This window comes from Panicum virgatum, chromosome 2K, assembly GCF_016808335.1.
Source record: "Panicum virgatum strain AP13 chromosome 2K, P.virgatum_v5, whole genome shotgun sequence".
NCBI lineage: Eukaryota > Viridiplantae > Streptophyta > Magnoliopsida > Poales > Poaceae > Panicum > Panicum virgatum.
Genome location: NC_053137.1, coordinates 33,265,696 through 33,337,784, shown reverse-complemented (window position 1 = coordinate 33,337,784; position 72,089 = coordinate 33,265,696). Strand labels below are relative to the sequence as shown.

General features: G+C 45.6%; 1 protein-coding gene, 2 long non-coding RNA genes and 1 other non-coding gene across 4 annotated transcripts; all 4 read right to left on the bottom strand.

The window, feature by feature from the left end:
• Positions 1 to 22,381: 22,381 nt before the first annotated feature.
• Positions 22,382 to 23,425, bottom strand: LOC120673773. The gene is made up of 2 exons (XR_005674839.1): positions 23,154 to 23,425; positions 22,382 to 22,698 (listed from the first exon to the last, which is right to left on the bottom strand). It is a non-coding gene; the product is annotated as an uncharacterized LOC120673773 (long non-coding RNA).
• A 3,480-nt stretch (positions 23,426 to 26,905) lies between these two features.
• LOC120673768 lies at positions 26,906 to 28,692 on the bottom strand. The gene is made up of 3 exons (XR_005674836.1): positions 28,082 to 28,692; positions 27,311 to 27,376; positions 26,906 to 27,245 (listed from the first exon to the last, which is right to left on the bottom strand). It is a non-coding gene; the product is annotated as an uncharacterized LOC120673768 (long non-coding RNA).
• A 2,073-nt stretch (positions 28,693 to 30,765) lies between these two features.
• On the bottom strand, positions 30,766 to 33,814 carry LOC120673760 (glucan endo-1,3-beta-glucosidase 5-like). The gene is made up of 2 exons (XM_039954764.1): positions 33,313 to 33,814; positions 30,766 to 32,097 (listed from the first exon to the last, which is right to left on the bottom strand). The coding sequence occupies exons 1-2, from the start codon at positions 33,654 to 33,656 to the stop codon at positions 30,966 to 30,968; spliced, it is 1,476 nt and encodes a 491-aa protein (XP_039810698.1). The 5' UTR covers positions 33,657 to 33,814; the 3' UTR covers positions 30,766 to 30,965.
• Positions 33,815 to 41,332: 7,518 nt separating this feature from the next.
• On the bottom strand, positions 41,333 to 41,441 carry LOC120696324. The gene has a single exon (XR_005684101.1). It is a non-coding gene; the product is annotated as a small nucleolar RNA R71 (small nucleolar RNA).
• Between the last annotated feature and the right edge of the window lie 30,648 nt (positions 41,442 to 72,089).

Here is a 72,089-nt window from a genome sequence, read left to right as displayed (position 1 = left end):
GGGAGAAAGGAGCGGCGGCCGGAGTGGGGAGAGCTGCTGCTGCCGCTTGGCGTGGGCCTCTATCCACATCTCTATGGGCCACGCGGGGAGAAAGCTGGGCGTGGCGCCCGGCGCAGGGCGAAAGGGAGGGCCAGCGCCTGGCGGCCGGCGTGGCGAGAGAGGGGAGCGCCGGCGGCCGGTACGGTGACAGGACGGCGGACGAAACGAGATGACGCCATTGGACTGCGGGTTGATTTTGCTAAAATTTGGGTGTGTTTAGATCCAGGAAAAGGTGGTAGGAAAAGTCACATCGGACACTGTAGCATCTGTAGCACTTTTTCGTTTATTTGTGGTAAATATTATCCTACCATGACCTAATTAGGTGTTATCGGCATAAATTAACAAGGTTAATTAATGGCCACGAGTGAGTTGGGCTTAATGAAGAGATTGAAAAAGGCTTACGAATCGGCTACTGCGTGAACATTTGGGCCCTATGGGCCGTGTATCATTAGATTTAGTTCAGATTGAGTTAGAGGTAGAGTCCGATATGGACACATTAGTTTAGATTGTTTCCCAAGTCTCTGGATTATAAATATGTACCCTATGATATTCGTAAGGGAAGAAGGTCATCACGTTTCGCAAACAACAACTCTCGGCGCACCGCCACCCCTAATTTTAGGGTTTCATCCAAGTAAGCGCCATGCTGCCCTGATCGCTTCTTGCGATCAGGGCAGTGTTGTTTTTGCTTTTACCTTGGTATTACTCGTATTGAAGCGTTTTTTATGGCGAGTAGTACTAGTTATCTTGATGTTCGTAGCATGGCTTTTAGTAGATTCATTATGCTTTTGTTGCTTACCATCTACGAATATCATATTGTTTCTGTGCAGCCACGTTTTAATCTAATGCTAATTCTTGTTGCATAGAATTAGTTGCACGGAGACAACACACTGCTTCTTTTCTATCTAGTAGATCCAATCTGCTACGGTTTGTTCTTATACTTAAGAATTAGCTCAATATCTGCTAGGTTAGACCCTGCAAACGGATTGGATGTTCCGGTGATGTAATAGATGTTTTATTTTAGCCTTGATAGGGATTGTTCCGGGAATCGGCTCTTGCTAGTTCTTAGGCCTCTGTTTTTTTGTTATGGTTTAGTTATCTGTTATGTTCGCTAGGCCTAGTTACGTGTAGGACGTTCCGATCTAGTGGTGAAGCTTTTACTGTCGTGGATCGGATCAGCTAGATTTAATTGAAGCAAGTTTTTCATAATTATTTGCCTTATTTATCAATATCCGGATACAAGCAGATCCAATCTGACACTGGGACTCGATCGGCTCTTTAAAGCCGATGCAAGAGTCATCCCGGGGAGCCGACCACGGCTCGGACTTTCGTTTCCACGTGTTTGTGTATGCAGGCAAATCGTTGCAAGCACGTTCGCACCTTCCTGATCGGGTATAGGTCAGGTGGCATGCCTTACATTCTCCGGAATCCTCGGCGTGTGTCGGATTGTGGGTCATTGTCGGAGGAAGCAGTGCCTGCCAGCGCCCCGGCGACCTCCCGGCTCTTCGTGTTGCCTGTCGCTACTCGCCGGTGGGTTTTGACCGACAACACATTCTAGCACGCCTGGTGGGACCTTCATCAACAACAATGCCCGCTGCAGAGATGACTGGACCTCAAGACCAAGCTCCTGTTCCGCCGGTTACCAAACCTGTCACGTATGAAGAGCTGACTCCAGAACACAAGCAAAAATACGATGAGGTCAAAGCTCAGTTCGAAGCCGATCTCATCGGCTCTTTTGAGAGAACCCGCAACCACGGCATCAGGTGGAAGGGGTTCTCACCAGAGGGCGCTCTCGACAATGTTGATATGTCCGTGCCGTCAGAGGAGCGCACCAGGGCCCTACGCCAGGAGATGAACTATATGGTGGCTCATACGCTTCATCGGCACTCAGAAAGCCTGGTGAACGAGCTTGAGCGCGTGGCACATCGCGTTGTCCAGGAGGTGATCAAGAACCAGTACTCCCCATCGGGACCAATCCTGGGGAGCCACAGGGGGGAAGCTGCATTGCAATCTAGGCCGCCAGTATCGTACTCACTCACGGCAGAAGGACAGCAGAGTTCGCCGATCTACGTCGTCTACAAGATCGGCGGTGACCCCGGAGAGGGACAGTTCCTGAGCGAGCCGCCCAAAAAGATCCCGCACGGTTACACGTGCATGTACATACCTGACTATATCAACCCAACATGCACGGGGCAGCTGGTGGGTACAGGGGCTTCAGGAGCAGACGCAGAGAAACAGGCATGACTGGCAAAGTACGCTACCGGGCCGAGTGCTGAGCCCTCGGCCCCAGGATTTCTTAGTGTGGAGCAGGTCAGTGCAATACTAAGGGACCAGTTTGGCATCCTGCACAAGAGAAAGGCGATCGGCTATTCCAAGCCGTATCCAAGTGATCATGACTTGATCCCGTTGCCACCCAAGTATCGGCTCCCAGAGTTCACCAAGTTCAGCGGATCAGAAGGGGCTAACTGTATTGAGCACGTGAGCTGATACCTAACGCAGCTTGGGATGATCTCAGTGTCGGATCCTCTAAGGGTCTGTTTCTTTTCCCAGTCTCTCACGGGTTCAGCCTTTGGATGGTATACATCGCTGCCCCAGATTCGATTCGGACTTGGAGGCAGCTGGAAGATCAGTTTCACACCCAGTATCATTCAGAGGCTGCTGAAGCCGGGATTGCCGACCTCACTCAAGTCAGTCAGAAGCGAGGGGAAAGTGTCTCAGAATACGTGCAGCGCTTCCGAGAGGTCAAGAACCGATGCTACACGTCGCGCATAACAGAAAAAGAAGCGGTTGATCTGGCAGTTCTGGGACTCGCTAAGCCGATCAAGGATCTGGCTTTTCAGTTGGAATTCACCTCTCTGGCACATATGGTGCAGAAGCTTACGGCGTATGAACACTACCACCCTGATCTATATCAGGAAAAGTTCAAGCGCCATGTCAATATGGCCCAAGCAGGTGATTCCGATGATTCTGGCGAGGAACAGGAGGTGGCTGTAGCAGAGTGGACCCGTGGGGCAAACCCCGTCCCGTGCAAATGGGTCAAACAGAAGGGGCTTGTGAAGGGCTTTGACTTTGATGTGGCCAAGGCAGAGCAGATATTCGATCTACTGCTCAAGGAAAAGCAGTTGAAGCTCCCAGAGAATCACAAGCTACTAACGGCACAAGAGCTGCAGGGGAGGCTGTACTGCAAGTGGCACCACTCGTTCACCCATGCCACGAATGACTGCAAGGAGCGGCGACGGCAGATCCAATCGGCTATCGAGCAAGGCCGATTAATTCTAGCCCAACACACGATGAAAGTGGATAGTCAACCATTCCCACAAGCTAACATGGTAGAGCTGTCGGATCTTGGACATGAGGGCCAGAATTTGGCATTTTAGATCAACATGGCTGGACCCATCCGCCGCCGTGTCGAGCAGAGGAAAGAGGCCATTTCTGACAAATGGCCCCAGGATGAACACGAGCTGGAGCAGCAACATGTGACTGAAGAGCAAGTGCGTCACATCCGCAATCAGCTTCCAGCTTCTAATCGGCTTCTGGAAAAATACTAGTATCAGTACAAGTTGCGCCGCCGATACGAATCGGAAGAGGATGAGTACGAGCACCGCACAAGGAGGACACTGGGGAGACGCCAGGCTATACGAGACCACTGGCATTGCCCGTTCTTCAGGTACTGTTGGAATTCCGGCATGAGCCGATTGCCTACTATAGATGATTGCTTGGAGTGCAGGCCTCGGGGACGCCAGCAAGACGAGACATCGGTGTTCCAGTGCTTAGGGCCCAGAACACGTCACGATGACTGTGTGAGGTGGCCATCCAGGGATGATCTCGAGCCAGAAGAAGAAGATAAGTATCATCGTCCATGATGGTGTCCTGACGGGCTCAGCTGATCATAGAAGCGCAGAGTGCAATGCCTACGTAATCTCGAAGAGGCAGAAGCAAAGTACCTTGACGTGCTGAGGAAAGCATGTCCGGATCTTGCAGAGCAAGTCAGGTGCTCGCAAAGGGTGGAAAGGCACCCTCCAAGGAGGGAGTGGCGCCCCAAGCAGCCAAGAGCCGATGACAAGCCATCACTGATGTGAACATGGTGTTCGTGCTCCCATCAGAGTTTCGAGCGCCCCAACCGGAGGAATTGGCCATTGCGCAGCTGGATCTCGGCCCACAGCCGATCATCTTCGAGAAGCCCAAGGAGAAAAGCTACAAGCACCTAAAGGGATTGTATCTCAAGGGCCTCATTGATGGCAAACCTGTGAACAGGATGTTGGTCGACACTGGCACTGCAGTCAACCTGATACTGTACACAGTGCTACGCCGGTTGGGTCATTCCACTGCTGATCTTATCAAGACCAATGTGATGCTCAATGAATTCAATGGTCAGCCATTGGAGGCACAGGGTGTACTCAATGTGGAGTTGACAGTTGGCCGCAAGACCGTTCCAACATCGTTCTTCATCGTCAACAGTAAGAGTACATAAACAGTGCTGCTTGGGAGGGATTGGATTCACGCAAATTGTTGTGTTCCTTCCATGATGCACCAGTGTTTGGTCCAGTGGGATGGCGATGAAGTGGAGGTGGTCCGTGCAGATGATTCCAGCGAGGTTTTGCTTGCGGACATGAAGGCCTGGGATGCGGAAGGGCAAGAGCCGATCTCAGGGATCGCGCTGGAAGACTGTGATCAGATTAAAGCGACAAAAAACGGGCTGAGGCTGGTCTTATCCACTGGCCTCACAGAGTAGACACATCCTGGCAAGCTACGGAATCCAGCAAGGTTAGAGAGGCCGGTCCCAGCGACTGGCCCCAAAAAATGAGTAATATATACTTGGGGTTACAATCGTTACATTATGTACGAACAATGGCCTTTGCTGAGCATTCGGTTTTGAATAATAACGGAAATGTGGGAACGGCCAGCCCGTGCGGTTGGCCGGAAAATTTTTCTTGTTGTCTCCCTGTGTTTGCTGTCAATGTCGATCTTTCAGACGGCGGCAAGTTAGGGTACGGGTTTATGTCTGCTGATGATTTGGAGGAAGTCGATATCGGTCCCGGGGATAAGCCGCGACCAACTTTTATTAGCAAAAAGTTAGACCCGATCTTGCGTGAGCAAATGATAGCAATGTTGAAGGAGTACCGGGACTGTTTTGCATGGGATTATACTGAGATGCCCAGTCTGGATAGAAACATTGTCGAGCATAGGCTCCCGCTTAAGAAGGGGTTTCGGCCGTTTCAGCAACCAGCACGTCAGATGAAGGCCGAAGTCCTAGAGGAGGTTAAAAAAGAGGTGCAAAAGATGCTGGATGCAGGATTCATCAGGCTATGTCGGTATGCGGAGTGGATCTCCAGCATGGTCCCTGTCCAAAATAAAGATGGCCGATGACGAGTCTGCATGGATTTCAGAGACCTCAACAGAGCAATGCCAAAAGATGAGTATCCGATGCCTATTGCGGAAACATTGATCAACGCAGCGGCTGGTCATAAGATGATGAGTTTTATGGATGGTAATGCCGGCTACAACTAGATTTTTATGGCCCCAGAGGATGTACATAAGACCGCGTTCAGAGTACCAGGCGCGGTCGGATTGTTCGAGTACTTGGTTATGACCTTTGGATTGAAAAATGCTGGTGCAACGTATCAACGTGCCATGAATTATATTTTTAATGATCTCATCGGCAAATTGGTAGAGATCTACATTGATGATGTCGTGGTCAAATCCACGTCGGCTGGGGGACATCTGGAAGATTTGCGTCAGGTCTTGGAGCGGACTCGAAGGTTTGGGCTTAGAATGAACCCAAAGAAGTGTGCCTTTGGTGTCTCAGCCGGTCAGTTCTTAGGATTCCTGGTGCATGAGCGGGGGATCGAGATCGGCTTGAAGAGTCAGGAAGCTGTAAGGACAATGAGACCGCCTACTACGAAGAAAGATTTGCAGAAGCTCATCGGCAAAATCAACTTTGTCAGACGATTTATCTCCAATCTGTCTGGGCGCATCGAGCCGTTCATGGGTTTGGTGAAAATCAAGTCTGATGCTGAGTTTCGCTGGGGGGCAGAATAACAGAAGGCTTTTGATGAAATCAAGGAATATCTATCGAAGCCTCCAGTGTTGGTTCCACCCCAGCAAGATAGGCCTTTCTACGTGTACCTGTCCGTGGGTGACACTTCCATTGCTTCGGTATTGGTTCAGAAGCACGACGGCCAGGAGAGGGTGGTTTTCTACCTCAGCAGGCGCATGTTAGACGCCGAGACCAGGTACCTTGAGATCGAGAAGCTTTGCCTCTGTTTATTCTTTACATGCACAAAGCTTCGTCATATTTTGCTCTCGGCGGAAACGATTGTCATCTGCAAACCGGATGTCATAAAGTATATGCTGTCGGCTCCAGTTCTGAAAGGCCGGCTCGGAAAGTGGATGTTTGCGTTATCAGAGTTCGATATCCGATTTCAGCCTGCGAAGGCAGTCAAAGGACAGGCACTGGCGGATCTCGTGGCAGATAGGGTCAGCACCGATATTGCTGCACTATTTATTCGTGCCTGAGCCATGTTTTTTGACGGATCAGCTTGTGATGATGGGTGCGGCGTAGGAATTCTGTTGGTATCACCGCAAGGGGTGACTTATTCTTTTTCCATCAGAATGACTGCTCCATGCACCAATAATTTAGTAGAATATGAAGCTATGCGCAGAGGGATGGAATTACTCCTGGAAGCTGGTGCAGAGGCAGTGGAAATATTTGGGGATTCGAAATTGGTGATTTCTCAGCTCACGGAAGAATACAAATGTGAGAGTGTGGCTCTTTTCCCAATATGGATGCAATGTCGTGAGTTGATGTCACAATTTAGATACATTAATTTCCACTGGATACGCAGAAGTCTGAACAATGAAGTCAATGACTTGGCACAGATGGCTTCCGGTTACAAGGAAATGGCCGATGGGGTCAATGTGGAAGTTCAGTTTCTAGAACCTGGAGACTGGAGAGCCGATATCTTCAATTATTTGAAGGATTCGGCTCGGGGGGGCACCCAGAAGGATAAGACTCAAAGCTATGAAGTATGTTCTGATTGGGGACGACATGTTCTACAGGACTTTGGAAGGACTGCTGCTTAAATGTCTGGGACCTGCAGAGTCGAATCGGCTCTTGCATGAGATTCATGAAGGAGCCTGCGGTACTCATCAATCGGCTCTTAAGATGAAATGGCTGATTAGGTGATCGGGATATTACTGGCCTACCATGCTTGAAGATTGCTTCAAATATTACAAGGGATGTCATGCATGTCAGAGATTCGGCAAGATTCAAATTGTGCCGGCATCAGTAATGAATCATATTATTAAGCCGTGGCCGTTCAGGGGTTGGGCCATGGATATGATCGGCCAGATTAACCCATTGTCTAGTAAAGGTCACCAATGGGTGTTAGCTGTTACAGATTATTTCACAAAATGGGTAGAGGCGGTACCCATGAGGTCGGTGGCATCGAAAGATGTGATCAGTTTCGTCAAAGAGCACATTATTCATAGGTTCGGGATTCCTCAAACCATTACGACCGATGGATGATTGGTCTTTATATCGGAGGAATTTAGGAAATTCGCTGATGATATGGTGATTAAGCTGATCAGATCATCTCCATATTATGCCCAGGCTAATGGACATGCTGAAGCATCCAACCAGAGCCTTATCAAGCTAATCAAGAGAAAGATCGATGAATATCCTAGGCGCTGGCATGAGGTGTTGTCAGAAGCTTTGTGGGCATATCGAATTTTGTGTCACGGATCCATCAAGACGTCACCATACCATTTGGTCTACGGCCAAGATGTTGTGTTACCATGGGAGATTACGGCCGGATCAAGGCGTGTTCAGTTTCAGAATGATCTATTGGCTGAAGAGTATGCAGCCTTGATGAACGATAATGTGGAAGATCTTACAAAGCTGAGACTTTGGTCGTTGGAGAAGATTAAGGAAAACAAGGCTAAAGTTGCTTGTGCATACAACAAAAAGGTCAGGCCGAAAGAATTCCAGGTTGGAGACTTAGTTTGGGAGGCAGTGTTACCATTGGGAACCAAAGATAGAAAATATGACAAGTGGTCTCCAACTTGGCACGGGCCGTACAAGGTTGATCAGGTTTTGCCTGGAAATGCCTACATGCTTGAGGAGTTGGATGGTGTCAAGTTTCCTGTGGCTGTCAATGGCCAACACCTTAAGAAATATTTCCCGAGCATGTGGGAGGGCGAGTGACAAAAGCTGATGAAATCCATCTGGCTGTATCATGAGAGGCCAACACGTTGAGTTGGCCAGTAAAAAAAATCATGAGAGGCCAACACGTTGAGTTGGCCAGTAAAAAAAATCATGAGAGGCCAACACGTTGAGTTGGCCAGTAAAAAAAAGGATTATATATGAGAAGCGAGACAGCCGATGTGTGACCATCGACTTAAGATGTTTTAAACAGTTACAAGTTTCAGGTTAACAGGCAATACTAATTGTTTCTTGAGCCTATCTATTGGTTCAGGAATTCTTCTATGGCATGGATGGCTTCTCTGCGGACGGCGTCTGCTCGTGCTATGATTGCTTCGTCATCCTTCTTATCGCCTGTTACTATCTGTCGACTCAAGGTGCTTATCTCTGCAAACTCTACTTGTATCTGCTCGGCTATTTCCTGGGTTTTCTATTTGGAGTTTGCAATAGAAGCTTCCTCGACCTGGATGAGTTTCTTGGTGGTGCGGACCTTTTCTTCGAGCTCTGCCAATTATTTCTTCAGGAGATCGAGTCGGTTTATGTTGGCAGACATGTCAGCTTTGATATCTAGAGTTGCCTTCTTCTGGTTGAGGGCCTTGCACTTTTGAGCAATGTCAGTTTTCAAAGAGACTTGAGAACAACGTGCTTCTATTCTTTGTTGTGCTCTATTCACTTCTACTCGGAAGAATGGAAGATTGCTGGCTGGCCAAAGCTTGATTTGCAGTGGCTCTGGGAGTTGGGATTCTATTTGCTCGAAGATGTTCTTTATTTCGCTGGAATCGCCAACTAGAGCAGTAATTGGAGCAGAGAGCAGATGCTTGATATTCTGAAGCTGATTTGTAATTGTAATCGGCTGTTGTGATGATTGCACTTCTGCATTCGGTGCATTCAGACCCATTGATGCTGGGTCAAAGGAGAGCAGGTCTGAAATATTGAAGCCCTGCCGATATGATAAAGATTAGTTAGGAGCAAAGTGTATTAATGGAGTGATCAGCTGATTTAAATCGGCTCATAAAGTTACGTGTTCTGAACAAGAAGTAATGATCGGTTCAAGTGCGGCCGATCCAGTTGGTTTGGAGGTGACAACAGGGGCTTCGATTATGTCAGCCTGTTTTGTCATGCACATCCGTCAGAGCATTGGAAGTTTCAGTTGCTCCAGTGTCTGCTTCATGAACGATGACTTCATGTTGTACTGGGCTGCTAGTATCAAGGATGTCTTCAGCTGCGTACTGAAAATAGAATTACAGTCAACCAGAATACCTATATATGCAATAAAGAAGAGGTTTTAGAAAGATGAGTTACCTGGTTGGTGTTAGACTCTGATGGACTCGGGGAGGTTTGTGCTGATTTCTTGATGACTCGCCTCACGATCATCTTCCTTTTCTTAGTTGGGACTCGGGGGGCAACACTTGCAGAGGTTTGTCTTCGTTTAGAAGCCGACTGGAGTAAGTCTGGCTGAACAGCCATTATTACTTTCTTCATTAATGGTGATCCCTTGCAAAAGAGGACATCAGGAGCAGTTGGAAGAAAGTGGAATGGTTCCTCGTTACTGGTCACAAGTTCTGGATCATCTTGTTGCTGTAAGCAGGGTGAGCAGGATTAGTCAAGTAAAGGGATAGAGGACTCAGAAAGGATAAGTGCACAGATTCAGTACCTCTTCCTCGGGGATTACATATTCAGGATCAATTTGCCGCAGTCGAGGACCTAAAGCTTTTCTGAAAACGTGAGTTTTCCACATTCCCCACTATGTGCAGAAGTCAATTGATGAGGAAGTGAAGGACAGATCGGCTGGTATTGGAATGTGGAGGTTGTCAAACATGCTATAGCATCTTGAGCTGGTGAGACCATCAGGCAGATCAGCTCTACTCTCCACCAAGTGATGAATATGGAAGTGGGGAGGGACTTGTTCTAAGCCAAATTGCCGAGCTGTTACGACTGGTTCATAGGTTTCATAGCCTGGTTTGATAATTCTATTGGAAGTACTCATACCAACAGGAAGGAAGCCAGGTCGAATCATTAGGGAGTATAGATGCCGAGTGCTGTTGTCATCGGCAGAACTATCTAGTCTAAAGGCAGTTGGGTTCTCAAAAGCTTCAGATTCAGTGAATGGAAAATAAAGGGGTTCTCTAGGCCTTTGTAGAAAATTATGAACCTGTTTGCTGCATCTGTTGGATTTAGTCTACTGCCAGGGAGGCTGCATAGGGCTTGGCCATAGCTGGTGCATCTAATTGGCTTGCCGTTCTCGTCGGGAAAGGAGTTCTTCGTTAGGCTTTGAAAGTTTGGGATCTGATGCTGAAAGTAAAGTTGTGCCCATAACTGAATGAACCACCAAGGGCCTCCAGTTCTGAGTTTCCTTTGGTTGAGCAAATTGGTTGTCATCAGGTGGAGACATCTATATGTTTCTCCAAGGAAAAGTTTGCCTAGGCCGGTGCGGTTGCCATGGGCCAGGTGGTAGGCCAAAGGAAGGTAATTCTTAGTTGGGGCTAAGGAAGGACCACAGAAGATGAAATGTTCTAACCAAAGATTTAAAAAGGTTGTGTGTTCCTTTTCAGTCACTGGACCTTTTGTTTTCATGTGCTGGTTCATATAAGTGCCCCAGTTTGTGCAGTATGCCTTGGATGAAAGTTTAAAGGGGACTTCTGCCATTTTGTGGGCAGCAGGATTGGGGGATCCAATGTCTAGGCCAGTGATCATGGTGACATCTAGCAGAGTAGGGGTCATGGGACCGTGGCCAAAGAGGAAACAGTTCAGAGCATCAGACCAAAATTAGCCGATGGTTTTCAGAAGGTTCTCATCTTTGTCAAGGGATGAAAATGATAATCTAAGTGCATCGGCTATGTTCAATTCCTGCCACAAGGGCATATAAGTTTTTGCTACTCTGCTATACCATGTAGTCCAGCTCTCAGGAGGGTTAGGCCAGGTTCTTAAGTAGTCGGCCCAGAGATTCAAATCAATGTTTTGACTTACAAAAGGAATCCTATTTGCTTCACAAGAGATTAAATCTGTGGGATTTTCATAAGTTCGTGGGCCAAGACAAAAGGATTTGGGATTGGAAGGATGCGGCAGAAGGATGTCTGACACCTGAAGTTCAGAGATTCAGAAATTTACATGTGGTGTCATATTTCAGAGTTTAATTTGTTGGAGGCTCAACAAGCTGAAAAAAGTCAAAAGGGTAGGCTGAATATTACATTCAGACCGCAGATTGCCGCATCATTGGTTGCAGAATTCGTTGTCTGAGCTGCAGAATCCGCCATGGTTCAGATCTGCTGACTTAGGGTTTGGTTGTTTTACAGGTCATATTTTGCGAGTTTTTGCTCGAAATTATGGAGCGGGGTTCTCGAATTACGCTCGGACTTGGAGTGTCTATTATGACTCAGATTCAGAGTGGAAGTGGTGTTCTGTTCTTATGCGGGTTGCTTCCAATTTTGAATTCCGTCGGCTCTTGGACATTAGTAAAGCCTGATGCGATGCCATCAGCTTTTTTGGGAATAATCCGAACAAACAAGATGAAGAAAAGACTTCATTAAAGATTGAATTTTTTACAAGCAAGAAGCCGATTTGACAAAGGATAATTCCTTCGGCTTTACAGTCTTACTTCTACTCTACTACCTACACCTACTACTCATAGGTACCTAGTACCTATGGCGCTTGGGGCTTCGGACCGGCGCATCTCCGCCGTCGCTGTCGTCGTCATCGTCGTCGTCGTCGCTGGCGCCGTCGAAGGCGCTGCTGCCGCCGTCGGTTTCGGTGTTGCTGCTCCAGCCGCCGCCGCCGCTGCTCTCTTCCTCGCTGTCCTCCTCGGAGGACCCGAGGAACCGGAAGGGCTTTCCACCCATTGGCTCGTCGTCGCTGGAGGAGGAGCCGATCTCCTCTTCCGAGGAGGAATCGGCTCCATCCCAAGAGAAGCCGTCGTCGCTGGTGCTCTCTGGCTCCTCCTGGAACAGGAGCCGGAGGTCTTCTCCTTCGGTCTCGGGCTCGTCATCTTCAGAGACGATCCCGAAATCGAACTCCTCTGCATCCCAATGCAGAGGAGCGAGCGCCTCATGTGCCGCCGCCGGATTGTATTACGGCGTCGGTTCTCGACTCTCTGGAATGGAGTCGAGGGAGGAGGCAGACAGGTCTGAAGAGGAAGGAGAAGAAGGAGGGGAGGAAGAATGGCCGATGGAGTTGGAGCCGGAAGAAGAGGAAATCGCCATGGCTACTCGCTACTGAAGATTGGGGTTTTCTGTGCTATTTGGCTTTGGGAGGAAGATGAGTTTGCCGTGAAGAGAGCCGATTCGGGATGAGATTAAATAGTAAAAAAATGGGAGATGGATCAGCAGTTTCACGTTCTACGAGGAGCCAGTTGCAGAGATGTTGCGTCTTTCTTGGTGGTTGCAGTGTGTTTTAATGAGCATTAATAGGAAGATGAAGCGACGGAGTGGTTTTGGAATTATCATTGCCAAAACCAGGGGGGCATGGGTTATCGGCATAAATTAACAAGGTTAATTAATGGGCCGCGAGTGAGTTGGGCTTAATAAAGAGATTGAAGAAGGCTTACGAATCGGCTCCTGCGTGAGCATTTGGGCCCTATGGGCCGTGTATCATTAGATTTAGTTCAGATTGAGTTAGAGGTAGTGCCCGATATAGACACATTAGTTTAGATTGTTTCCCAAGTCTCCGGACTATAAATATGTACCCTATGATATTCGTAAGGGAAGAACATCATCACGTTTCGTAAACAACAACTCGCGGCGCACCGCCACCCCTAATTCTAGGGTTTCATCCAAGTAAGCGCCATGCTGCCCTGATCGCTTCTTGCGATCAGGGCAGTGTTGTTCTTGCTTTTACCTTGGTATTACTCGTACTGAAGCATTTTTTATGGCGAGTAGTACTAGTTATCTCGATGTTTGTAGCATGGCTTTTAGTAGATTCATTATGCTTTTGTTGCTTACTATTTACGAATATCATGTTGTTTCTGTGCAGCCACGTTTTAATCTTATGCTAATTCTTGTTGCATAGAATTAGTTGCACAGAGACAACACCCTGCTTCTTTTCTATCTAGTAGATCCAATCTACTACGGTTTGTTCTTATACTTAAGAATTAGCTCAATATCTGCTAGGTTAGGCCCTGCAAACGGATTGGATGTTCCGGTGATGTAATAGATGCTTTATTTTAGCCTTAATAGGGATTGTTCCGGGAATCGGCTCTTGCTAGTTCTTAGGCCTCTGTTTTTTGTTATGGTTTAGTTATCTGTTATGTTCGCTAGGCCTAGTTATGTGTAGGACGTTTCGATCTAGTGGTGAAACTTTTACTATCGTGGATCGGATCAGCTAGATTTAATTGAAGCAAATTTTTCATAATTATATGCCTTATTTATCAATATCCGGATACAAGCAGATCCAATCTGACACTGGGACTCGATCGGCTCTTTAAAGCCGATGCAAGAGTCGTCCCGGGGAGCCGACCACGGCTCGGACTTACGTTTCCACGTGTTTGTGTATGCTGGCAAATCGTTGCAAGCACGTTCGCACCTTCCTGATCGGGTATAGGTCAGGTGGCACGCCTTACATTCTCCGGAATCCTCGGCGTGTGCCGGATTGCGGGCCGTTGTCTGAGGAAGCAGTGCCTGCCAGTGCCCCGGCGACCTCCCGGCTCTTCGTGTTGCCTGTCGCTACTCGCCGGTGGGTTTTGACCGACAACACTAGGCTCAAAAGATTCGTCTCGCAACGTACATCAAAACTATGCAATTAGTTTATTTATTTACCTACATTTAGTACTCCATGCATGGGTCATTTGCTATATTTAATGTTTCGATGTGATGGAAAGTTTGGAAAGTTGGGAGGAGTTTGGGGTATCTAAACACACCCTTTAAGGGGTTTTTTGAAAAATGGCAATGGCTCGTACGATCCAAACTGTTCACGGGCCAATTCGGCGGCTGAGGCAAGCCACGCTGACGTGGCCACGCTGGCTGGGCACCTTTTGGTGCAGTAATCGTATTTAGAGATATTGTTACACTATTGTTATATTTAATGAGCTATACATATATTGCAAAGTAATTTTATTATTCATACTATATACTGTAATTTTGACTCTAAAAGTTAGTTCAACGGGCCCTTATCTTCTTGCTCGTCCAGGGGCCCTTAAAATTATACAGCTAGCTGTGGGTACCAATGTACCAATGTCTAACCTTTGGTAGCCGAATTCTCTCCTCTCGTTCAGAAGCTTATAAAGCCATCTACTTAACAAACAAATGTTCTCATATTCAAGATTTGTTATTCCTTGGCCACCTGTTAACACAAAAATCCGCCGATCGGATTCCCATGCTCCATGTATGCTAGGGACGGGGAGATTTGTTTTTCTCTATAGTACCAAACCAAGTCGGCACATGTGGTATGTGCTGGCGTGCCAATCAATTTGACCTGCAATTGGACAAAAGAGGATAAATGTTAAATTTTGAGGGCTATCGGCTAGTAGCCAGCCGATATCGATGACATTAGCAATTGCCTATCGGACAGCGGATCCAAGAGAGCGAGCAGATCCAATCAGCTATAGTGATGAGATCACAAGGAGGGCCGACAACGAGCAGATCTAAGTTGATCACTTGTGAAAAAACATAAAGCAAACTAGATTAAATGAATTAACCTAGCAAGATCTAAGCAGATAGAGATAACTTGTGATAAAAGCTACAACAAGCTAGACTAAGCGGATTAATCTAGCAAGATGATAGCTTATACCAATAACTTGTGAACAAATTAGATAGAGGTAATAGTAGTGCATTGCAAACCTAGAATCTAACGTATTCGATAACTTGAGCGCTATAGATAGAGAAGAAGCGATGCACCATCAACCTGGTCTATCTACGCAACTCTTGGAAGCCTATGCAAACAGGCCTTTACTTGCCACCATTGTGAATCTATTTGCCACCATTTTAGTAATTAAAGAATTATTCACCAACTGTAAACTTTGGTGTCCTTAATGATGAATATTCATATCGATAGAATGGAAAAGAACTATTCGTGACGGACACATCAATGCTGCACATGCAATGGAGACTTATGAACAAATACATATATTTATTTAATTTATTTTCTCTTGCTCCACATAATTGAGTCGTTAGAAACTACTGGATATTACTCTTAGGACGGTAAAGAACTTAGTGTTGAAATGAGGAGAGTCCACATTCCAATATCAGGATGCAGGAGGGTCATCAATTTTATTTCGCGCAACCTTTAGTAGATGCACAAGGATTTGAAGGCCAGTTATTCAAAGCCTGACGAAGCATCCTGGTACTGGAGGATCGATGGCCCTGAGGCCCTCCACCCTCCTCCATGTACCAGGTCAGAACTGTTCTGTTTTCCTTGCCTTTGAAATTATACAGCTAGCATAAAAAGGATGGGTGACTGTAGAAAGGTAGAGTGAATAGGGAAACACCACACACCCAATGCGGGGGGTACCCTCTCATTATATAGCCAATGTGACTTTCAATACAAGAAGATGTACACGCCCAATATGGGCCTCGAGTATACGCACAAAGCTATACATTCTATCACCCGCCGTCAGTCGAAGCATCAGGATTCCGGATGCAAAGGCTGGACCGAAAATCCTGAAACAGCTGCACAGGAAGGCCCTTCGTCATGATATCAGCAAACTGATATTGTGACGGCACATGAAGAACACGAACTTCACCGAGAGCCACCTTCTCGCGAACGAAGTGGATGTCGATCTCAATGTGCTTGGTACGGCGGTGGTGAACCGGGTTGGCAGTCATGTAGACAGTGCTGACATTGTCACAGTAGACCACGGTAGCTATCTTTTGCGGGACATGGAGTTCCTGAAGGAGTTGGCGCAGCCAGCAACATTCGGCGACCACATGAGCAACAGCCCGGTACTCGGCCTCCGCATTGGACCGGGACACCGTAATTTGCCATTTGGACAACCAAGACACCAAGCTGTCTCCGAGGAAGACGCAGAAACCTGATGTCGAGCGGCGGGAGTCGGGGCAGCTTGCCCAGTCGACGTCGAAGTAGGCGACCAGCTTGTCGACCGGCTCGGTGCTGATGTGGAGGCCGGCGGACAAGGAGCCCTTCACATAGAGAAGGATGTGTTTGATCAGCACAAGGTGAGGCTCCCAGGGATCATGCATGAACAGGCAGACTTGCTGCACTGCATATGCAAGATTCGGACGCATCAAGGTCAGGTACTGAAGAGCACCAGCGAGGCTGCGGTACTCAGAGGGGTCGGCGACAGGTGGACAATAGGTGCTGATGTCGAGTGACACTCGGCCTTGCCCGCCCTCTGAAGAAGATCCAGCGCATACTGGCGTTGGCTGAGGAAGAGCCCGTCGGAGGAGCGCGTGACGGAGATCCCGAGGAAGTGCTGCAGCTCACCAGGGTCCGTCATGGCAAACTCGGAGTGAAGACGAGTGGTGCTGCGTCGGAGTAAGTCTGACGAGGAAGCCGTGAGGATGATGTCATCGGCGTATACCGGCAGGTAGGAGGTGGCGCCCCCATCTTGAAGAACAAAGAGGGAGGTGTCTGTGGCCGAGGCGATGAAACCCAGCTGACGGAGATAGGTGGCGAAATGCTGGTACCACGCTCGTGGAGCCTGCTTCAGAACATACAAAGAGCGCTGCAACAAACAGACATGGTCAGGATGAGCAGGGTCGACGAAGCCAGGGGGGCTGCTGACTGTAGACGATCTCCTCCAATCGTCCATGAAGGAATGCATTCTTCACGACAAACTAGTGTATCGGCCAGTGGCGTGAAGCAGCAATGCTGAGGACGACCCGGATCATGGCAGGATTGACGACGGGGTTGAACGTCTCGCTGTAGTTGACGCTGTGACGCTGGGTGAAACCGCGAACAACCCAGCGGGCCTTGTGACTGGCAAGGGTGACATCGGAGTGGAATTTATGTTTATAAATCCACTTGCCCGTCACAATATTGGCGTTAGGTGGCTTGGGGACGAGCCGCCAAGTGTCATTGTCGACGAGCGCCTGGTTCCTCAGCCATAGCCGCCCTCCACTGTGGATCTGCGAGCGCCGTCCTGTAGTTCCCTTGGATCGGAGATGTAGTGGTGGCGGTGAAGGCCACCTGAGCCGAGGGAGCCGGAGGCAGTGGTGGTGGTGGTGGGAAGCCGTAGCGCTGAACAGACTTCAGAGAGCCTATCTGAAACCTCGTCACAGGCCAGCTGGGATGAGCCGGCGGAACTGCCGGAGCAGGAGGTGCAGCAGTCCCCGCAGCCCGATGCCGAGTATACACTCGGAGTGGAGGAGGGCCGGCTGGGGTTGGAACAGGGCCGGCCGGTGCTGCAGCCGGCGCGAAGTCGATTACCGGCCCGATCTGGAGGACGGCAGGATCCTCGGGAAGCTCCTCTAGATGAGCACCAAGTTGCGGCTGCTCCACGTCGACAGGCGACGGAGTGACCACTGAAGGAGCCGCTGCTGCAGTGCAAGGCACTGGCGCGGCACGACCTGAAAGAAGAAAAATCCAGAGAGCTCGGAAGCGCACTGGAAGTGTCAGGTCTGAACGGAAAGCATGTCTCGTCAAACACAATTTGGCAAGAGATGATGATCCGCCGGGAAGTGAGGTCGAGACAACTGTACCCCTTGTGGGAAGAGGGGTAACCGAGGAAGACACATGCTGTAGAGCGACGGGCAAGCTTGTGTTTGGCAGTGGCAGTCATGTTGGGATAGCATAGATAGCCGAAGACACGAAGGTGAGTGTAGTCGGGCGGCTGGCGATAGAGCAGCTCATAGGGAATGCTGTTGTGAACAGCAGAGGAGGGGCACCGGTTGAGGAGGTAGGTCGCCGTGGCGAGGGCCTCGACCCAGTATTTGGGCGGCATGCCAGCATGAATGAGCAGGGTGCGAATGCTATTGTTGAGGGTCCGAAGAACGCGCTCGGCTTTGCCATTTTGCTAGGAGGTGTAAGGGCATGAGAGACGTAGGTGAATGCCGCGAGATGCAAACAAGGAGGAGAGGGCATTGTTAACAAACTCAGTGCCGTTATCAGCCTGAACAGCTTTAATGGGGAGGCCGAACTATGTCTGGACAAAGCTGCAGAAATTGATTAGATGACCAGCAACCTCGGATTTGTGAATGAGGGGAAACGTCCAGCAAAAATGTGTGAAATCATCAAGAACAACGAGATAATACTGAGCACCCAAAATACTTGCTACTGGAGAGGTCCAAACATCATAGTGAACTAGTTCAAAGGGCATGGTGCTGACAGAACTAGATGTAGTAAATGGCAGACACACATGCTTGCCAAGCTGACATGAATGACATAGAGTATGACTAGTTTTATTACACTGGATGGAGGCATTGTTTCTAAGCAAATTTATGGTGGCGGCCCCGGGATGACCAAGACGCTGATGCCAGAGACTGGTGGAGATGGCGATGCTGGCGTGAGGAGTTGCTGGGATGGCGGGGATGGTGTACACGCCGTCGGAGCTATTGCAGCGAAGAATCACGCGACGAGTCAGGATATCCTTAACAGAAAAACTGAAAAACCAAAGGCATCAAATTCAATAGTGCAGTTGTTGTCTTTTTGTGAACTGGCGAACTGAAAGTAAGTTGCGCACTAGGGAAGGAACAACAAGAACATTATGAAGAGAAAAGTTGCATGCCTGGGTGGGTAAGTATGAGCTGCCATGAATGGAAACTGGGATGGTTTGACCATTGCCTACTGTGATGAAAGGATGGGAGGGGGTGGCGGGAAAGAAGTATACCATCCAACGAGTGCCTATGGGAGGTCGCGCCAGAGTCCATGACCCAGGAGTTGGAGTTCTGGAGTGCCATCTGGTTCAGGGCGGCGATGAGACCAGCCTGATCCCACATCTGAGGGGTGGAGACTTGTGCTGGCGCGAACGCTGTGTGAGCCTGGGGCTTGGGGCCGAGGAGCCCAGGAGCGCGCCCACCCTACCCGCCCTGGCCGCCATGCCAGAAGCCACCGGCCTGCTGACCGCGGGACCCTGGGGGCGTACAGGTTGAAGCAGAACTAGGGTCCCATGGGACGGAATGGGGTCCCCTGTGGGACGCCCTGCTGGACGCCAGTGCCGGTCTGCGGGCCACCGCCGCCCTAGCTGCCGGAACGCCGCTCCTTGCCGCCCTTCTGTTTGGGTGCGCTACTACTCTACTGCCCCCACCCTTGCTGTCACCGCTCGTGGCAACGCCCGCGAAGGAGGAGCGGCAACAGGGGCTGGTGCAGCAGGAGGCGGTGGAGGCGATGAGAGCAGTGGCCGCCGCGTTCTTCGCGTCGTTGGCGAGGAGCAACTCTTTGAGAGAGAGCAGCTCGTGGGCACGCGTGAAGGACGGAAGAACCGTGGCGCTTGGCGATGTCGTCGGTGGTGGAGTTGAAGCGAGAGTCGAGGCCACGCAGAAGGCTGAGGACGAGCTGGGAGTCGGAGATGGGGTTGCCAACCTGTCGAATGGCGGCAGCCTTCGACTTGAGGCGCTGGTAGTACTCGTCGATGGTGGAGTCGCCCTGCTTGAGGGTATGGAATTCCTCGAGCAGAAAGACGACGCGAGAGGCCGTGTTGGTGCGAAACAGGGCCTTGATCGCAACCCAGAGGTCACGCGCGGTCTGGTTCTCGTCGGTGATGGCGAGGTTGAGGACGGAGTCGTCGACGGTGCCGAAGATCTAGCTGCGCACGCAGCACTCGGCCACATCCCAATCAGGGTTGTTGGGCTGCGCCGCGGTGCCGTCGATGTGGCGGTGAAGGCTGAACTTGCCACACAACGCCGTGAAGAACGAAGCCCACTTGGAGTAGTTGGCGCTCATCATGTCCAGGGTCACGGGAACGTGAGCCTTGACATTGACGGTGGTGTAAGGGTGGACGAAGATGGCCTGTGTTGGTGCGGCAGAAAGCATAGGCGAGGAGGTGTCCGTCAGGGCAGCGCTGGTGGCGCTCATGACGACGGCGCTGGAACAGATTGATCCAGGAGCCGCCGGCCTGTAGGTGGACGCGGCATGAGGGAATCGCATGCGGGGAGGAGGCTGCGCCCTAGGGCAGGGAATGCAGCGAGAGCGGGGAGGGGAGGTGGCGCCAGGAAGTGGAGCCCTAGGGTAGAGAGGTGGGGCGCAAGGGAGGAACCCTAGCGCAGGGAAAGGAAGGAGAGAGCGGAAGCGGAAGGCCGATCGTTGCCTTCTCTTGATACTATGTAGAAAGGTAGAGGGAATAGGGAAACACCACACACCCAATGTGGGGGGTGACCTCTCATTATATAGCCAATGTGTCTTGCAATACAAGAAGATATACATGCCCAATATGGGCCTCGAGTATATGCACACAGCTATACATTCTATCAGTGATAGCAGTTTCCTTGCCTCAACCCTTTCCCAGTCTGAAAAATGTATCCGACATCATTGTTTACCTTGACCCCTACGCTCCCGCACTAACAATGCTTTCGATCCATCGGCACCAAACTAGCGAAAAGTCTTTTGTGCTTAGAGCTTTCTCAAAATCTTGTTGTAGGTGTCTATCTTCTCTGTTTTTTCGCGTGCAGTTCATGGATCGTTTCATGCAAAATTACTAACCTGCTTAATGTATCTTTCTATTAAGAAAGTTGTCTTAGTTTTAACGAGCCTAGCGATGTTTATGATTTCTTTCTTTGAGGTCCCAAGGGGAGTCCTAGAGAAATTGGAGTATTACAGGTCCCGTTTCTTTTGGCAAAGTAATAATCATAAAAAGAAGTACATACTAGCTAAATGGAGCATTCTATGTCAACCAAAAGATCAAGGTGGCTTGGGCATAAAAAACTTAGACATTCAAAACTAGTGTTTACTAAGCAAGTGGTTGTTTAAACTGATCAATGAGGATGGCCTTTGGAAAAATCTACTAAAGAGAAAATATATAAAAGATAAACCAATTGCGCAGGTCCAAAAAAGACCAGGTGACTCACAGTATCCTTAGGTAGTTTCCAACTAAACAACGGTGAGAACATCAGGTTTTGGGAGGACAAATGGCTGGGCAATTTCACTCTTAGTCAACAGTATCCTTCTCTGTATAACATTGCAAGAAAGAAGCATATTTCTATTGCAACGGTTTTCAATTCCATTTCTTTAAATATCTCTTTCCGACGTGGTTTGGTAGGGACTAATTTGGTAGTATGGTATAACCTAGTTGCAAGGATAGCTCAAGTGAGATTGAATGATAGGGAAGATGTGTTTAAATGGGGTTTACACCAAAGTGGAATTTTCTCTGTCCATTCAATGTATAGTGCTTTAATTTGCAATGGGCATGTAAGGCAGAATAGGACCTTGTGGAAGACAAGGATTCCCCTTAAGATTAAGATTTTTATGTGGTACTTGCATAGAGGTGTTGTGCTAACTAAAGACAATCTAGCTAAGCGTAATTGGTATGGTAGCAAAAAAATGTGTATTTTGTTCACATGATGAAACTATCCAACACCTTTTCTTTGATTGTCATTTTGCAAAATTCCTTTGGAGAGTGGTACAGTACACTTTTGGCTTGGTACCACCAACGAGTGTTGCTCAATTCTATAATGATTGGCTATTTCGCTTTGACTGTAAATCTAAAACGCAATTATTATGTGGAGTTTCTGCGCTTTGCTGGGCTCTATGGTTGAGCAGAAATGATATTGTTTTGACAATTCTCCTATGAAAACTTATATGCAGGTATTGTTCAGGGCCACACATTGGCTTCGGATGTGGTCGCTGCTTCAAAAGTGTGATGATGACAACAACTTGTTGAAGGATGCATGCCGATCACTGGAGACAACGGCTATGCAAATTTTCGCCAACCATGGATGGAGATTTAGCAATAGGATTGCTGCTTAATAAATTCCCATGAGAACTTTGTTGGTGTCTCCTATTTACTTTTGTAAATTTTATGAGTGTGTTTGCAGACGGAGGAACTGTAGTTTGATGTAATAAGCGAGTTGTAGGTTGTAGCCTCTATGAGGTCAAGGCCGGGACGTTTTTCCCATCATCTAAAAAAATTAAGAAAGCTGTCTGCGAGGGTTTAATAACTTTACTTGCCATCATTGTGAATCTATTTGCCATCGTTTTAATAAAGCACTATTGACGAATTGCAAACTTAGGTGTCCTGAGTGAAGGATATTCATATCGATAGAATGATAGAAGAACTATTCGTGATTGACACATCAATGCTGCACATGCAAAGGAGACTTTTGAAAAAAAATACATATTTTGATTTATTCTCTTGCTAGGCATAATTGAGCAGTCAGAAACTACTGCATATTACTCTTAGGACAGTAAAGAACTTAGTGTTCAAATGAGGAGAGCCCGCATTCCAATATCAGGATATGCAGGGGGATAGTTCATCGACTTTATTTAGTAGATGCACAAGGATTTGAAGGCCAGTTATTCAGAGCCTGACGAAGCTACTAGTGGCTTCCCAAGCAGCAGTTCTCAGCGTCAGAGCGGCAGCAGGTTTTGCCACACTGGATCCAGAAGCCATTCCTCGTGAAATAGCAGGATCGGCACCCAGACTGTGTTTAGTTCCGTCACATCAAAATTACATTGAAACATTAAATATAGCAAATGACACATGTATGGAACACTAAATGTGGGTAAACAAAACAACTTATTGCACAGTTTGGATGTACGTTGCGAGATGAATTTTTTGAACCTAGTTAGCCCATAATAGGACAATATTTACCACGTACAAACGAAAAGTGGTATAGTGCTTTTCAGCTTCACTTTTCGTAAACTTTTCGCATCTAAACACAGCCCTGTCACTGATTGTAAAAACTTCACATGTTGAACGACATATAAATTCTTTGCATGTCTACACGCTTATATGTGCCGTGGACTGATCACATGACTTGTCAACTTAATTTGATCAGTTAATAAGAGACATGGGTGCTGTGCCCTCCTAGTTGATATGATATTTAATACTAAAATAACTTACATGGAAAGCTTAAAAAAAAGAAAATAGGAATACCTTGCGGGTGGATACCATCTCTCCTGCCCTCCGCTGGCATGGCCACAGCAAAGATGAATAATGCAGCCGCCATTGCCCAAATGAAGAGTGCAAGAAGCGTGTTCCTCCTCATCTTACGTCAGTCACTCAAAGCTCCACTTCCAAAACAATTAAGAAGAATTGTGAGTAGGTGATGATTTCAGCGACTAGCTCAGTCTCCTTTTATAGAGCCACAGATAATATTCCAATCCATTGAATCGCACAATGCAAAAAGTTCATCCAGCTGTATAGTGGAGAGAGTGTGATCCTGACGTGGAATGTCCTTTTGCTTCCCTTTTCATTCGAATGCCTATGCCTGCAGCAATGTTTGTACATGTGACATATGAGACAACGAAAGAAATGATTAATCTCTGGCTCTCCTATTATACTCTGAAGACTTAAGTCCATCATGGCCAGCCAAGCAATAATGTCGCCCGAGTGGAAATGCACAGGGAAGTCAAAATAGTTAGGCGGTTTCGGACTAAAAAGTATAGAATAGTTTGGACTAAATTATATATAGTGTATTTTATGACCTTTTACAATGCTCGTGAAATGCGTTAATGGTACTGTTCCTTCTTCTCCCACCAGTTATAGTTGCACCGATTGATTCATTGAATAGGTCAATGACCACCGATTGAATCGGTGAAATGCGTTAGTGAGTGTTGTTTTGGGGAAAATTTCTGGCTGGGTCAATTCTCCCCATAGCCCTTCTCTTCACTTTATCTTCTCCAATTTACACAATAATCCTTATGCATTTACTAATTATAATAATACACCAACATTCCCCCTCAAGATGGGTTAAAGATATTCAACATACCCATCTTGTTACATGTCCACTCATTATTCTTAGGACCTAAACCTTTTGTGAGACAATCAGCTAGTTGATCACGAGACTTGACATACTCCAGCTTAAAGCCCCACTGTCCATCTTCTCCTCGATGAAGAACCTATCAATCTTCACATGCTTTATTCGGTCAAACTGAACTGGATTATTTGCTATATTGATTGCCGCTACATTGTCACAATGAAGTAACATAGTCTCATTCTTCAACACCTGAAGTTCCTTAGAAGACTCTTCAACCACATCATCTCACACAAAGTCAAGGCCATCGCTCTATGTTAGGCCACCGCAGCAGACCAAGACACCACAACTTGCTTCTTGCATCTCCATGAAACAAAATTAACACCTACAAACACATAATATCCAGATATGGATCTCGGATCATCCCTACTGCTTGCCCAATCAGTATCACAATACCCTTATAGATTCAGGTGGCAGTTTGCTCTAAACCACAACCCCTTACCAGGGGTTCCCTTCAGATATCTCAGGATTTGATAAACTGCCTCCAGGTGCCCAGTTCTAGAATCATGCATATATCTGCTCACCACACTGACCGCATAAGCAATGTAAGCCCAGTGTGGCAAAGATATTTTAACCAATCAACTAGCCTTTGATATCTCTCCCGATCCACAGGGTCACCTGACTCGGCACAAGTTTGGTGATTCCTATCAATGGGTGATCCACATGGATCGGACGACACCCAAACATCATTGTCTTGGCCACCAAATCAAGGACATATTTCTTTTGGGAGAGAATAATTCTCTTTGATGACCTAGTAATCTCAATAACAAGAAAGTATCGAAGTGGTCCAAGATCCTTTACCTCAAAGGCTCTACCTAGCCTTTCCTTCAGTTTCTTGACTACTCTACATCATCCCCGGTGATCACTAATCATCAACATATGCCGCCAGGATAGTGATACCAGAGATTTGATGTCTGTAGAAGACGTTGTGATCTCCGTTGCATTGGGAGTACATTTAGGTGCAAAAGTTTTATTGATAATCTGATGGCAACACATATAAGTACTTTTTTATGACTATATCTTTACTGGTTTAGCCGGATGATGTACTATATGAGATAAAAGAAGATTGCCCTTCCGAAGTGGAACAAGTAGGAAGTCCAATAGGTTTATCCTCAGGATTAAGGAGGAGGAATGACGTAAGATGATTATGTTGTCTTGCATCTGCAAAATTGGTCTAGAACTTTTTCTTAATGGTACATGGAGCTGACTTTTTGTGAATTCAATTCAGCAGTTATCGAGTAGAGGCTCGACAAACTGTCCGTGAGAAAGAAAGAGATGTTGGAGCACCTATTAGATTGGATGCAGAAGCACAAGCACAAATTGAAAAACTTGGGTACATTCAATATTGGTTTATTTCCTTGTACAGTTGTACGTTACCCATGGCTTCTCTTTTACGTGGCCCTTTTGCCTATTCGCGTGTCCGAAACCATTTTTAATCTTGTCTACTGTTCTCAAGAATAATGGTGCCACAGAGACTTATCTTAACACTGAATTGCCATTTTTTGTTGGTGTCACCTCTGTATGAAACCTGCAAGAAAGTTTTACTGATGAAATGGTTGAATTAGCGTGCCAACTGAAGGAGACCAGTCTTTTAATGAACCAATCTGTGCAGGAGACTGAGAAGGTAGACCTTTTTTGGTACTCCATGCCGCCATTTGTTTCTGTCACCTACCAACCTAATAAAACTTCCCAAACATGCAACACCTATAATACGAGTAATCCCATCCCCCACTTGAACTACGCGACCGATACTCTCAACATTCTGTAATTTTTCCTGGATGTAAGTCCATGATGCAGTTTATCATCAACAGCACCCTCATGTGTTGTTAATGTACTCGGTTTGGAACATTGGTCAGCAATGTAGTTGGAGTTTTTGCACAGGTCTATATGATTTGAGATAAATAATATGTCAAGATCACTTTCTTTGTCAATACTTAATAATATGGTATTGTTTTGTTGCAGCAAGATCGTTGGAATACAAATTTATGATTCATCAATGGATACAAACTCTGTATAGCTTCTTCTATCTTCTCATTTGCTGAATTCCTATTTCCTTATTGTTAATATGAATATACTGATGTTGCAGATACTTGATTCAACAGAGAGGGCTGTGGAGCATAGCTTGGCAGGCACCTGCTATGCTAATGCGTGTGCAACCGAGGTGTATTCTTTGACCTCCAAGACAACATGTTTCCAATTGCTTCTGCTTTTCGTAATAACCTGCATGTTTGTCATACTGGTTCCGCTCATACGGATTACATGAGACCCCGAGGCACACAAACAACACATGATTTTTTTTTCTTAGTGAATATATTGTCCCAGTCTTGACATGAAAGATGCTACTGCGTTACCTAATAAAGTCCCAACTGACACACACACACACACATTTATCACTTTGAGTATGTTCATATACTTATTCTAACATACTTCAAAGGTATATACATGAAAATTTTCAAAAATAGCCCTAGTTTTTAAATATACTATGATTATACCTTAATATTAGTATATAAAATAAGATGTACATATACTCTATGTACGGTCACATACCAACATATATATTAGCATTATATTCTAGTATGAACACATACTTCACATACATACTCTTTGTTGGATCAGATACGTCATATATCATGAGATACACATGTGGGAGTAGATACATCATATGGACTTTTTTCATGTACTAGGTTCGTGCCTGTGCGTTGCTACGGTCAGCAAAATATTTATAGCACAAGGCACATAATATTTGTTTAAAAATATCATAATATATAGACCTTAAATTTTTCTAGTATAATAAGTGTAGAATGAAAAAAAATATTATTTTACCATCACTGAACACAATAGGACCACGAAACTGTGGTGCAACACAGGTAGATGACTAAAAACCAAATTATTATATACAACAATCGTACAAATTTTAAGAGATGAGCAACCATAATCTTTTGCACTATATGCAACAATCAAGGAAAAATATATATCATGGAGCTGGCCAACATCGGATGGGAACAGATGAAAAGGTCTGGACAACAATGTTGGCTTTGTTACTTCTAACATTTAAAGTTGGCTTTAAGGTGGAAATATGTAGGTTATAACTATCATGATTCAGCTTCATATCATTTAAAAGATTTTCCTTGTTGTGAATCTGCTCCTCCATCTAAATGTTCCCCTATCCACAATCATCAGAACTCTCTACAACACAGGCTCCATGTACCTACCTGCACTGCAATCATTAGAGTCCCAATTTGAATCCACACTATGCATTCTATCAAAAAACAAGTACCTTGTTTAAGATCAGTGACGGCACATATTCTTCCTCACCAAACATGAGAAATCTGTGCTAAGACACCTTATTCAAGAAACAGATGTCAAGAAAGGGCAATGGGACTGAACATACGGATTAATGACAAGCACTGGCTCTTTTTTGGTCTGAAATAAGACATAAGCCAAGCAATCTAAAGGCCAGTGGAAATCAAAACTGAACATTAAAAACAGGTACCAGGTCACAACATTACCATTGCTTTCAGTTATGTTCACAAAAAGAGAGTAAAAGAAAAATATAAAATCAAGAGTGTCGCATGGGTTGCTAGGAGAAAACTGCAAGGGCATTCTCTGCTAGTATAGATTTGGAAGCACTACGACAGATTCTAGTAGTTAACTACTTATGCAAAAATTTTCCCATTTACAAATAATAATAGACCCTCAAAACTTTCCATTTGATGAAGACTATATATCCTATTCCTTTGGATCTGTTAGCCAGTTTCATTTAGGTCAGAGAGTGGGCCAATATGGCAAATCTACATGATAGAACACAAAGACTTCATAATATTTAAGACAATCAAGAAAATTAACAGGACTGTAACTTTAATAAAAAAATATCTTTCTTTATTTCACAAAATAACTGAATCCCAAATTCATTTCAATCGAACACATGCCACACCCACGACCATCACATACTGAATGCAAAAATGTGTGAATCTATCAGTTTTGAAATGCCAAAGACCAATCTGTTTGGAAATATTGCTAGAGACCAAACCGTCAGTAATTAGCTTACCTGGAGAGTGAGTGCGACTGCAAGTACGACTGCCCCAGCCTTCACTTCGCCTGGATTAGTTCTAGGAACCGTGAAGCAAAAGTTCACCATCATATATATTGGCTTCGAGGTTAGACAAGGCTTTAATCTACAATACAAAATAGCTTGATGTTTTGTGTTCATGGTGGATGGGAGATCTGTATTTGTATCCACGGCGGTCTTGCTATGTAGGAGCCTGGGTGAGGAGGGGGACAGGAAGAGGAGAGCCAGGGGATCTCGTTTGTGTCCTCACCAGGCACGGGGACGAAGCTCCGGCTGGATTTTGGTTGGCGCCCGGCGACAGGCTCCGACAGGAGCGGCTTGCACTTCGTCTGATGGAGGCGCTCCGGGGCGAGCGATGGGAGGCGAGGACCGACAGGGCAGGATCGGATCAGATTGCCTCGCCGGGGAGGAGGCGTCGGTTCGCGCGAGGCGATTGCGAGGGCGGCGTCGGGAGGCCGCCTGCTAGGAGGAGGATGCGACAGCGATTGCGAGGGTTCAAGGGAGGTGGTGTCGAGGTCGAGGCGAGGTCGAGCGGATTCATCGGGGAAGGGGATCGCGAGGGCGTGGGACGGGGGAGGGATTTCGCGTGCGCATGGGAGGTAGAAGTGTAGAACGTGGGCGACGGACGTACAGAAGAGCGGCATTTCAATCGAACGGTCCAGATGATGGTACGGCAGAGCCACCACGGGAGAGAAGTTAGGGTCACACCAAGATTTTTTCTCCCAATCATTCTTTTTAGTAGTAGAGATAGAGATATATCTTTGAAGTATCTTAGAATAAATATATGAACATACTTAAAAGTGATAAATGAATATGAGGACATACACACAGTGGTATACTGATGATGAGAGTATTTACACGTGAGTGTAAAAAAACATATATATATATATATATATATATATATATATATATAACTGGCTCCAGATTGTATTTAGCTTTGCATTCCTGAAGTTTTATCCAGATTGTATTTAACTTCAGGAATGCGAAGCTAAATACAATCTGGAGCCAGTTTTTATGCTGCTTTGTGCTCATGGTGTAGTATAACAGGCCATGCTATGGAAATATACGCTTCCATCTAATTGTTTTATCCAGAGGAGGAAACATAAGTGCTATTTAAAACTTTTATTGTGTAGTAGGCTAGGTGCGCTTCAACTTCAGTTGTAAGGATAGGTTGATGTAGCCTTCGATATATTAAGTTCATCTGATGACATGCAAAATTAAAAGATCAGTAATAATGTTTGAACTCATGTGTCACAATTAATTTAATTTTGGTCAATTTTGACTGATCTTTTCGTTCTAGTTCATCTTGCTAAGTTTTTCTGGTAACCGAGTTTATTGGTAAGTACAGGTAAAAAAATGGTAAAAAATACTCAAGCAAATTCAGGATGGAAATTTTCCGAGTTGCAGTGAGCGCCAATACTGTTTCAAAATTCAGGCAGGTGATGGGTACATTATGGAGGATTGAAGTAGCTAAATTTAAAATATAATTAATAAATCTAAATCTCAGACACTATAAAGTCTATATTTGCTGTTTCCAGCGACATCCAATCTCGGTCTTTGTAAACTTATATGACTGGTTAATCGAAGGAGTTTGGTACAAACAATACTATAGGTCAAAAGAAACTGAACGTCAGCTAGAAAAAAAGTTTATGAAAACCACCATCTCAATAGTCAACAGTCAGATCTAGATGATGTCAATAGTCCAGCAACTACACTAGTATCTGAAAAGTCCAAGTCCATTAAAGCGGCGCATCTTATCGAAAATTCTAGCTGTGGCACATAACAATTGTGTAGACAGTACCTGGAGCCCTTTATATACGTAGCCCACTACCATATTTCCTGTTCACAACAAAAAATCTGAAGAATCAGGATTGGGAGGCATGAAGACAAACATTATCCTTGCCCTTGCGGCATGGTTGACGCTGCTTGGATTCTTCATCACAACGGTGACTGCCTCAATGCGTACGTCGTGAAAAATAATTTGTTCGCTATTACAATATTATAATTATGTCCATACATTGCTACAGATACAGTTGATATAATACATATAGTTATTCATTCGTTAATTTGTAGGGATCTATGTGATCCAGTCGTGGACCAAAGGCTAATCCGACTGGCATATGAGATGAATTAAGATCCACCTGTCAACGACACAGGATAGACCAAATTAAAAATTTAAGTAGAAACCTTGGTTTTAGAAATAGTTATAGATTCACTTCTTGGTATTCATGGAACCTTGACATGCCAACAAGATGCTGTTTAGTTCTATCAGGAGAGTAACCGACAGCCTTGCAGTTAGTTAGGTCATCAGCCATGTTTTTCTGCTGTTGGCATGTTGGCATCAACCCATAGCCTTTTCCTGATCCTGGTCTTGGATCCATTTCATTTCAGCGTGCCAGTGCTGCTGGCTTGTACAGCAGCCGGCGACAACTGCTGCCCACCCACCCCGCCGCCTCCAGCACGATGAAAGATCTTGGCTTCCTAAGGTCTGTTCATAGATCATGAACAATATGATGATATCAAATAAAATCAAACTGGGATATTGTTGTTGTTCCCTATGCTCTTTTGTGAATATACGGCGTATGTTGCATGCTGCCAATAAAAAAATTCTCTTGGTTCTTGAGGTGTCACAGCAAAGAGAGCATCTTTAGTTGTCCTGAAAATTGATGGCCAGCAATGATCATAGTTGCAAAGGAGGTATTTCAACAATCAATTAAATTTCATATATATGACCCAAGCGTGCCCTTTCCTAATCTCACAACAATCTAGTACTCATATATGGCGACAGTGCCTTTCTAGAAGTCAACAATACAATCTATCTAACATGGGCACTAGCATCACGCCCTAGCAGATCAGTTTGGCATTAGGCCGAACCCATCATTCTAAGGTACATGAACACCCAGAAAGCTAACATCCACTGCCCACAACAGACCCCACAGCATCCACTGCCGCAAGAGGCAGCTGAAGAACTCTTACTGTCATCAACGCCAACAAGAAAGCGGCATTCGCCCATCGATGGATCGAGGTAGGTTATCATACCAAGCCCACCAAAATCACAGCTCTTCGGGTCCTGTTTCTGCTGCTGATAGTAGCTGTTGAAAGCATATGAAACGTTGCCCTTCTGCCCAATGCCGTAGCATGAACCTCCATAGTACAGAGTAGTGCAATCAGCCATGCTGCAGGCAAGCTTCATGTGATCAGAAATGCTGTCGAGATTTCGAGCAGGGTTTGCCACACACCACCGTGATGGAAGGTAAGGAACCTCTTTAGCATTCTTCAATACAGAATTGCCCAGCCCAAGATTCAGTGGGTACTTGGCTTGTCCGTCAAAAGAGAAGATCCCCCAATGTCGCTCAAAATTTCCTGGTAGTATGCTCTTCTGCTCCTCATCGAGGAGGCTGAAAAGATAGACATCAGCTGGAGGGACACCAGGTCGGAGTGGAGTTCCCTTGTTGCTTGTAATACGATTGATAAGCCCTTGATTGAATGCCCTCGCTGCAGTTAAGTTTGCACTTGGTGCTCCCTCAGTTGGCCAACCAATCTCACCGATTGCGATCGGTAAGTTCCCATAGCCGATTTTACCAAGAGCAGAAACTAATGTGTCAAAGTTCCCGTCAAATGCATTGTAATACACATTCGGTCCATCTACTAGTGGGTGAGTAGATCCCTCAAAGAAGGCATAATCTTGTGGGAAATCTGAATTTTGATAAAGACTGAGGAACGGATAGATATTGACGACGAATGGAGCCCCACTAGAACTCAGAAAAGCAGCCAACTGGGTCATTATCTGAGTCAATTCAGTCCTGAATACTCCTTGGGATGGAACAGAAGCACTCTCATACGCATCTGCATTGCAGGGGACTACTAGCTTTACGTAACTAGCAAGATTAGCTTTCACCAGTGATTGCTGAATATTTGTCATTGCTGGAATGATATATGATTCGAATTGACCCTGGTAGCTTGTCAGGAAAGGCTCATTGCCCACAGCAATATATCTGTGAAAAAAAGGTAGAATTGTTGGCTATGAACAAAATCAAACATTTAGGAGTCAATGCTGGTTCTTATTGCAAGTGAAATTTGATGAAAAATAAAGTAAACTTTTTAAAGAATGGACACACTAATCACTTGCATGCTCTAAGCATTGTTAATCCGAACTAACTGTAACTTTCATTGAGCAGTGCATTCTGCATTGCTTCCAGAACAAACCATTGATCATGTGCACATTGCTCTTAACCTCTCACTGGTACTTTTGATAACTAATTAAAGTGGTCAGTTTCAATTTTTGCAAATAAAATAGAAAATATTTTGTGTTAGGTGACTCAAAGATAGCAGTATAAATTTTCTTTTACGTACTTATGTGATATGAATAATGATTCAGTGATTGCTACTTTGAAATAATAGCAGATCAGGGTCATGAACCAACAAAATGAAATAAGATTTTACAGTCAACATACAATGCATGAAGTAGACACATTTTTTACTAAACTATATTTCTAAGGGAAGCATTGACACGAGACAATCAGGAAGAAAGCTTAAACAGAAGAGAGATATCCTAAATCGAATTCTACCATTAAACAAAATTACTGGGCCATTGACAAAACAAGAGGATATGACAAACAGATTATAAATGACCCATGGATAACTAAAGAATAAATGAAACCAGATATCTAACTGCAAATTAAAACAACTAGAGTGTATCTTAGAAATGGCACTGAACCGAACAACACAGCTGATGAGCAAATTGACCAGCTTCCTCTCATAATTCGAATCACATAACCCCAAACCTAAGCAACCCCATCAAGAAAAAAACCGTATTTTGGACCAAAGCAATCCGCTATAGGCTCAAACATGGGGGAAAACATTCCCTAAAGATAAATAGACCAATTACCATTTTTCTGAAATATAGTTCTTTTTCATGTCTATTTCAAATAAGAATGACCTGAAACAGTTCATCTTCATGACAACGAAACACGCAACATACAAAAGGTTCATCTTCGGCTCCACCACAAGAAGCAAAGGAAGCTCACACCAAAGCGAACATACTCAGCTAAAAGCTAAAAAGTGATACAACCTTAAACACCTATCTCAACTGAATCGACTACATAACTCACAGATTTCCCAACCAACCACCAATAATATGGAAGCAGGAATCAAAAGGCTGAACTACAATGCTGCAACTCCAGAGATCCAGAAAAAGGACTGGGGCTCACCGGATGTCCACGCCGCCGCGACCGACGTACCGCGACACGTTCTGTGCGACCCAGGCGTCGGCGGCCGCCTGCGAACCCGCGACGCTTGCGAGCTCGCCGTTGGTGAGGCCGACCATGACCTGGATGCCGCTGCCGGCGAGCGCGCGCAGCACGCCCGGGTCGGTGTCGAAGAGCTTGACCTTGCTGATCCGGTTCGCGTGCATCAGGTCCACCACCACGCCCGGCGGCGCGCGGTGGGACGAGACGGTGCCCCAGTTCACCCCGATCGCCGCGTCGGCCCGCCGCGCGGTGCCGAGGGCCCCCAGGAAGATGGCGGCAAGCAGCGCGGCGGCTCGGGCGGCCATTGCCGGGGCCCCCAATCGGCAATCTTTGGCGGATTGGGGGATTGTTCTTGGATGAAAATGGGATATTTGGGGAATTGGGGTGAGAAGATTGGGGAGTTGGTGGGACAACCGAGAAGGGGACGAAGAAGAGAGTGAACTGACGATGCTGTGAGGTGGCCGGTGGGAGCTTGAAGCTTCTCTAGGGGAAAAGGGCAATTTGGTAAATATTACGGGTACACCGTATACTGCCACTGGGCAAATGGAGATGAAGGTACCAGTCAGCAGAACTGTGACCTGTTTGGATGGGCCCTGATAAAAAATTCATGAAAACTTTTTGGCCATTTGAATATAATTAGAGATATTAAATAAAATCTAATTACGAAATCACCTCCACGATTATGGTACTGTAGCAGTTACTATAGCTAATGAGGTCTTTAACCATACGAGTAGATGATGATCAGGCGTTAATGTAGCATCACTGTAGCCAATCATGATGAAACTTATCTCATTAGATTCGTCTCGAAAAATTACACCCATTCGTAAAAAATTTTTGCAAATAAACTTCGTTTAATACTCCATACATGTATTGTCTTTTTTGAAAAAAATTCACTTATGTCATCCAAAGCCCTCAAGCAAAAAGCACCCTGCAGCTGCACGAGCACGACTGCGTGGAACCGAGGACTCTAGGTCGAACGGCCACCGTGACAAAAGAAGTTTTGTTTAAAAAAAACAAACGTAGTTTTGAGAACAAATTCCATCAAATTTAAATAAATTTCTGCATACTTGTCGAAAGTAATTACAATTTAACTACAAGTATCTCGGATAATATAAAAAATCTCAAAAAAGTATATTTAAGCAAACATATACAATTTTGGTCCACATCTTTAAAAAAATAGATGAACGATTCAAATGTTTGTTAGGGATAATTCAAACTACTATGTACAAATTTATTGAAATAAAAATAATAATATCTAAATTCGGTCAGGAAATTCTAAAAATTGATATGCCATTACATTTAGGTCCATATATGCTTGTAAAAAAAGTTTCATATAATTTTAATAAAGTGACAGTATACATTGTTCACAAATTAATGCATCTCACATATAGTTTCCTATAACTCAATTCAAACTTTGAAGCTTGCTTATCTTATAATATTTTTTAAACTCGGACACGACATTTCGTTTACCTTAGTATTAGAAAATATGGAGTTACATTAGAAATTGTTATAAAAAATATGGTTTTCCTATTTTGTACATGATGGAAGAAAACGAACAATATAAAAAAGATCTAAAATAGCATTTAACATACAAACAAACACAACCAGATGAAAGATCGTGATTTTAGAAAACAAAAAGAACCATCAAATTTGGAGTTCTTATGATAGAGAAATAGTATATACAAGTTTTAATTTTAGATTGAAAAAAAAGATCAACAATTCCGATGTTCTTCGTCTTAATCAGTTGACCAAACTTTAATTTATATATGAATCTTTCTTCTGTTTGAAATAACAAAACCCACATCTAGCCTAGTGGTCCACCTTAAATCTCGGTGAAGGGAAGGTCACTACTGGTTCAAATGTCACTTACAACACTTGTGCTCCATTTTTTTCCATTTAATCTCCGCCACGTGGCGCATCGGAATTGGCCAAAATGCTCTCACGCGGATTCTGAAATGCCAATCCATGGCAACATGGCTCAGCCTATTAGACACTACCATGTGGAGGAAGTGGGTCCCGTGCGGTGGTGTGTGAACTTTGTAATCATATTGATTAAATAATAAGCCATGGCACAATTGAGGACATAGCCTGGTGGTTTATGTGCTTCATTCTAAGCCTAATGGTGCAGGGTTTGAATCCTTTATGCCGCATCTTATTTTGGATCATTTTAGTGGGGTGCTAGTTGAAGTGCGGCCAATTTAAAATAATAAAAATAAAATAACAAAGTTTGACACAAATGAGGAAGTTGTCTGGTGGTAGACTAGGCCTTGTTAGTTTTCTAGCACGCACACTTCCCGAAAAAAGAATCTCGCATGCATGAAGTACTAAATGAAGTCAAATTGCAAAACCTTTTTAGGGATGGGTGTAACTTTTCGCGACGAATCTAATGACGGTAATTAATCGATGATTTACTAAATTGATGCTACAGTAACCATCCTCTAATCGCGCGGTCAGAGGCCTCATTAGATTCTTCAGGGTCACTAGCGCGGGGTTCTGAAGTTGGTTTTGTAAACTGACTTTATTTAACACTATAATTAACAGTCAAAGTTGTTTACTATTTATTGGTGCTAGATTTCTAGCACCAACCAAACAAGGCCTAGTTCACCCTAAGCCCTCATGTTCAGCAGTGCATCATTCGAACCCCACCTCCGCAACATTTTGTCATTTTGTGGTGGGGCTAGCTGACTTGTCAGAAACATACACGAGATCGTAAATATGAATTGTATTTGTTAGCATCAGTTAACCCATACACTTGGTGTAGTGGTAGTGCTATTGGAGGTTGTGTGGTCTTGAGTTTGAATCTTGGCCACACAAATTTTTTTGGCTTATTTTTTTTTGTCTCCAACATTATTTCAGCAACCATATTTCATTTAGTGTCCAGAATATTTTTTTTAGCGTCCAGATATATTTTTTTGGTCTTCAATGTTTTAGCAAAAATAGTTTTACCTTAGCAGTTGTGCAAAAAAGTTTTTTAATTTTTTTTAATTTTCTTCTATTTATCCCATAGGGAACATGACGATTTTTACTTTGTTATCCATGACGGATTTGTTTAAATGTCATAGTATTCTAGGCCGAACTTTGACAAAATTGATTAAACGTCACGGTTTATTGGGCTTGGTATCCATAACAGTGAATATATGACGTTCTCTAAAAATGTCATGAAAAATCCGTCACAGATTAAATAGTTTCTTGTAGTGAATTAGAGAAATGAGTGTGCCTTCGTGCATATTGAGTCATGCTCTATTAAATTTAAATATTCATATCTAAGTTCATAGATTTGGTTGCCTTGGCATACCAAGTGCACATCACTCAAAATCTTTCAATCGGCTCTACTTAAGTCACTTTCAATTGGTACATTTAAGGTAACTTAACTAAAACACCCAGAGGTATGCAAGGTTCTAACTCTTTCCATGGTATCATTGTCAGTTCTTTGATCTTTTAGAGCTATCTCCGTGCATGACATGATCTAAGCTTTCCTATTCAAATATTTACTTGTGCACTTGATTTTTACATTATCTTTTTGTGCACATATTTTGTATAAAGGTTAGCTCATGTCATATTAGTTTCATGTTTTTGTGATCCAACTTAATAATTAACAAGTTGTATCTTCATTGATATCATACAATTGGATCATGATCTATAGAACTAACTCCCTAGAATACTAACTTTTCTCTTTGAATTATATTGTTTTTGCAAGGTCTTTTTTAGGTGATTTGATTCCAAATGGGGAGAAATATCGATCAAAGCAAGTGACACTACTACAAAAAATAATTTACCGAGGTGCTTTCAAAACGGCTTGGAGGCGGGCAGAAAAAAATAACCGCCTTTGTTAATGGCCAGGATTAACCGAAGCGGTCACGTTTTATTAACCGAGGTGGTTATAGAAAACCGCCTCGCAAAATCGATTAACCAAGGCGGTCACACGTAAAATGTATATTAACCGAGGCGGTTGCTTTAAACTAAACGCCTCGGTTAATATATTAACCGAGGCAGACATCGTAAATCAACCGCCTCAGTAAATTGGGCACAAACGCCCAGCCCATACCAGCCCACTCGAACCCACTAGAAATCTGACATATAAAACCAAGATGCAAACCTTAAATCACAACTTCCCTTCCAACCTCCCCCCCGCGCAGCCAACCAGCGGCGGCGGGCGCCTCTCCTCCCTCCCTCCTCTTCCTGGCTCTCTCCTCCCTCCCTTCCAAGGTCTCCCGGCGGCGGCGGCCTCGGTGCGCCCTCAGCGGCGCCGGGGTGGGAGCTTTGTTCTCGGCGGCGCGCGCGGGGGCCAGTGAGCCACGACCGCCGCCCTCCCTCTCGCCGCTGGAGCTCGCGAGCGCGCGGGGTGGCGAGCGCGGGGGCCGGTGAGCCCCCATGGCACGGCGGCTTGGCGGCCCGGTGGGCGGTACCCCTTTCCTCCTCTCCCCTCTCTCCCATGGCGCGACGGTTTGGCGGCCCGATGGCCTGGCGAGCTCCTCCACAACGAGGTATGCCCCTCATCCTCTCTCTCTCTCTCCTCTCTCGATCCACGACGATAGATGCTCAGATCCTTCCCTTTCCTTCAGCTCCGCGATCGTGGTGGATGGCTCGGGCGCAGCGGGGCTGGATCCGGCGGTTGCGGGGCCGGATCCAGCAGCGGTGCAGGGCGGCGCCCCAGATTCAGCCTGCCCGGCGGCGGAGCGAGCGGAGGTGGCAGCCTCCCCCGTGGATGGGCTCAGCGGGCCCATGTATATTCTTAGCGGGCCTGTCCGCGGGCTTTTTCTTTTTTTTATTTGATTTACTGTCAGACCCGGGGCCACGGCATTGCTCATAGGCATAGAATGTTCTGAAATAAGGGGTAGTGCATGGACTATCCCTCGTTGCCTTGTATCTACTCGTACAACAGTAGAACCAGCCAGAGTACAAGGGAACTACCCGACCCACTCGGAGTAGAACTCTAAATGTGCTCGGCTAGAACTTTTCATGTAACCCGGTCCCCCCAAAATATATAAGGGCGGACAGGGACACCTAAGGGAATACAAACCACCACACAGGACATAGGGTATCACGCTCCGGCGGCCTGAACCTGTCTAAATCTTTGTGTTCCTTGCACCATTGCGTTCTGATCTCGGTGAGTCCCTGCCTACAACCAGTCTCCTCGGGATACCTCTTGGAGAACCCGACGGTAAAACACTGACAGCTGGCGGCCACCGTGGGGCCTCTCTCCAAAGATCAACAGAAGAATTCGATGGCATCCTTCGACTTCAGCTTCCCGGCGATTAACGCCAGAACCACCTTCATTTTCGGCTCATGGACCCCGCAAGCACGAAAACACCCCAGCAAGAACAACTCGGCAAAACCACTTCCGACGAAATACTTCTTCCTGGAATCGCAGAAGAAATCGAAAGCTTGTCCTTATCGGACACGACTTCGACTCCTTTCCCTCTCGGATTGAGGAATTCAACCGCTCCTCCAAAAATAATCTGACTGGGACTCAGACTGCTCCCCAGTTCGACTCCTACAAGGACTCAGATGATGACTTCGACCTCAACTCGGACTCGCTCAACTGCCCGAACCTGACCATCCTGGTGACGCCACGAAGCCGAGTCTACTGGAAGGACTCTGAACCTACCAGCGCGTTCGGCAACTCCCGGCTTGTAGCTTGCCTACGGGACTTACCCTACCAGTCAGGCAGACCCCTGTTGACGGTGCTTAAGTGCCATTTTCACCCGTCAACTATACTCAATAATAAAGGAAAAATGCATGCCTTACTCGCATATTTGTATCACTAACCTTGCTCCACAGTTGTTTTCGAGTTTCGTACATTTCAGATGAACAGGAGCGGAATAAGACAAAAACACATAGTAGACGCCATACAACTACGCAGAATATCGCGTCCGTCATCACCCACTTACAAGGAGGGCCATCTGGCAGAGCAAATGGACGCACCACGCATAATGCATACAAGGAAAGATATCAGGGCCCACATGTCAGCCTGCCAGAGAAGGATAAGGACGAGAGGCGGCCAGGTGGGGCCGGCCGACCCCCTGGGTCGGCCGAACCTGGCCGGCCTCCCGTCCAGGTGCATTTCGAGGAGGAGTCAGCCCCAAGTCTCCTGATTACCTTCCATACGTGCATTTGGCAGGAACCGACCTCCACTAGTATAAATAGGGCCCCCTCTCACCCCTCACACACACACACACACACACACACACACTTCATTCCATTCTCTCCAAGAAGGCTCTCCTCTCTCTTGCTCTCTTAGCTAGGTAGTGGAGCTAGGCTAGTTCTCTTTAGCGAGCAAGTCATCCTCAGGGTCATTGAGCAATCCTCGGCTCCTGGTATGGCTTTGTATCTGACTCGTCAGACTTCTATTCATAATATAGAGTTTTGCCATGGTTGCTTTACTATCTTGATAGTTTATCAATCCATGCTTAGATCGTTCATAAGTTCTGCGACGATCTTGGTTAGGCCAGATGATCTGGGTACGGATAGAGGTTCGTTGTGCTTTCGGGCTTGCTCTAGTGTTTTACTCGTCCATCCGAAGGGTGGGAGACTTGGGGGCACTAGAGTAGTGACTTCATACATGAGCGTGGTGCTCGGGTATGCGGGATCCTTCGAATATGACCATGCTCCACGGTGTGACTGGGGTAGACGGCAGGTGGTGACAGCCCTGTCTATCCGGCGTAACAGCGGTGTTGCGTTTAGCGTACTCCCCGACGTTCAGGTTCGGTGTAGGAGTTCATGCAAAGAGGTAACATGACTGGATGTACTCCGGTGCGGGACCTTCTCCCCGCTATCCCATTTTCCTGGCACCTGCAGTCCTAACCATGATCTAACATGACCCCAGCTTTGGATAGAAGCACTAGGACACCTAACCTAGCCTAAGCTCCAGCTGACTTGACGTAGGATAGAGTAGTTCTTTGTTTTATAGTTTCTCTCCTTTATTCCTTCCTCTTGGAGTGTGGATGTATACTGTGTCGCATTACCCTTGCTTATTCTTTATCTCTACTTACCCCTGTTAGAGTATTGCCTATTGCTTGAGGCACAATGTCATGGTTAATGTTGAGTATAATACCTTTGCCACTGCCGTCCTTTGGGACACAAATAAATGACTATACCCTTACTCTCCGGGTGAAATGCTACAACGGTATATCCGTGCGCGTGCGGATTCATCTGTAATCGTATTGATTATACCACGAGAGTGGCACCTCTTGGGTGCAGTTGCTAGGATGGGTTCGGCGCCCTCATTTCTAGTGATTGCACTAAGGATTGCCAACAGGCATTTCTGGCGCTGTTGCTAAGGATTAACCATTCCTAGTGATTGCACTAAGAAATGTCAACAAGCATTTCTAGCGCCGTTGTCGGGGACGGCATGTGAACAAAGATATTATGCTAATATTAACTTAGACCTTGTACTCAGGATATAGTCTTTACTCTTTCAGGCTAATGTCACTTTATGTCTTCTTTTATTTTTTATTTGAAAGAAGACAGGGGCAGTGTATGACTGGTTTCTCCCTGCTGGAAAACTACACAGACAATTCAGAGAGGCTCGTGAGAAGGGCACGACCTCGCGTCGTTCCTCCTCTCGCTATCCTCTCGGCACAGGAACCCATTTCGGAACCACCACTCGTACTTGAGGCTATGGATGAAAAGACTCTCCGCGAGTTCTCCGTCCCCTCCACCGACAATATGGCCACTGACCCCAACATCAATGTCGGGGACGTGAACTTTGAGCTCAAATCAAGCCTCATCAACATGGTGCAGGCTAGCCCATTCTGTGGCAAGCCAAATGAGGACGCAAATGAACATTTGCAGAATTTTCTGGAGCTCTGCGACACCGTTGTTATACGGGGTGTCGCTGCTGACATTGTCAAGCTTCGTCTGTTTCCCTTTTCCCTCCTAGGGAAGGCGAAATAGTAGTTTTATAAAGAAAAGGGCATTGACACCTGGGCCAAATGCTCCAAGGCGTTCCTCGCAAAATTCTTCCCGCTGGGCAAAACAAATGCCCTGCGCGGGAGAATTTCAAGTTTCCAGCAGATAGGGATGGAATCCATCCCAGAAGCTTGGGAGAGGCTGCAGGAATACATCCTGGCCTGTCCTCATCATGTCATGGACGAGTGGCTCGTCCTGCAAAGCTTCTACAACGGGCTCACAACGACATCTCGAGCCAATATTGATGCCGCTGCTAGAGGAGCCTTCCTCGACCTGACCATAGCCAAATCCAAAGCATTGGTCGAGAAGATGGTCTCCAATCAGGGGTGGAGTGATGAACGACTCCAACCCCGCACCAAGGGCACGCATACCGTCAAGGAGACGGATATGATTGCCGTGAAGCTGGACCTCCTAATCAAGAAGATGGAGGAAGGGAGCAAACAACCGACTCAGGCTCCCGTCTACGCCATGGGTTCGCACTTCACATGCGAAGTCTGTGGCAATGATGGACACTCGGGGAACGACTGCCCCGAAACACGTGAAGACTGCGCCTACCTCAACAACAACAACAACAGGTACCGTCCACAACAAGGAGGCCAGGGGTGGAACCATCCACGTCCACCATTTCAGGGAGGTAATAATTACAACTCTTCTTTTAATTCAAATTTCAATTCAAACCAATCTCCCTTGAGAGAACTTGTTCTTGGCCAAGTTAAAATCAATGAAAATATAAATAAAAAGCTTTTGGCCAATGACAAATCCCTGGAAAGTTTAAATGTCAAGCTTGAAACTTTGTCTTCAACTCTTAAAAACTAGTCAAGTTTCAATAAAAAGGTTGAATCTCTTCTTGCTCAAATAGCTGCTTCTGTTCCTGTCTCTGAGAATGTTAAAGCGGTGACCACGAGGGGTGGTAAGTCCACTCGTGATCCACCACACCCTAACCATACAGGAAAAGCACCGGCAACCCAGGAAGAAGAACAACCAACAGATCAAGAAGAAACCAGGGAACCAGAAAAGGGAATGGCTCCACAGGATTACATTGAGACCAATTTCTTGCCGTTCCCCACCCGTAACAAGAAGGCAACTGTGGATGAACAATTCACCCGTTTTGTTGAGATGATCCAGAAGATACATGTTAACGTCCCTCTACTGGACGTTATGCATGTGCCGACCTACGCCCGATATATCAAGGACATCATTAACAACAAACGGCCGCTGCCCACCACAAAGGTTGTCAAGCTTACAAAACAGTGTAGCGCAGCTATACTCAACCAACCCCCGGAAAAGAAGAAAGATCCAGGATGCCCCACAATCACGTGTTCAATCGGGGCACAACACTTCAGCCAGTGCCTTGTGTGACTTGGGAGCAAGCGTTAGCGTGATGCCAAAAGCTGTCTACGACAAGCTAAACTTCACACACCTCACGCCAACTTTAATGCATCTCCAGCTGGCAGACTCCTCGGTACGGTATCCGGAGGGGATTGCAGAAGACGTACCGGTAAAAGTCAGGGACTACTTCATCCCTATCGACTTCGTGGTACTGGACATGGACATTTCCAAGGATACACCACTTATCCTAGGGAGACCATTCCTAAGCACTGCAGGGGCACAAATCAATGTTGGAGCCAGAGAAATCCTCTTCAATATCAATGGCAAGGAAGAAAGGTTCCCATTTCAGCCCAAGGTTGAGCAATGCTCTATGATCAAAATCAAGTTTGGGACAAATCCACGAGGCATACAAGAAGTTGTGGTAACACCACAAAAGAAGGAAAACATGATCGGCCTCGTAAAAGAAGTCATAAAGGAGGGTAATCATGAAGAGATGGTAATACCAGCCCAGATAACTCTACAAGGTCAACCCTCCTCATCAAGAATGAAAAAGGCGGAGAAAGCACAGCAATCCATCGCTGCTCCTCCCAGGACGGATGCTCAATCATAATCGAAGAGGAGTCGTGCACGTCGGACTTTAAACGACGCACCCTTGCCAAAGGTAATTTATCTCATGTTTGTTTCATCTGCTTTTCAATATTTTCTTTGCACCTTATTTGTTTTTCTCCACTGCATGTTTGAAATTTTCAAAATTGTTTTCTGCATGCTGGAATTTTTCTAGCATTTTTTCCCTTTTTACAAAAAGACCAAAAATATTTTCTGAGTTTTAAAATCCTTTGGGAAAAATAATTTGGACATCTTTTTGAGCAAACTTTTGACCGTGCACCATATTTTCAAAGTTCATAATCGTTGAGGAAGCATTTGGCCAAAGGGGGGCACCAGGGGGCCCACACTGAGGCCGGCCGACACCTCAGGTCGGCCGACCCAGGATGAACGGCTCCTGGGCCCCACCTTCTCCAACGGCTACCTGACCGTTGTGCCTGGCTCTTCCTCGGGTGCACTCGCCCAAATTCCTTTTAATAGAGGCCGAGAGAGGGGTGATGAGCTCTCATGCTCACTCTCTCCACTCGCACTCCCTCTCACACATTCTTGCTCGGGTTTCCTTTGGATTTTGACTCAAGTTTGATTGCAAGAACACTCTCTCACTCATTTCTTTGCTGCAAGATTGATCACATATTTGGAGGAACAACTTTTGGGTAAGAGTTTCATTTTCATTTCACTAACGTAACCCGAATTGAGTTGTTCTCATTCGTTCTTGTTCGTTCTTGTTGCAAGCATGAGAGGTGCAGGTCGGAAAATTTCCGGAGCTCTCAAGAGGATGACGAGGTTGGGCTCGTCCCGTTCCCAGGGCGAGTCGAGCTCTCATCATTCCCCCGAACCTGCACCAACACCGACTACAATGGATTATGAGCAAGACGAACAAGAAGAACAGTTCGAGGAGCAAGCTGTAGAACCGCAAGCCGAGGACATGGAGATAGATGAAGATGATGCACCATACCTCGACTTGCAAGATGATCGCGAGCATCAAGCCTACGCCATGATCATGAATCGAAGCTTTGGTCATACCAGAGCCTTCGATCCGGACCTTCTCGAAAAAACAAGTATGGACGTTGACTTCGCTCGTGTTTGGCATGTGGTTGGATGGGATGGTTTTGTGCCTGTTGAGGAGAATGGTTCTCGTCTCCTCACCATCCAGTTTCTTTGCACTCTTCGGGAGGTGGACGATGGTGTTTCTTTTCGACTTTTTGGAGTTGAACGCTATTTTAATTGGAGAAATTTCAGTCACCTCCTTGGTTTTAGCGCGCGCTTGCCGATTTCCTTGGCAAAAGCTTGCCATGGTTTTGATCGACATGAGTTTTGGGGTTTGATTTCGGGTTAAGTTGTTCATGGAAAGTTTGCACCTCGGTGCAATGACATTCAAAATCCGACTCTTCGTTTGATGCACAAGTGGGTGGCTATCACTCTCTTTTCAAGAGATGATCCAAGACCAGTGCGGAATGATGAGTTGATGATATTATACGCCATGGTCAAGAAAATCCGAATCTCCCCTGCACAAGCAATGGTTAAGCAATGGCTCACAAACTTTCGGATGACGGGTCCTATTGAATGCACTTCTTTGGTTACCCGCATCGCATCAAACATGGGAATCTTAGATGGGAACCCCTTTCCCTTCATTGAGGAGCCCCGTGTTATGATCGATGAGGCGTACTTGGTTCAAGGCCACACGCTCAAGAAAGGCCCGGATGACTCCTTGATTTTCTTTTCGCTTGGTTATGCAAATAAAATCTCGTTGCCAAATGTGGGGTATCATTTGTATAACTGCTGTTCACTAACCATCCCTTTTGTTCCACAAGAGGAGAGCCGCCGGCATAGTGTTTCTGGTCTTCCTGGCAGGGTTACAAGAAGCAGAGCCAGAAGGGAGGAGTTCATGCAGCAGCAACCTCAGCCTCAACCACAACAATATGAGGCTGGAGGTTCGTCATGGCAGCGTGCTAGCTCCACCGAGTGGGCACGGCAGGCCTCAGGGCACCGGTCCACCAGTTCCAGCTCCAGCGGACCCCGCGACAAACAGCTTCGTCCAGAGGTTTTGCCACTCTGACTCGGTAGATGGGCGAGCTGAACATGCGCACCACCAACATCGACGAGTCGCTGGGCCAGCACATCGAGTCAACTCAAAACTGGCAGCGATACACAGGTGAGAGGATCCGCAACCTGGAGCAGCAACAGCAGCAATCCCAAGAGGAGTGGAGGGCCTACTACCGTTGGGACGGGTTTAATCTCAACCAGCAGCAGTGAGCCTGAAGCTAGCTTGGGGAAGAACCCCCATGATTGGTACCTTGTATCAAATTCTACCTTTACCGCTTTCCAAAACCTTGCATGAAACCAAACAAAAATTTGCAAAATTCTAAAAATCCATAAAATTTTGCATAACTAAAATCAAATAAAAATTAGCAAAACCCATAAAAACCCAAAAATATTTACTTGCTTTCTAGTATGTGTAGTAAGCATGTGTAGTTTTTCCTTGTTGAGATGATGAATAGTTGCTCTATTAGTTCCTTTCATATGTGTAGTTACAACCTTTTGCTCTGCCTAAGTTTTGAGTTTGGTGGCTAAATTGTTCAAACCTTAAGCTTGAAACTTGTGGGTAGCGAAAAGCAGAATTCGAATCTAGGTTGTTATGGGTTATGATATGGCTGAAAAGAGTTGCTATGATCTTCTCCTATGTGATGCTTGATATCCGTAGTATTTCTTTTCAAAAATACAAAAATAAAATAAAGTTCCTCGGTGATATGCAATTCCCATCCAAAGCCAAATGAGTTACAAGTTTGAAAAAAACCTTTGCATATATGCAACTTGTCCTCTCATTGAGCTTTGTCAAATTGTTGTGACCCTTTGAGAGAATCACTTCATACGCCCATGATCAAGATCACGTACACGTCCACTCACATGCTATACTTCTACACCTGGAAGATAGCAAGTACATCCCCCATCCATCCACAAATTAAACTCCAAGATGTGCCATGTTTACCTCTCTCCAATGTTATCATCATAATGTATGGGCTATACAAAAAGAAATAAAAGATGCATACCCAAAGAAGGTATGCCACATGCCCACAAGGCATGTCAAAAAAAAGAGAAAAGATGCATACCCAAAGAAGGTATGCCACACACCCACATGGTGTGTCAAAAAAAAAGAGAGAAAAAGAAAATATAGCCCATACCAAAAACATTACAAGGGAAAGAGAATTCATATAAAGGAGTTCTCGTCCATCATCCACAAAAATATCCACACACTTGCACATCTTGATCAAGGCTTATGACTTGTTTCTCCTTTGGATCCGGTCTTTGACTTAGCGAAATATGAGAAGCAAGGTTGCCATCATATCCTCCATACCTACAGATCCACCAAAAAGAAGCCATTAGAAGTAGGGTGGAAAAAGAAAGGCGCATAAAAAATGGCCTTGGTAAGGAATGAATCACATTTGAGTGATCCGAGAGATCACCCAAGGAACTTACAAATTTCTTTTCAAAAACTTTATAAAACCTCCGGATTGACGGTTGAACAAAGGAGTGGTAAGTGGTACTCTACAAGCCGTTCTGATCCTCAACCGCCAAAGATGAGGATGATGCTATAAGCCCCACAGGAGTAAGGTAAAAGGTGCGAACAAGGCCAACTTATTCAGAATAAAGGTAAGAACACTCGGTTGTGCCTTGGGCATAAGTCAAGAATGCGACATTGTAGCAACTCCTGATCAATAACCTAAGTCTAAAACTTTGCTCGGGACGAGCAAAGGGCTAGCTTGGGGGAGTTGTTGACGGTGCTTAAGTGCCATTTTCACCTGTCAACTATACTCAATAATAAAAGAAAACTGCATGCCTTACTCGCATATTTGTATCACTAACCTTGCTCCATAGTTGTTTTCGAGTTTCGTACATTTCAGATGAGCAGGAGCGGAATAAGACGAAAACACGCAGCAGACGCCATACAACTACGCAGAATATCGCGTCCGGCATCACCCACTTACAAGGAGGGCCCATCTGGCAGAGCAGACGGGCGCGCCCCGCATAATGCATACAAAGAAAGATACCAGGGCCCATATGTCAGCCTGCCAGAGAAGGATAAGGACGAGAGGCGGCCAGGTGGGGCCGGCCGACCCCCTGGGTCGGCCGAACCTAGCCGGCCTCCCGTCCAGGTGCATTTCGAGGAGTCGGCCCCAAGTCTTCTGATTACCTTCCATATGTGCATTTGGCGGAAACCGACCTCCACTAGTATAAATAGGGCCCCTCTCACCCCTCACACACACACACACACACACACACACACTTCATTCCATTCTCTCCAAGAAGGCTCTCCTCTCTCTTGCTCTCTTAGCTAGGTAGTGGAGGTTGGCTAGTTCTCTTTAGCGAGCAAGTCATCCTCGGGGTCGTTGAGCAATCCTCGGCTCCTGGTATGGCTTTGTATCCGACTCGTCAGACTTCTATTCATAATATAGAGTTTTGCCATGGTTGCTTTACTATCTTGATAGTTTAACAATCTATCTTGATAGTTTAACAATCCATGCTTAGATCGTTCATAAGTTATGCTACGGTCTTGGTTAGGCCAGACGATCCGAGTACGGATAGAGGTTCGTTATGCTTTCGGGCTTGCTCTAGTGTTTTACTCGTCCATCGGAAGGGCGGGAGACCTGGGGGCACTAGAGTAGTGACTTCATACTCGAGCGTGGTGCTCGGGTATGCGGGATCCTTCGAATATGACCGTGCTCCATAGTGTGACTAGGGTTGACGGCAGGTGGTGACAGCCCTGTCCATCCGGCGTAACAGCAGTGTTGCGTTTAGCGTACTTCCCGACATTCAGGTTTGGTGTAGGAGTTCATGCAAAGAGGTAACGGGACTAGATGTACTCCGGTGCGGGACCTTCTCCCCGCTATCCCATTTTCCTGGCACCTGCAGTCCTAACCATGATCTAATATGACCCCAGCTTTGGATAGAAGCACTAGGACACCTAACCTAGCCTAAGCTCCAGCTGACTTGACGTAGGATAGAATAGTTCTTTGTTTTATAGTTTCTCTCCTTTATTCCTTCCTCTTAAAGTGTGGATGTGTGCTGTGTCGCATTACCCTTGCTTATTCTTTATCTGTACTTACCCCTGTTAGAGTATTGCCTACTGCTTGAGGCACAATGTCATGGTTAATGTTGAATACAATACCTTTGCCGCTGCCGTCCTTTGGGACACAAATAAATGACGATACCCTTACTCTCCGGGTGAAATGCTACAACAGTATATCCGTGTGCTTGCGGATCCATCTGTAATCATATTGATTATACCACGAGAGTGGCACCCGTTGTGTGCAGTTGCTAGGATGGGTTCGGCACCCTCATTTCTAGTGATTGCACTAAGGACTGCCAATAGGCATTTCTGGCGCTGTTGCTAAGGATTAACCATTCCTAGTGATTGCGCTAAGAAATGTCAACAACCCCTCTCTCCAGTTAGAGGAGAAGAAGTTGGCGACACTGCTCTGGTCGATTACAACACAACTCACTCAACTCCAGATAGACAAGTATACGTCTCACTTCATAGAGAAGAAAGTGCACTTGGATCTTAGGCTGATCAATACGCCAATGAAAACCTGGGCTAGATTTCAGACGATGAGCTATCAGTTAATGCTCCGCAAGATGAATCCCAACAAGACAGAGAAAGTCGGCGACGACATAACCGCCGCCGCGCCACTCGCAGAAAGAACGCGACTGCTCGAGCTCAGCGTGCTCCGGCTCCGCACGGACCACGAAATCTGCGATGAGACTTTGACAAAGCAGCCGACAATGCTTTCTGCAGCCCATTGATTAACCTAGCCGAAGCGACCATATTAATGCAAGGCTTACCGGATACCCCCCAAATCCGTGAAATTCAACGCCTGACCAGTGACGCCCTACATCAAATTGGAAGACAGAACCCGGCTCCATCTGTTTCCCATAACAGTCGGACTCCTGCTCTACAGAAAGACAATCAGGAGGCAAATCAAGCCAATCACCCGCGTAGCCAGCCTAGGCATCAAGACGAGAGCCATCACGCCGGACCTTCAAGAAGTCACGGTCACTATCCCAATGACGCATGGGACATCATCAATGCCAAGCGTCATGGACGCCCTACAGATGAAACCGATCGATTCTCAGCCTTCGGCCAGAATATAAACTACGCCGAGTACCCGACCGGTTTCAACCCAGTCAACATGCTGAATTTAAAGAAGTACGATGGCAAACAGGATCCCCTTCAATGGCTACGGATTTACTCGACTGCTATCGAAGTGGCAGGAGGGACTAATTCGACCGAAGTCATTTACTTTCCAATGGCTCTGGAATCTGCTCCCCTCACATGGCTCGAAAGCCTACGACATGACTCGATCCACTCGTGGGAAGATTTGAAAAAGCTCTTCATCGACAACTTTCAAGGTTCCATTCATCGCCCAACTACTCGCCATGACTTACGACTCTACAAACAGGAACGCGGCGAAGCCTTGAGATCATACATAAAGAGGTTCTTCGACACACGAGCTACTATCGCCAACATAGCAGACAACGATGTGATCGATTGCTTTCATAATGGCCTCGCCACGCAACAGTTGTACCGGGACTTCGGAAGGAACAGACCCCGTTCAGTCATGGCACTTTGGGACATGATGTTGGGATGGGCAGACCAAGAAGAACAAGAGCGTGATCGCTTCCCCCGACGTGACGATAACAACTAGAAACGCAATGGAGATCTGCGATCAGATAAAGGTCAGCGTAACTTTGATAAGAAGCAGAAGCCAGAAGACACTGTGGCTACGATGGATCGGGGCCAGCGGGGCAAGAAGGGAAATCAGCAAGACAATTTCGAAAAACTACTTGCAAGACCTTGCCCCTTACATCCAAAAGGAAAGCATACGATCCTCGAGTGCATAAACCTTCACAAATCCCTCCAAGAGCGTCAGATAGTGGAGGACAAAAAGAAGAAGGACAAACAAGACGGCGAAGATGGCGATAAAGATGGAACCATGGGATTCCAGCAACCTGCCAACAGGGTCAACATGATCTATGGAGGAGATTCTTCTTTCAACAGGAGAAACCAGAAATTGGTTTGGCGGGAAATAATAAAGATGGAACCAGCCATTCAGAAGCCACTAAGGCATAGTGAGGTACCCATAACCTTCTCCAGGGAAGATCAGTGGACTAGCTTCTTCGAGCCTGGAAAATTTCCACTCGTTCTGGACCCAGTAGTGGCAGGCTCGATCCTCACTCGAGTACTCATCGATGGAGTCAGTGGTCTGAACCTCATCTTCATCAGTACAATTACAAAGATGGGACTCAACATCTCCGACAAACTAAAACCAAGCAAGGCACCTTTCTACATCATCATGCCAGGAAACGCTTCTTTCCCAGTTGGAACTGTGGTGCTCCCGGTCACTTTCGGTACCCCAGACAACTACCGAACAGAGCTCATCAAGTTTCAAGTAGCCGACTTCGAGTCCTCATATCATGCCATACTCAGACGGCCAGTCTTGGCCAAATTCATGGCAGTTCCTTATTACGTCTATCTTCTGCTAAAGATGCCTGGAAAATCAGGAGTCCTCACCTTCTGCGGAGACCTTCAGAGGTCTTTCGAATGTGAAAAAGAAGCTATCACCTATGCTTCCACCAACCGACTACCAGACACCGCAGGGGAAGTACTCGCAATAGCCCAACAGTACTCGGCATCAGGGACATAAATCCCCACGAGGAAAATAAACCACTCTGCCCCAAAACCACCCGACAATGTTGGAGTCAAGGCGATCCAACTACAAGAAGGCGATCAAATGTCCAAGACAGCTTCCAGAGTCGTAACACAATCGGTTACCTCGAATACCAACCTTTCTTTGTTTACTCAAAGTCAAGGGCACGACGAATCGAGTAGTCAGGGCTAAGAGACATGCTCTCTGCGGCCCTAGAGACAAGTTCTCTAACTTCTTCAGGAGTCGTAACACCATTCGCTGCCTCGAATACCAACCTTTCTTCACTCAAAGTCAAAGGCATGGCGAATCGAGTAGTCGGGGCTAAGAGACATGCTCTTTGCGGCCCTAGAGACAAGTTCTCTAACTTCTTTAGGAGTCGTAACTCCATCGGCTACCTCGAATACCAACCTTTCTTTGTTTACTCAAAGTCAAAGGCATGGCGAATCGAGTAGTCGGGGCTAAGAGACATGCTCTCTGCGGCCCTAGAGACAAGTTCTCTACCCTCTTCAGGAGTCGTAACTCCATCGGCTACCTCGAATACCAATCTTTCTTTGTTTACTCAAAGTCAAAGGCACGGCGAACTGAGTAGTCGGGGCTAAGAGACATGCTCTCCGCGGCCCTAGAGACAAGTTCTCTACCCTCTTCAGGAGTCGCAACTCCATCAGTACTTCGAATACCAACCTTTCTTTGACAAGTCAAAGCAAAAGGCACGTCGAATCGAGTAGCTGAGGCTAAGAGACAAGAGCTCTGCGGCCCTAAGGGACAAGTTCCCTACCTCCCATGAGGAGTCATTCATCCACGAGATGACCAACCGTCGACTACTACGGTACGCGACCTTCGGAGGGACAAGTTCTCTATCTCCCAAGAGGAATTTCCCATCCATGAGATGACAACTGTCGACTACTTCGGTACTCAACCTTCGGAGGGACAAGTTCCCTATCTCCCAAGAGGAATTTCCCATCCATGAGATGACAACTGTCGACTACTACGGCACTCGACCTTCGGAGGGACAAGCTCCCTATCTCCCAAGAGAAATCACTCACCCACGTGATGATCACCCGTCGACTACTATGGTACTCGACTCAAGCTAAGACAAGACCTCTATTTCCCAAGAGGAGTTATTTATCTATACAAGATGATCAAGCAAAGTTCTTCAAAAAGAACTCGACAACTCATTATCAAAAAGTCATATTTACATGGCAAGGAGAAGATACAGTATATCCTACTGTTCTATCAACTTTACAATTTGGTCGGCCACAGGTTCAGCCTCCTCTACATACTTGACGAACTGGTCATGATCACACCTTGAACACCTACCATCGCCAAGTACAGATATCTTCGCTGATGGCCAGTATGACTTTACAAGCCCAAGAGCTTGAGCTACACAATTCCTAGAAGTTTCAGCCAAGTACTCGGCAAACTTCTGAGGAGCTCTCTGCAGCCGATCAGCCAAAGTGCCACTGGACTCCTCGGCTGAACCTATCGACTCAACCACAATCTGAGCCGCCACCTTAAGCTCCTGCAGTTCCCTTTGATGACTCTCGGTGCCATCAATTGACAAAACAAGAAGAGCGTCAACACAAAGACAACCAAAAAACAGAGCTCCACAAAGACAGAGCAGAAGGCTACCTCGATTCTTCTAAATCACCTCCTTCAGCATATTGACCTTCTGCTCGAGCGCCGCTTTGTCCTTCTTCAGGGCAGCATTCTTCGCCTCCAGCAGAATGATCTTCTGGCGATCCGCCTCAATTGCCTTCAACTTCTGGGATTTCAGATATGAGCGATTGGCCAATTGCTGCAACAATCCACAATCAGTCTCTATATAAAACCACAGAAGGAAAAAGTACTCAACAATAGTACTCACCAAAGAAAACTTGGTAAATTCACGAACATTGGCTTAGAATTTCTTCATATTCCCGGCCATTAACTGAGGATCATCCTCAAGTTCCTCACCATGATCACACTCAAAACGAGGAGGGGACACCGTAATTTCCTCCAGAAGGCCATCACTCGACTCCTCCTCCTCATCAGCATCTGGTGAAGCACCTACCGTCCTATCCTCATGAAGAAGTCGAGCAATCGGAAGGACTTTCGAACCATTATAAGGCGGTATGATGGGCTCACCAACTGGGATTTCCTCTGAAGGTCGTGATCCCGCCCCACCAGCCCTCCTCGATGATTCCGCCATATCAGAAGGAGTGGCATCCGTAAGAGTTCCTTCATCAACCACCCGCCTCTGCTTAGGCGCAGGATCAGGGCTGCAAACAAAAGCAAAGATATCAGATGTCAAGCTCAGAATGAGACAAAAACTACTCGACTGGTTACCTGACATCACTGCTAGCCCTCCTTTTCCGCACAGTTGTCCTCGGCTTCTTGGGACCACTAGTGCCGACTTCAGGTCCTGGACTCCCTTGACGAGCCAAAAACCCAACTCCTCCCGTTTTACCCTTTATCAACTCTACAAGGGTAGCACGATCATCGGAATCAGAACTTGACAGAGTCTTCGAGTCAGTCAGATCCAAGTCAGGCTTGTACTCATGAGGCCGCAAGTGAGCACTAGGCATCATATGGCCTGGCCGGAAAATCTCAGGTAAAGGAGGGTCATTCCGAAAAACCAATAAATCGTACTACAAGCAAAAAGATCCAAGATCAGCTTCAAAAAGCAAAAGGATAGTTCAGAAAATCACTCGATGACTCGAAACCTTAACGGTTTAGGCGGATTCCTCATATGGAATAACTCCAGGAGAATAGGAACGGAGCTGACACCTTCAAAAGGATTATGAAGAAGCACCATAGCCTCCTCCAGTTGAGTCTTCTCCAACGAAAATCGAGAAGGATCATACAAGCCGGTATATTCAAACCCCAGATTGCTGCGACATTGCAACGGCTGAACTTGCCTCCTAAGCCAGGACGCTACAACTGTCGCCCTAGTCACACCCTCCTTCCGCCGCTCAGTGATCCTCTGAAGAAGTTCGGCTACCTGATCCCCATTCTCAGCACGAGCATACCACTCGTTACGCTTCTGCGGAGGACCAGGAGTCCTCTCCAAAAGACCAGGAGCATGATTATCGATATAGAACCACTCGGCCTTCCAATCACCGATTTGGCAGTGCAGAGTATATGGAATATACTTCTCCGCCATGCCAGGATGAAACTGGAGATCAGCACCTCCTACCCTAGCAATGTTCCTAACATTGGGAAACAGATTCAAGGAAAAGAGACTTCTGAAAAGATCAAAATGGGGATGAATCCCAAGGAAAGCCTCACACGGCTGGACTAAAATAGCTATATGCAGAATTGAATCCAGGGTCAAATGATGAAGTTGAATCCCCCAAAAGAAAAGAAGACCTCGCAAGATGTCGCAAACCGGAATCGCAAGGCCACGCTCAACAAAAGCCTTGAAAAGAACAATCTCAGAAGTTTTTTCAAAAGGCCTCTCATGACCTTCAGCCGACTGCCACTGAATCAAGGCTTTGGATTGCAAAAGATGTCGGCTAACAAGAGAAGATATCACGGATTCTGATAACTTACTCTTTCTCCACCCATCAGCCATCGTTGCCTCCTTCTCGGATATCTGGCGCTTGGATCTGTTCGGCGCCATCTGGAAAGTCACAAGCCATTTCTCACGCATATGGTTGTGGGCTGAGAATTTCCAATGAAGATAGAAGACGAAGACTAATGCAGAGGACTAAGGAAATCCGGGAAAGTGAAAAACACAGATAGGTTCAGCACAGTTAAATAACATGGTCAGTGGCATTTCTGAAAATATTAGGAAGATCTAAGGTCACAAAGTACGCCTCGATTTGGGAACTTTAACCCTAAATTGAGGGATTTCAAGTCAAGGCTCGGGGGCTGCGAGATATGCGTCATAAATGGTAACTTTTTCAAATAAAGACCCTGAACACAAAGGTAATCCTTAGCCTAACCCTTCGGTTCAACCAAAGGCTCTGGGGCTACTCCATATGGAGCGCGAGTACATCGTGCACCATATCATAAGAAAAGACTCAGGGCTAGAGCACCTCATAGCCTCGATACAGCCAAGGAAGTACTCGAAAGACTACCCGAAGCGCTCAGCGGACTCAAAGCCTGAGCAGTGGACTCCAGAAGCACCTAAAAGCACTCGATGAATGTCTTCAGAAGTACTCGATGCCTGCAGGACTCGACTATGAAGAGCTCGGGGGCTTGTCAGACCCGGGGCCACGGGATTGCTCATAGGAATAGAATGTTCTGGAATAAGGGATAGTGCATGGACTACCCCTCGTTGCCTTGTATCTACTCGTACAATAGTAGAACCAGCCAGAGTACAAGGGAACTACCCGACCCACTTGGAGTAGAACTCTAAACGTGCTCGGCTAGAACTTTCCATGTAACCCGGTCCCCCCAAAATATATAAGAGCGGACAGGGACCCCTCCAAACCATCGAACAACACCTAAGGGAATACAAACCACCACACAGGACATAGGGTATCACACTCCGGCGGCCTGAACCTGTCTAAATCCTTGTGTTTCTTGCACCATCGCGTTCTGATCTCGGTGAGTCCCTGCCTACAACCACTCTCCTCGGGATACCCCTCGGAGACCCCGACGGTAAACACCGATAGCTAGCGCCCACCATGGGGCCTGTCGCCAAAGATCAATAGAAGAATTCGATGGCATCCTTCGACTTCAGCTTCCCAGCGATTGACGCCGGAACCACCTTCGTTTTCGGCTCGTGGACCTGCATCGCCGATGGATCAGGAGGTTTCGCTAGCCGCCTGATCGACCCCGCAAGCACGAAAATGCCCCAGCAAGAACAACTCGGCGAAACCACTTCTACCGAAATCCTTCTTCCTGGAATCGTAGAAGAAATCGAAAGCTTATCCTTATCGGACAAGACTTCGACTCCTTTCCCTCTCGGATTGAGGAATTCAACCGCATCGTACTCCGTGCTCCGGCAGCCTGAACCTGTCTAAATCCTTGAGTTCCTTGCACCATCGCGTTTTGATCTTGGCGAGTCCCTGCCTACAACCACTCTCCTCGGGATACCCCACGGAGAACCTGACGGTAAAACACCAACATTTACCGAGGCGGGCATCCAACCGCCTCAGAAAATGACACATTTACCGTGACGACAACCTCAAGGCGGTTGGCCTGACTGCCTCGGTAAATCCATTTTGACTGCGTGGTAAAATGTTTCTATAGTAGTGTGATAATAACAAGGATGAGAAATGCCAAGTGAGTCAAGCTAAAGATACGAGGGAGAAGTTAAAAACGTGGGGAGAAGCAAAGGGGGAAATTATGGATTTAGGGGGAGGCCAAACCAACATTGGATGGTGAGCAGCATCCAAACAAGTGTAAGTGGTTCAATTTTTCAATTCTTGCAAATTTTATGCTTGCCTTGATTGTGTTGTCATCAATCACCAAAAAGGGGGAGATTGTAAGGAACATGGCCCCATTAAGCCATATAGTTTGTGATTTTGATAATTGTGTGACGACATAATTAATGGGACTACAAAGTTTCTGACCTCAAGTTTGTAGTATTTCTAGGTCCCATAGATGAAATCCAATCCATAGTCAAAGTGTCCAATTCACTGTCAAGACGTCCAAATCATAGTGAAAACCAGAGAGAATATATTTGAGATGCCCAAATGACTGCCACGACGAGTTGGACAAGGGTCAGCATGAAATAACATACCCGGTTAACCCGACGACACCATTATTGCATGCGTCGGTGTATCAGTCTATGCAATGATTGCTCAGGTGAAGAGGGAAGAAGATGCTAGGTAAAACTGACACATGGATATTTTAGAGTGTCAGTGCATCTGCCATTGTAATGCTGGAATGACACATGAAGACCACGAGCGACTGGTTGAACCGATACTAGGATTTAGAGGCGTCAGTGCATCGGGCATGGCATTGTCCAGAGAGCTTGTTTGAGGAGCTGCAGAAGTCCTTGAGGGATCGGTTGAACCGATGGTCAAGAAGCAAGCCTCGGTACATTCATAGGTTAAACAATGGTAGCAGAAGAGTGTCAGAGACTCAACAGCTAGTTTTTGTGCATGGGTGATTGGTTGAACTGACCCCCCATGCATAGGCGTCAGTTCAACCGTCACTATGCTGGATTTTTGTAGCTGTTGGAGCAATGGCTCTATTGAGTTGGAGGGCTATATACATGCCTCACCCTAGGTCACTTCGAGTTGCTGGAGTCTAGAGGAACACCACACATGTCAGAGAACACCTCCAAGATGTCCAAGAGCTTAGTGATCACTTCTTTGGTCCTTAGCACACCTTGAGTTGTGCTAGCTAGGTTAGCTCGTAAGAGAGTGCAAGAGAGCAAGGTGTTGTACCTTGTGTTCTATACTTCAGAGCTGCTCATGCTTATATCTTGGTGTGTCGGCCCTTGGAGCTTTTTGGCTCACCAGCTAGTCTTCGACTCTCCAGCTTGGTTTGGAGCAGCGCTGACAGATTTGTGCGGGGGACTCAAAGATCCCCATCCTTCATGGAGAAGCTCCTTAGTGAAAAGCTAGATCAAGGTAACCAGAAAGTTGACGTGAGCCTTGGTGGCCTAGCCTTTGTGGAAAGTCAAAGTGTTCTCGAAAGAGACTTGATTGCCGGGAAGCAATACTCTTGATTGAGTTCTTCAACAACATGGACTAGGTGTGGCTTATGGGCCTACCAATATCACCAGATAAATCTTCATGTCGAGAGTTTGCTTCCTCTCATCCATATTGGGTGCTCCGAGGTGGTAACGCCCGCGAACGCCAAGGGGGTGCAGTATTTTATTAACCACGAATGAATCCGCAAGCTCACGGAATAGCGTTGTAGCATTTTACTCGGTAGTATTCTAGGGTGTCATTTATATTTCCGCGGGAAAGGCGGTGGTTAAGGTACATAGGCTAGTTGATGAACTAATCTTGATTGGATATTCTATTGCATAAACAGGGGTAAGATAAGTGGTATAAAGAGGTAGTGTGACATAGAAGTTCATACTCAGCTCATAACAAGATAAAGATAGGAAGAAAGGAAGAAGTTAGAAGCTTGGGTTAAATGTACTTAATAGCTTATACTGTACTCTATACTTTACACAAGAAAACTCCTACTTTAGCGAATCTAGCACTACCGGGAGACCGCTACTAACTTGGCAAAATAAATCTGACCAAATCATACAGCTCTTTGTGGACCTCCTACTACCCTAACCAAACGTGGAGGATTACTGGGCATGAAACAGGACTGTCACCACCTGCTAGCTACCTCTACAAACCGTGGGAAAGGGCGACATCCAGCAACACTTAATTAATCCAGACACCATGTCTACATTAAGAAGTGATACTCTAGTATCCCGGCGGAGCCCCCACCCTTCCGATGGACAAATATCGTACTAGAGCAAACATACAATACTTCAACGACCACTAGTGTGCTAAACCTATTTGACTAATCATGCAAAACATAGCATAACAATAAAAATTGATCATGAAGTATATATCTAACACTGCAGGATACAAGTCATGTGAACATAAGTAACTATAAGATAAGTCTAATACAAATGACCTAGAATTGCAAAGGAGAGCTAGAGACGAACTCATACCGAGCCTTCTAAGCAACTTTGGAGACCCAATGACTACTAATTTCAGCCTAAACTCCACTAACCTATAGAACTAAACAAGAGAAGAGCTTGATCTTGAGAACTTGTGGTGTGTTGATTCTTACCCCCCCTCATATTTATAGGAGGGAGCCATGGGGGCCCGGGAGCTTGCTGCAGCTATGCCTTTCGAAACCGCCTTCTAGGACCAATTAGCGAGTGATACGTCGAAAGAGTAAGGCGGTGGAGCCTTGGGTTGGTCGGTTGATCCGACTGGTTGGCCAATGGCCCATCAGCTTCAACCGCCCACAACTTTGGCAGGTGGGCTGTCCTGGTGTCCCTTGTCCTAATCCACATAATTTGGGCCCTTTTTGATCCATGTGATCCTGATTCTCGTGGTCTGATTGGTCGACAATTTGTATTTTGGATCAAAATGTTTTTGCACCCTGCATTTTAGCTCAAATACCAATCTTGCATATTTTCTAAGGGTATATTGGGTTTTAGCCTTATTTGAGATAAAAATGCGTGTAAGAAATGCAAACTCTCATTATTTTCTGATCATATTGACCCTTGAAAACGGTCATTATCGAGTGTCTACAATCCCCTGTTTATGTTTCCATATTTCATACTTGCAACTTGAGTGTCTTTACCTTATTAGTGTATATCAAGTTAAGATTGGCTATAGGCTGCAAAACACTTTTGGGATGAGAGTTTCATACTAGATGAACCATAGTTGCACATCTAGATAGTTTTTGGTTTAATTTTATGTGCAAACTAGTTGGAGCCATAGGTTAAGATTTTAAGTTGCCTAATTTACCCTTCCCCCTCTTAGGCTATGGGAAGCCTATTCCTTTCACTAGCATATGACAAAATATTATTCTCACTTTCTTGCTGCTTACTTTGGCATAATTTATCATTTTAGATGGAGTCGGTATCATTGAATCACCTGTGAATCATGATGTTACCCTCAAACGTTATTGCCTTAAGATGTATGAGAAGATCGGCGCAGATGATTAGATTACATGCATGCCAATTGTTGGTTGCTTTTGTGACTTAAGAAGTGCATTTCTTTTATGTCCAGTTGGCCCATACAAACTGTATGTAGACAGTTACAAGAATGAGGCAGCCCAAGTTATGTTAGTCAAATTATTAGGTAATGCTAAGTTGATTCATGCTTTCTTTCTGGACGCCATGCAGCCTCCAATCCGGTCCCTGCTCAACGATCTTGAAGAGGTGAGAGCTTAACTTAAAAAAGATGTAAAAGATGTTTTGGATGCGGTTGTTATGGGCAATTAAGGGTTAGTTAGGTAGTTGAGCTTAGTATCCGTAATGAAGTGATTTGTAAAGACTCTGTGTCACTCGCTTAGGATTGGCTGATTGGGTTCCACACTTTGTAGATAAGAACTGAAGAGGATTTTCCTTGCATTGCCACTGATTCCCTAGGAATCTTGTATACACTGCATCTCCAAGTAAAACAATTTGACCTTTAGATATGTACTTCAGCTCCAAGATATGTTCTGTTCTTTTGATCCCTCTTTAAGTTTTTGCTAAGTAATTCAGCAGCCTTGTTTGGAAGGCCAGTTTTGACTAAAACCCATTTAAATTACATGGATGTAAAAAGATGTTTGGACTTCGGCAATGCATGAGGATATATAGAAAATAGTAGAACTCACAAAAAACTAACTTTGCAATGCATGAGGATAAGATCATGGCAAGGTAAGAAGGTTATATAAGAGTGGAGAGCAAGTATATATAATAGTTGTCATGCTTCATGGTGAAGTGTAGAATGCTCTAGAGAAAAGATATTTGTATGATAGGATAAAGATGGAGAAAACTCTAGAATTGTAGAAGAGTGTAGAAGGTGAACATATGGCAACATCATATGATCCATGGAGTTATATATATGGGGATCACTCCCCTCCTCCAAGCCATGCCAACTAGAAGGCATTTGGAGATGGCATAGGTAACCACCATGAAGAGTTGAGTGACATGCTATTGAATGAAATGACTAGAGTGTGATACGGTAGACATATAAAAAGTGTATGAGTTGTTGTACTAAGTTATGGTGAATAAAAATTTGAGTCCTCAAATAGAGTTGGTCTTTCATACTGGTGTCTAGGTGAAGGTCTTCTTAGTATAGTGTGGGTATAGGGTCCGCGGAAGAAGTGGTGTGACACTATTTTGGTACCATGTTGGCAGCCATTATATGCCCATTTTGGCCGCCAACCATTGCCATTAATGAGAGAATTTGAAGTAGTTTGGACATAAAGCTTTATTTAAACTAACGAGTTCCACGAGTTTTGTGTCCCACCATGTTTTTGCAAGGAATACAGGTAAAATGGTGCACGAATACCATTATTGGTGAAGTAACAACTGAGGCCATACAAATGAAGGTTCATTCAGACGTCTCGATACAAATGACAATTGGACATGGTACAAAAGTTCCTCAAATCACATATTTGATAGAACCATGTCGAAGAGCTCATCGAGATGATCAAAATGGATAATTGGATGACCCAATTCGGAGTCCGGACGGAAAAGTTACGCCTCCGGAAAAATCACCGACCCGACCCTGTCAGGCCGGTCGGCCTGACATAGGCCGGCCGGCCTGGCACCTCCCTCAAAACACTCTCCACTTAGTACCATGGCCTTGGGGACTCACCAATAGTCCCCTAACACATGGAAGGCAAGCTAGAAGTGAAACTAATACCGAAAGGCCTCATATGTCCCTCCAATGGGCTTCCAAAGTGACCAAACTAAGTATCAAGACCCAAACCAACTGGAGAAGGAACATACAACCATTGATAGACATGTCGGTGCAACGGAGGGCTAAGAGGAGCCAACTCCAGGCTGGCCGGCCTAGGAGAGGTCGGCCGGCCTACTAATTGCCATGCTTCAAACCGACGCAACCACTACCGACCTCCAGGAGTGATCAGGAGCATCCACGAAAAAGGCGGTGCACATTTGGCAGAGATCCCAGGCCAGCCGGCCTAGGGGAGGTCGGCCAGCCTCACTTTGTCATGCCACATGCCCATCTTTCACGTGAGAGCTAAGCAGCCGACCTACTTGCGTAAAGTGCGCGCTAGCTTCAGCACCGCCTTGGAAGAGCTATAAAAGGACACCCACGCCTCCATTACAAGGACACGGAGAATTGGAGCAAGTCCAAAGCGAAGTTTAGTGTTCCACATAGCTTTAGAAAATAGGGAGAAAGGCGAGGTGAGAGTCCGAAGAGGAGCCGTAGTGTCGGCCCCTCTCAAACTTTGTGCCTCCAAGGAATGAAGCTTCGGTTCGAGTAATTTCCTCTTCTTTCGTCAGTAATATTGTTTACTCTTCTTTACTTGAATACTTGGTCTCTCTAGTTGTGGGATCCCTTGTCTGCGTGGGTAGCAAGTTCTATCCATTTGGAGTTTCTTCTTGCCTTAACACAAGGCAGAAGTCAGTGACTTGATAGTGTAGGCGCGGTGCCTTGGCTTGATAGTTACCTTGAGTTGTGTTCCACCCCACGGAATTGCTGTGGTAGACGGCAGGTGGTGACATCGCTGTCCGTCCTTTGTAGTCCACCACGTTCGGGTGCTTTCATAGCAGTAGTTGCCGACTACCGTTGGACTCCCTTCTCATCCCTTTCTGAGTCCTTCACTGAGGCCGCTGAAGCAACTAGAGTACAAGTCAAGTATTCTTGTTAGGAGTAGCTAGCAAGATGACGTTAGTTACCTCTACCTATCTTATCTAGACATCTTCACTCCCGTCATATCCCCTGGATAAACAAGAGTCACTACTAGTACACTTCTCGTTCCTCGTGGATTCGATATCCTGGAATACTCCAAGGTAAAATCTAAATCAGTATCTGTACGCTTGCAGATTTATTTGTAAGGCTAAGGACTGCCAACAAGCTTTCTGGCGCTATTGACAGGGAACAGTAGCTGTACTTGTATCGATTCAAGTTTATCCTTGTATCATCCACCTACCTATGGACTCCATTACCCTTCGTGACTTCTCGGCTCCAAGCCGTAGTAGTCATCATGAGCGTCCACCTTCATGTCATCCCATCCTTACACCAGGCTATGAGATCCCCCCTAGTCTCGTAGCCATGGTTCCATCACAATCTTTTTCGGGGCACCGGGATGAAAATCCCTACACTCACCTACGTGAATTTGAGCAAAGCTGCTCTATCATCTCTATACCAGGCATGCACCATGAAACCGTGAAATGGAAGCTTTTTCCATTCTCTTTGACTGGTCGTGCCAAAGATTGGTACTCCATAACCGTAAGAAGTGTAGAGGGTGATTGGAATATTCTAAAAGAGGAGTTTTGTCTCCGCTACTTCCACTCAAGTAAGATCGTTAAACTTCGTATAGAAGCTCTTTCTTTCGAGCAATGAGAGGAAGAATCTCTAGGAACAGCCTGGGCTCGTTATACAGAGCTAATTTCTTCAGGGCCGGACTTGGGTATACCCGAGGCTATGCACATACAACACTTTGCCTATGGCCTTAGAACAACTAGTGCAACCTTTTTAGACAAGGCCTCTGGGGGCTCGTTCTTGCACAAAACCGTGAGCGAAGCCAAAGCCATCCTTGATGGGATCCTTAAGAATACGGATAATACCGGAGTATATGAAGACCCGCCTGAAGAACCTAGAGAGCCTGTTGAAAGAGCAAAACCTTTTGTTCAATCTCCAACACCCAGCCCACAAAAGATTGTCGAACCAGACCCTCGCACTTCAGATCCTAAACCCTTCAACAAAGATCATCGACCTTTCTTCTTGTCCATCTTTGACGATGATGAATCAACAGTTGACGGTGATATCTCATCATCACCAATAGAAGAAAGTGATGCTTATGGAGATTATGAGGATCCTGACAATGAATCCTTGTCTCACACTGATCATGTAGAGGAGGATTCATCATTCCAGAACATGGAGTTCCAATTCTCGGAGGACGAGTTTGAATTTTCTGATGAAGAGTTCAAAGCTCCTATCTCTCCAAGCCCCTCTGAACTCCAAGAATCATATCAATGCCTTGATGCATTTAGTGACTCCGAAGAAACATCTTTTCTTCTTGACCTGGAGCAATCCAAGGACTTCCACATTAAAGGCATTGATACACCTCATGAATAATATATGGTAGAGCAAGATGTCGAAAATGTCTGCTCTACAGATATTCTTGAGGCAGCAAACTCCATGGTGAAAGTAGTTGCCGACTGCCGTTGGACTCCCTTCTCATCCCTTTCTGAGTCTTTCCTTGAGGCCACCGAAGCAACTAGACTACAAGTCAAGTATTCTTGTTAGGAGTAGTTAGCAAGATGATGTTAGATTTCCTCTACCTATCTTATCTGGACATCCTCATTCCCATCATATCCCCTGGATAAACAAGAGTCACTACTAGTACACTTCTCATTCCTCGTGGATTCGAAACCCTGGAATACTCCAAGGTGAAAGCAACATCGGTATTCGTATGCTTGCGGATTTATCTGTAAGGCTAAGGACTGACAATATACCACTTCTCAAAAATCAGTGTCAAGTTAGAGGCACTGATTTCTAAACATGGTCCATCATCCTCCAGGCCACTCTGAATAAACTATCAAGGTATGTCCTTATCCTCGCCCAGAGCTGTGAAGCATCTTCAGGTTTGAACAATTTGTTTCCAAACTAAGAAACTGATAGTGCTTTAATACGAGGACTCAACATTGCCGATCAACAAAAATAATGGGGAAATTCAATTTTTACCATGGAAAGACTCTCTTTTGTCCACCTCTCTGGCGTGTCTTAAATAAACTTATCAATGTAATGAAGTATAAAAACGTCAGTCATAGTCATTTGGCTGATGTGGTACCTGACATGTGAAATTGGAAAGTAGCATTAGAAAAAGGTACACCGAACCAAAGGGAAATAAGAGTTATGCAAAGTCATCACAAATATTTTGAGAACTAGAGAACTACTAGCGCTAGATTTCTAGGCTTCTTATATCAACCTTTTCCCTATTCATATTTCTCGAGAGATCCATCCATATCGTATTTTAAAATGGAATATCATAAGAATAATCCTTTCGTAGGTGCTGCCATTCTGCTTCAAGATAGGTGTGATAATATTGAAACTCATGAAGGTTGCCAGAAGACTGACATGATGTAGCTCTCATCTTCTCTAGTAGAGGTCGTAGGACTAGTAGAATTAAGGTGTGGAGTTGTAGTTCAAGGTCTTAGGGTCTTCGTGAAGAGTTCGGTATGTCTTGTATCTTCTGTTTATGTATTGTTCTAAGTTGTGTACTAGAGTCTATTTATTTATCTAGTACGTTTGGTTCATATGCCTTGCTTGTGTGTATGTTCCTTTTTATGAGTTATGTTTAAGTTTGCTTGATTCGTATGCTAGTCGAGTCCCTGATTCATGGCTTTGCTTCATCTTCCTTAATTGGGCGCTCTAGAACTAAGGCTCCGAATAGACATGGATGTCCTTGCGCAAGGCTAGAGTGGTTCTCGCTAACGCAGATGTGGTGTCTGGGCTAATAACTACATTTGAATGCGACTCTATCCCATGATTTGTAGAAGTAGCTGGCATGATGTGGTGACAGCCCTGTCCATGCCTAGTGACTCTCCACTTTCAGGTAGAGTGGTAGGAGGTCCATAAATAGCTGTATGGTTTGGTTTGGTTTGGCTCCTCCCGCCAAGGTAGTAGCGGTATCATTATCCATGTTTCTAGGCTCGATCTCTGTGTATGAACGACTCAACTTAGCATAGTTCATGTGTGTGTTAGCTAATAAAATAACTCTTGCTTCCCTGTTGTCCTAAGGTGAGTTTGATTGAGCTAGTTTCTCTTGTGTCACACTACCCTTTTGTTATGAACCTTTCACCCCTGGTAGACTCTGAATGCTAATTCATGGCATTTCTTTCATAATTTAATAAACTCTTTGCACTGCCGCATTCCCTGCAGAAATATAAATGACACCCCGAGTTACTCTCGGTTAAAATACTACAACAGTATTTTGTGCGCTTGCGGATTTATTTGTGGTTCATGAAGTACCTGCCACCCCTTGGCGTCTACGTGCGTCATCGCTGGCGATTAGCGGTAAAGTTGGTAGGTGACAACAAGAATTTTTGGAACCGTTGCTGAGGAAGGCATAGGTTAATGAATTTATAAATATTTGGAAAATCGCTATGGTTTATAGCCAGTGGTCTGGCAGGACAACCTTGTTGATCTTCTCTTTGTGTGAAGACAGGGGTAGTACTTGACCGATTTCAATTTGCCAATGATTTTCACGACAAATCCAAGTCGACTTTAAGAAGAGCGTGACTTGGCACCCTCAACTTCAAGAAGTCTACACTCCAGGCAATTGAATTGGTCTGGATTGCATCAGACCTTGGAAAAGGCTCAAGTTTTCCTTTTGAATGAGGTATCCTATTGTCGTTGCCTAATCAACAACAACACGAGAGACTGCATCGATCGGACAAGTAGCCACATCATGATGCAATCAAGGTGAGTGATTACATTCACCTCTTAGGGGCAACATTATAGGATCATCAAAATCATAAACCCTTCTTGAGATAATCCAGAAAAGCAAGTGATGTCCCCGAGTACCCCGGACACCACATCAAGGTACATATTCTTTTCATAACCCTCATGATGCGGCAAGCCCTTTTGGAAATTCTTGTCAAGCTTGATCCAAAAATTTAGAAGATTTTATAGCTGACAAAATCAATGTGTCTTGTTCAAAAGACTCTAAATTTTGAGCCCTTGCCGGTAGGTAAACCTGTAGTTATCTCATGTTTTCTTTCAACCATTGCATGTTTGAATTTCCTAAATTTTCAATTTAACCCTTGCATGAGCATTTGCATATTTTGCTTAAGAACCATTGGCATACTTGCTTCCCCATCTTTTGCATTTGCATCCTTCATGAACCTTGGATTTAAGCAAGTGCCCAAGGGGCATTTTGAGAAGAAAATGGCTGCCACAAAAATTTGGAACTTAGTGCATGCATGAACTTGGTTGATTTTCATGTCCAAATTCATTTGGGGCCACTCCTAGGCCTGCACCAGCCTACTCTTGTGTGCACTCATGCATTCTTGGAGTGTGTGGTAGTCATTGAAGAGCTCTGAAAAAACCTGATTGATTTTGGGCCCGGCACATGACCGGCCGACCACCTTGGTCGGTCGACCAAGGGGTGGCGCCCCTCTATAAAAGCCCAGGCATAGGGGCACCTTGCACCTTCCCTAGCTTGTCAGACACCAGCTTTACTCCAAGTTCTTCCTCCCTCTGCTCTCTTTGCTCTTATTCTTGATCCAAGTACATAAGAAAAAGAAGAATTTTTTTCTTGGTTGCATTTTCATTTGCATTCCATGTCTCCTTCCTTTCTCCTGCAAGAATGTGTGTGGTGGTACTACTACCCTGCAAGAACGATTTTGTGGTGCGTCATCGCCCACAAGAACAATTTTGTGGAGTGTTATCACCCACAAGAACGATTTTTGTGGGAGGCAATCAAGCCCTGCAGGGACTACTAACTTTCGGACGGCTGACCTTAATTTTACTAACTCACACGTAACCATTCCGAGTTTTGGTTGTGCTTTTTGTGTTCGTGATTTCAGGTATGAGGAATACCGGGAACAAGTTCGTGGGCGCGCTCAAGAAGGTGTCGAGTTCAAGCTCAAGCCGCTCTCATGGAGGATCGAGCTCGCACCGCTCATCCAACCCTGCACCAAGCTTCACCCACCAAGATGAACAAGTTGAGTCACAAGCGCCAGAAGAACAAGCCGAGCAGCAAGAAGAGGAGGCGCCATGCAACTCACACATCGAGCTCCGAGGAGACCAAGAGTTTCAAGCCTACAACATGCTGAAGGATAGAGCTTTAGGCCACACCTGGGTGTTCGACGAGGACCTACTGCAAAAGACAGGTATGGATATCGAATTTTCCAGTGTTTGGAAAGTCGTGGGTTGGTCTACCTTTGCTGAAATTTTTGAAATGGGTTCCCTGGATTTGACGATTCAATTTCTTTGCACACTTGTGGATCACGAGATTAAAAATGGTGTCTCATTTTGATTTTTTGGAACGAATTTGTAATGTCTTGGAACGATTTGAGCACTATTTTTGGTTTTCATCATCAATGTGCTATAGATATTGAACATGCAACCCATGGTATCATAAGGAAAGTTTTTGGCACTCCATCTCGGGATTACCCTCGTATACGCAACCTCGTTGCAATGATATTCAATATCCAACCTTGTGTCTGATGCATAAATGGCTTGCGCTTACGTCTTTTTTGTAGAGAGGATGTTCGAACTATTCATATTGATGAGCTTTGAATTCTTTAAGCCATGGTGAACAAATCAAGATTTCTCCCATACAAAAAATGGTTCACCAGTGGCTTGAAAATTTTTGGATGGTTGGGCCTATTGAATGCACTTCTATGGTTATATATGATCTGAATGTTTTGAGTTGGGCACAAATTTCATAAATCACTGCTCCTTAATAGTAGAAATTGATATGGCTTATTTGGTTCAAGGACATACTTTAAAGAGCGGCCCAGATGGCTCTATTATATTTTTCTTTCCCAACTATCACTAGTAGAAATAATAGCATCCATGACGTTTTTGCGCATGACGTTTTGAATTTCATCATTGAACAGATCCCATCTATGACGAAAATTCCAGGTTCGTCACAGGTCCTCGTCTACATCCCTTGAACAGCGCTCAACCGTGACGAAAGTAAAAACGTGTCACGTGAAAACAGGAATTTCGTCATCGTTCATCGCCGAAACCTTCAGCCCCTACGAAACTATGACGAAAATACAGCGCGCATCACAGAACAACATTTCATATCTTCATAAAAATAGGTGCGCCAATTAACTCCTCGTCTCTACGATCAGCACGATTCGTCATAGAACCAGACCGGCTACCACATTGCTGGCTGACTGGTCCAGTTTGTGCAGCTGGCAGCCACGTATAGGATTGCAGGGCAGTAGGCCGACGTGGTTGACACGTGTAACCAGGGTCCAGCTCGATCTGGCCCAGGAAGAGAAACAGGCCCGCATTGGAAACAAAAGGTGGGAAAAAAATTTGCTGCCACGCGGGTTCAAACATGGGCCACCGGCAGTTTGGAGATCGCTAAAAACCTCTGCGCTAGACATTTGCTACTTCCCACGCGACAATTCATTTTCCCGCACGCCTCGCCTGAACTCGCCGGTGACCACGTCCCTTCTCCGTCAATTTCACCGCGGTTATAAATACAAATCCTGAGAAAATTGGGAAAATCAATCTATACATTCTCATCTGCTCTAGTCTCTATCATCATCCAGTCTCTCAATCTCCATGGCCGCTCAATGTCAATCTCCCATGGGTAGGAAGAACAAGCGCTCGGCAGATGGAGCTCTAGAAGGCAATCTGCCACTCCGTGACTGCCTTCTCCTTCTCCGGCAAGGGTAAGAAGATCTTAATCCTGCGTGGTCTCATGTAAATGTTCGTACCACTAATTCTGTTCTGTTCATATAGGACCATCTGTATGGCCGGCTTGGCCTGCAAGGGTGGTGCTCGTGGCGCCAAATCCGCAGCCGCAGCAAGTTCCTCTGGCAGCTCCGGCAACTCCTACAACGGAGACGACGCTCGGCGCTACCTCCATTGGTGGAAGGGGACACGTGACCTCTACTCCAAGGAAACTCGTGAGATTGTGCGTCTCCAGCTCTGCTTGGAGGTCACCCAGGCTGCCCTGACCGCCGCCGAGGGTGAGGCCTCTACCGCTCGGGCGATGCTGTCCGCTGTCGATGGCAGAGTTGCAGGTACAGTTCTTCTCTTTGAGCATAATTGATTCTCCATGAAGATTATTTGTTCCCATTAATAAACATCTCTTTTTTGCATGGAAATTATAGCCCTGGAGGCACAAATTCAGGCCCTCAACCAAGCGGCGAACGGCACCGCCACCATGGTGAACACCAGAGGCGACCTGCAGGTGGACCGCCTATAGGACATCCCCAACCGCATTAGGCAGATTGCCACCCACGGTGTCTGGCAGGGGGCTGCAACTGCTCTTGCTGTGGCGCAAACCTGTACCGGGCACAATCTTCTCCTTTTGGAGCCTGTATTCCCTGAAGGAGAAGGGCGAGCAGGCTTCGACGATCTCGTTGTGCAATTTGATGTAACCGCTAATGTAATCGCCAATGAACTTAGCGCCGATAGTGTTGTAACCAAAGTCTTCCTTGGTGAAGATTAGATTGTACCTAAAACATAATGAATGAACAATCCAATCTTTTGCTGATTTCATGAATGACCACAACTGTGTGCAAATCCAGTACAACAACAATTTCATGACGAGTCTGAATGTGCAATAACATGCAACAAGACACACGGCCGAAAACAATAATGCATACTCGTAGAGATCGTTGTCCTCGTCATCATCATCATCACCTGTTGACGTATAAATCAACACACTGGAATCCGAGGGTAAGTGTTCGCCAAGCTCCTGAAAGTCAACTAAGCGTGCCAGTTAATTTGACCTACAATTGACAAGGGATAATCAAAAGTTAAATCTGAGAGCGTATCGGCTGGAATTCCGAATATCTCTCATACAAATCGTATCGGCAAGCTCTGCCGATAGGGAAAACGACAAAAGAATATTAAATACTAGTGCAGAGTGAATAAGCGTGTCGACAGGTCAGGCGATGTGAAAAATGACAAAATCAGCTTGTAAGAGCCGATTGCACGTGTGTAACAAGATCTAAGCTACGAATGTGTAACTCAGATGATGTTGCTCGATAACGCTCGAAACAGATCTAAACCGGCCTTTGTGATAACGAGATATTTTTACAAATTCTATAGCCAATCTAATATGTTTCTAAGCAGATAAATGTGATAATGGCAAAAAAAATATAGGAAAAACCTACAAATCTAGCCAATATCGATAAATTGTGAATAAATCTAGATGAGAAGACAGCGATGCGCCCGAAATCAAAGCCTAGATAAACTCGATAACTTTTGAATAGATTTGAACAAAGCTACAGCGATACGTCCGGTAGCTAAAGCTCAAATTTACTCAGTAAAACGAAGACTCACCAGAAAATCAAGTCGCTCGAATGTGAGACGTCCTTGATCAACTTGAAAGAACTCACCGAAAAGAAAATAGCGAAGTCGCCGACACAAAAGTAAATTGCAAGGAAATTGTAAAAGGGTGTTGTATTGGATGTGTATCAAAAAATTTCTGGTCCCGTACAACTGATATATATAGCCTAACGCTAACAAGTCCTAGCCGATTATGGCAAACACATTACTTGACAAAAAAGTAAAGACTTCCTAATTTAAACTATCTAAAAATCTGCAACCGAATCGTCAGAATCCCCATAAAGTTTGGACTTCTCCTTTCTTTCTGATTCATCGGCAACCTCCATCAGCCGATTACTAAACCACGCGGATCAGCATCTTCCTGGAATATTCTTCTGGCCCATCGGCCGCGACTCAATCGGCAGACCCTGACACTGTGCATGTTTTGGTTTCTTCCAAATCGGCAACCTTTCCTTCACATCGCCACCTTCCTTGATACGTGTCAAAAATCGGTGTCAACATCACCATTCCCATTGGCGTCAGTGTCAGTAGAATAATCCAAGATAGTGTCATCTCCATCATCCTCATATTCCTCCTCGTCTTCCTCATCATCTGATGAATCTCCCATTACAAGGTCTGCTAGATTAGCTTCAATGATGTATGCATCCTCATGCTGGTGCACATCATCAGCAGCATATTTATCGCCCTCATGCTGCACGCTCTATATCTGAACAGTAATTGTCTTGGTGTACATCCCAATCCTTTTCAGGCACATCATAAATGCCCCTGTGCTCAATTTTTTGCACAACTCGCCAATCATTGCCTAAATCATTATCCTATAAGTAAAATATCTTTGTGGATTGTGTTGCGAAAATAAAAGGGTTAGACTTGTACCAAGATGAGTTGATGTTGATGGACTTGAAATGTCCATCATCTTTAATGCCTACAGTCTTTCCCTCTTGATTGTACCAGTCGCATCGAAATAGGACCACTGACTGACGGTGTTGCAGATTAGAATTATATTGCAACTCTATTACCTCTTTGAGAATAGCATAAAATTCAATTGTCTCGCCTCTATGTTTCCCCTTGGCCATGACACCACTATTTTGTGTTTTTAGGTGTTTCTCCCGGGCAACTGTGCTATAATGGACTCCATTGACACTACAAGCTGCACATGTCTAGACTCGGAGATCAGGACCACAAGAGAGTGCAAACAATCCCTGGCTAACCGCATTAGGATCCTCTCCACGCAGCATCGCAATCTACAATCAAGCATATAATAAAGGTGTATGCGGCTATCGTAGTGCCACTAATGACTTACATAAATGATAGGATGACAGCCACTTACAGGATGCTTAAACCATTCAACAAACTCTTTCTCGTGCCTTTTGTCAACATCACGTACCCCTTGTTGCACCAACATTTCCCTGTGCTTCCTGCGTGGCAAAGTATAGACATTATTGTTACGAATATATCAGCAGTGGTCAACACATGTGTGGATATAATAAATAGGCAACAAGTAAAAGATATATACACTTACTCAAAATACGGCTCGACTTCATCACTGCTACTTAGTACATACCAAACAAGCTGCTTAAAGGTTTTGTCATCGATGTACTATACCCGA

Coding starts and splice junctions, on each gene's coding strand:
- LOC120673760 (XM_039954764.1), bottom strand. CDS start 33,656: ATGGCCGCCCGAGCCGCCGCGCTGCTTGCCGCCATCTTCCTGGGGGCC. Junction 32,098..33,312: donor CGCGGCGGCGTGGACATCCG/GTGAGCCCCAGT, acceptor TTTTTTTCACAG/ATATATTGCTGTGGGCAATG.